This window comes from Triticum urartu, chromosome 2, assembly GCF_003073215.2.
Source record: "Triticum urartu cultivar G1812 chromosome 2, Tu2.1, whole genome shotgun sequence".
Taxonomy (NCBI): Eukaryota; Viridiplantae; Streptophyta; class Magnoliopsida; order Poales; family Poaceae; genus Triticum; species Triticum urartu.
In genome coordinates this window covers 81,197,676-81,269,764 of record NC_053023.1, presented here as the reverse complement: position 1 = coordinate 81,269,764, position 72,089 = coordinate 81,197,676, and the positions used below count along the sequence as shown (strand labels likewise).

Sequence of the window (72,089 nt, the reverse complement as noted above, 5' to 3'; positions counted from 1 at the left end):
AAGTTCTTCCTTGGCTTCGAAGTCAAACAAAGAAGAGAAGGAACCTTCATCAACCAAGCCAAATATACTCAAGAGATTCAAGCTAAGAGATGTCAAGCCGGCTTCCACTCTCATGCCCACCAAGTGCCAACTTGACATTGATCCCAATGGTAAAGCGGTGGATCAAAAGGTATATCGCTCCATGATTGGCTCCTTGCTTTACCTTTGTGCATCTAGACCGGATATCATGTTGAGTGTGGGAATTTGTGCACGGTTTCAAGCCGCACCTAAGGAAAGCCACTTTATGGCGGTCAAGTGAATCTTTCAATATTTGGCTCATACCCCAAACTTTGGCTTATGGTACCCAAGAGGAGCAAACTTCAAGCTTGTAGGATATTCGGACTCCGATTGGGCGGGAGACAAAGTGGATAGGAAGTCCACTTCCGGAGGGTGCCAATTTCTTGGTTGCTCTTTGGTGAGTTGGTCTTCCAAGAAACAAAGTTGTGTGTCTCTCTCGTCCACCGAAGTGGAGTATGTGGCTGCCGGTAGTGTTGTGCACAACTTCTTTGGATGAGGCAAACTCTAAAGGATTACGGTGTCATTTGTGACAAAGTTCATATTTGGTGTGATAATGAAAGTGCCATCAAGATTTCTCTCAACCCGGTCCAACACTTCAAGACAAAGCATATTGAGATTTGGTATCACTTCATCCGGGATCACATTAGGCGAGGGGAGATCGAGCTCAACTATGTCAACACTCATGATAACCTTGCAGATATCTTCACGAAGCCCTTGGATGAAGCAAGATTTCGCGAGTTAAGGCATGAGCTAAATATCATTGATTCGAGCAATGTTGCTTGAAACTTTCACACCCCACCATACTCAACTTGATGTCTAGTTTAGATGTAGGCATGGACATAGGGGGAGTGTTGTTCCCTCAATGAACCTTCCCTCCTCCCATTATGCATAAACTAATCAAACTCTTTCACTTTAGCCATTTTCTATGGTACTTGTGCTTCAAATATGAGTTTTGGTCATGGGCCCAAGGTTAAAATCTTTGCGGCGCCATACCTCCGGACTCAAACATAGGTGGCCTCGGCCACCGCCCTCTCTTGGAGAGGTGTGTGTTTCTCGTCCTCTTTGTGTTGGTTTTGCGTGTATGTTTGCTCTCGTTTTCTAGTTGGCTTCTTTTCTTGAGCTAAGCCGTTTTGGCCAGTCTTTTTGCGGATGAGCGGTACTACCGCTGGGTGCGCGGTACTACCGCTGATGATCGTCAAGCGGTACTACCGCCCACCCCAACGGTACTACCGCTACAGGGCGGGCGATGGGGGTTATGTTGGAGCCGGGGGAGTTGCTTTTCTCCCCCATACCCATTCGCTCCACTCGCTCATCTTCCTCGTCGCTCCAGCGACGTCTCGCCGCAGGAGGGCTTCGGTCGGCCGCCGTCTTCGTGACGTCCCTCTCCAGTTCCTCCGGTGGAGTCGATCCCCACCACGTCCTCTTGCCACGGATGCCGGTATTGCCCCCGTTCCCATTCTCTCTTTGCCTAGATCTCACATCTAGTTGTTAGGGGCAATAGGCATTGCTTCTCTCGATTTTCGGCTAAGTCGAGGCTTGAGTAGGATGGAGATGGCATCTAGGCCTTTTGGATTGATGTTTTGTAGGTTTATTTTTGAATTTGGCATCCTGGTAGTGCCGGATCTGTCCACGGTAGTAGGTAACCGATGTTCCCCGTCTAGAGCGATACTACCGCTCATCTTGCACGGTACTACCGCTCGAGCGGTACTGCCGCGGTTGGGTCGCGGTACTACCGCTGGATGCCCAATTCCATCGTTTCCTACCACTTTTTGATCCATGTTGTCTTGTTTGGAGGCTTATGCTCTTTCTTTTGTGTTGTTTCTTCTGCTCGTGTGTTTGGTTCCAGGTGATGAACATCCTGAGCAGCAAGTCCGTCGTGTCAACCCCGGACGTGCAACGTCCAAGCGCTACCGCACCTCTGAGACAACGGCGGCCTCATCAAGTGTTCTGCCTCAAATGAAGAAGATGAGTGCGTCCAAGCCCAAGCAAAGGGCCAAGTCTATGACAGAGATGTCTGCCAAGGAATTCTGGGAGAAGCGTCGGCGCAACCCCTATGAGGTCGATCAAGATCCTGCCTTGGTCAACCGCCCGTTCTGGAACCGTTTTTAGTATGCCATCTACTTTGATGTGATCAAAGCCAAGAAGAATCTTTTTGTTGATGTTCGCTCCATTGATGTTGCCTTTATGGAGAAGGATCCTGACTACTTTGGGGAGGCTCTTCAGATGTGCTCTCAGTTGAACATCCTCAGGATCATGCAGTTCAACAAGGATTTTGATGCAGATTTGGTGGCTCAGTTTTATGCCACCGTCCATCTTGGAACAGATGAGGACAGGACTCTGACTTGGATGACAAATGGCAGGCTGCTTACTGTCAAGTGGAAGGCCCTCATGGAGCTTCTTGAAGTTGAGGATCAAGGTCTTGAGAACCCAGTTGGCTTTCGCCCTCATCGCAATGCAACTTCCACTCACAAGCAATCTCTCTGGCCATACTGTACCTTGAAGATTAACCCAGTGACTCAGAAGGAGACCTATGAGCTGCCAACATTTCTGGATATTCTCCATCGCAACTTCAGGGAGACCCTCTTCCCTCGCATTGGCAACTTGGATATGGTACACTCTTATCTTGTGGACATGCTTCTTTTCTGTCAACATGAGAAGGAATAAAACACTGGAGACTCTTTGGATATCTCTCATGTCATGTGGTCTGAGTTGGTTTCCGCCATCTCTGAGCGCAAGTGCCCTATCTATGGACAGCTTATCATGTTGCTCATTGAGAAGGCCTAGGAGCGTGTGTATCCTAAGGTGATACTGGAGACTAGGGATCTAGTTTCTCATGAGATCAAGCGTCTGAGGAAGAAGGATAAATGGGGCACTGCAGCTCCGAGTTCTGGCGTTCCGCCTGGAGCTGCTGACATGGAAACCGAGGCTGATGCTGATGATGACGATGACTATGAGCCATCTGGAGCAGAGCCCTCTTTGGGCAAAGAAGCTCAAGCGCAAGATGAAGAAACTCTTCTGCATGGAGTCTCACGATCAGTACATGACTCATGTGGCTGAGAAGCAGGCCAGGAGTCGTCACAAGGAGCTCATGCATGAGTTGGGTGCGACCGTTGCCAGCGGTTCTGAGGGCAAGATCACTGATGAGGAGGAGTGGATTCAGCAACACTGTCCATGGACCGATTCAGACACCGAGCAGTTTCCGACTGAGGATGGCAGTGCAGACGATCCTGCCAGGATGTGATGATTGAGCCCCTCAGTTTGCTATCACCTGGAGCCTTAGCAACGCTCTTTGACTTTTTGGTGTCTCGATGCCAAAGGGGGAGAGAGCTTAGGGATTTGTCGTTGTCGAGTTGCAAGTGTGTGTTTGTGTGGCGTGTTTGCCTTGCCTGTCTTTCTCGCAAACTCTATTCTCGTGTTGAACCTTGCTTGCGTTGGTTTGGTTGTGCTCGTGAGACTTATCTATCATATGTTGTAAGACATATGCACTCTATCGCATCTTATTGAGCTTATGTTATCTTGTCCTAGTTATGTTATGCTCATATTTACTATCTTGCTTAGTGTTAGCCTTATTGTTGCAAGATATGCATTGTCTATAAAATATAGGGGGAGTGTTGATCCTAGTATGTGCGCCATGCAGTCCAAAGCACTTTTCTAGATAGCACATTGTTGGGGAACATAGTAATTTCAAAAAAATTCCTACGCACACGCAAGATCATGGTGATGCATAGCAACGAGAGGGGAGAGTGTTGTCCACGTACCCTTGTAGACCGAAAGAGGAAGCGTTAGCACAACGCGGTCGATGTAGTCGTACGTCTTCACGATCCGACCGATCAAGTACCGAACATACGGCACCTCCGAGTTCAGCACACGTTCAGCCCGATGACGTCTCTCGAACTCTGATCCAGCCGAGTGTTGAGGGAGAGTTTCGTCAGCACGATGGCGTGGTGACGATGTTGATGTTCTACCGACGCAGGGCTTCGCCTAAGCACCGCTATAGTATTATCGAGGTGGACTATGGTGGAGGGGGGCACCGCACACGGCTAAGAGATCAATGATCAATTGTTGTGTCTCTAGGGTGCCCCCCTGCCCCCGTATATAAAGGAGCAAGGGGGGTGTGGCCGGCCAAGGGAGAGGGCGCGCCAGGAGGAGTCCTACTCCCACTGGGAAGGAGTGGAGGAGAAGGAAGGAAGGGGGGGCACCGCCCCCCTCTCCTTGTCCTATTCGGACTAGGGGGGAGGGGGGCGCGGCCAGCCCTTGCCTCCTCTCCTCTCTTCTACCTAGGCCCACTAAGGCCCATTTGATTCCCGGGGGGTTCCGGTAACCTCCCGGTACTCCAGTAAAATCCTGATTTTACCCGGAACACTTCCGATATCCAAACATAGGCTTCCAATATATCAATCTTCATGTCTCGACCATTTCGAGACTCCTCGTCATGTTCATGATCACATCCGGGACTCCGAACAACCTTCGGTACATCAAAACATATAAACTCATAATATAACTGTCATCGTAACATTAAGCGTGCGGACCCTACGGGTTCGAGAACTATGTAGACATGACCGAGACACGTCTCCGGTCAATAACCAATAGCGGAACCTGGATGCTCATATTGGATCCTACATATTCTATGAAGATCTTTATCGGTCAGACCGCATAACAACATACGTTGTTCCCTTTGTCATCGGTATGTTGCTTGCCCGAGATTCGATCGTCGGTATCTCAATATCTAGTTCAATATCGTTACCGGCAAGTCTCTTTACTCGTTCCGTAATACATCATCCCGCAACTAACTCATTAGTTGCAATGCTTGCAAGGCTTAAGCGATGTGTATTACCGAGAGGGCCCAGAGATACCTGTCCGACAATCGGAGTGACAAATTCTAATCTCGAAATACGCCAACCCAACAAGTACCTTCGGAGACACCTGTAGAGCACCTTTATAATCACCCAGTTATGTTGTGACGTTTGGTAGCATACAAAGTGTTCCTCCGGTAAACGGGAGTTGCATAATCTCATAGTCATAGGAACATGTATAAGTCATGAAGAAAGCAATAGCAACATACTAAACGATCGTGTGCTAAGCTAACGGAATGGGTCATGTCAATCACATCATTCTCCTAACGATGTGATCCCGTTAATCAAATGACAACCCATGTCAATGGCTAGGAAACTTAACCATCTTTGATCAACGAGCTAGTCAAGTAGAGGCATACTAGTGACACTCTGTTTGTCTATGTATTCACACATGTATTATGTTTCCGGTTAATACAATTCTAGCATGAATAATAAACATTTATCATGATATAAGGAAATAAATAATAACTTTATTATTGCCTCTAGGGCATATTTTCTTCAGTCTCCCACTTGCAGTAGAGTCAATAATCTAGATTACACAGTAATGATTCTAACACCCATGGAGCCTTGGTGCTGATCATGTTTTGCTCGTGGAAGAGGCTTAGTCAACGGGTCTGCAACATTCAGATCCGTATGTATCTTACAAATTTCTATGTCTCCCACCTGGACTAGATCCCAGATGGAATTGAAGCGTCTCTTGATGTGCTTGGTTCTCTTGTGAAATCTGGATTGCTTCGCTAAGGCAATTGCTCCAGTATTTTCACAAAATATTTTCATTGGACCCGATGCACTAGGTACGACACCTAGATCGGATATGAACTCCTTCATCCAGACTCCTTCATTTGCTGCTTCCGAAGCAGCTATGTACTCTGCTTCACATGTAGATCTCGCCACGACGCTTTGTTTAGAACTGCACCAACTGACAGCTCCACCGTTCAATGTAAACACGTATCCGGTTTGCGATTTAGAATCGTCCGGATCAGTGTCAAAGCTTGCATCAACGTAACCATTTACAATGAGTTCTTTGTCACCTCCATAAACAAGAAACATATCCTTAGTCCTTTTCAGGTACTTTAGGATGTTCTTGACCGCTGTCTAGTGATCCACTCCTGGATTACTTTGGTACCTCCCTGCTAGACTTATAGCAAGGCACACATCAGGTCTAGTACACAACATTGCATACATGATAGAGCCTATGGCTGAAGCATAGGGAACATCTTTCATTTTCTCTCTATCTTCTGCAGTGGTCGGGCATTGAGTCTTACTCAACTTCACACCTTGTAACACAGACAAGAACCCTTTCTTTGCTTGATCCATTTTGAACTTCTTCAAAACTTTGTCAAGGTATGTGCTTTGTGAAAGTCCAATTAAGCGTTTTGATCTATCTCTATAGATCTTAATGCCCAATATATAAGCAGCTTCACCGAGGTCTTTCATTGAAAAACTCTTATTAAAGTATCCCTTTATGCTATCCAGAAATTCTATATCATTTCCAATCAGCAATATGTCATCCACATATAATATGAAAAATGCTACAGAGCTCCCACTCACTTTCTTGTAAATACAGGCTTCTCCAAAAGTCTGTATAAAACCAAATGCTTTGATCACACTATCAAAGCGTTTATTCCAACTCCGAGAGGCTTGCACCAGTCCATAAATGGATCGCTGGAGCTTGCACACTTTGTTAGCTCCCTTTGGATCGACAAAACCTTCCGGTTGCATCATATACAACTCTTCTTCCAGAAATCCATTCAAGAATGCAGTTTTGACATCCATCTACCATATTTCATAATCATAAAACGCGGCAGTGCTAACATGATTCGGACAGACTTAAGCATCGCTACGGGTGAGAAGGTCTCATCGTAGTCAATCCCTTGAACTTGTCGAAAACCTTTCGCAGCAAGTCGAGCTTTGTAGACAGTAACATTACTGCCAGCGTCAGTCTTCTTCTTGAAGATCCATTTATTCTCAATTGCTTGCCGATCAACGGGCAAGTCAACCAAAGCCCGCACTTTGTTCTCATACATGGATCCCATCTCAGATTTCATGGCTTCAAGCCATTTTGCGGAATCTGGGCTCACCATCGCTTCTTCATAGTTCGTAGGTTCATCATGATCTAGTAGCATGACTTCCAGAACAGGATTACCGTACCACTCTGGTACGGATCTTACTCTGGTTGATCTACGAAGATCAATAACAACTTGATCTGACATTTCATGATCATCATCATTAACTTCCTCATTAGTTGGTGTAGGTGTCACAGAAACCGATTTCTGTGATGTACTACTTTCCAATAAGGGAGCAGGTACACTTACCTCATCAAGTTCTACTTTCCTCCCACTCACTTCTTTCGAGAGAAACTCCTTCTCTAGAAAGGATCCATCCTTGGCAACAAATGTCTTGCCTTCGGATCTGTGATAGAAGGTGTACCCAACAGTCTCCTTTGGGTATCATATGAAGACACATTTCTCCGATTTGGGTACGAGCTTATCAGGTTGAAGCTTTTTCACATAAGCATCGCAGCCCCAAACTTTCAAAAATGACAACTTTGGTTTCTTGCCAAACCATAGTTCATAAGGCATCGTCTCGACGGATTTCGATGGTGCCCTATTTAACGTGAATGCGGACGTCTCTAAAGCATAACCCCAAAACGATAGCGGTAAATCTGTAAGAGACATCATAGATCGCACCATATCTAGTAAAGTACGATTACAACGTTCGGACACACCATTACGTTGTGCTGTTCCGGGTGGCGTGAGTTGCGAAACTATTCCGCATTGTTTCAAATGTAGACCAAACTCGTAACTCAAATATTCTCCTCCACGATCAGATCATAGAAACTTTATTTTCTTGTTACGATGATTTTCAACTTCACTCTGAAATTCTTTGAACTTCTCAAATGTTTCAGACTTATGCTTCATCAAGTAGATATACCCATCTCTGCTTAAATCATCTGTGAAGGTGAGAAAATAACGATATCCGCCACGAGCCTCAACATTCATCAGACCACATACATCTGTATGTATGATTTCCAACAAATCTGTTGCTCTCTCCATAGTACCGGAGAACGGCGTTTTAGTCATCTTGCCCATGAGGCACGGTTCGCAAGTACCAAGTGATTCATAATCAAGTGGTTCCAAAAGTCCATCAGTATGGAGTTTCTTCATGCGCTTTATACCGATATGACCTAAACGGCAGTGCCACAAATAAGTTGCACTATCATTATCAACTCTGCATCTTTTGGCTTCAACCTTATGAATATGTGTATCACTACTATCGAGATTCATCAAAAATAGACCACTCTTCAAGGGTGCATGACCATAAAAGATATTACTCATATAAATAGAACAACCATTATTCTCTGATTTAAATGAATAACCGTCTCGCATCAAACAAGATCCAGATATAATGTTCATGCTCAACGCTGGCACCAAATAACAATTATTTAGGTCTAATACTAATCCCAAAGGTAGATGTAGAGGTAGCGTGCCGACCGCGATCACATCGACTTTGGAACCGTTTCCCACGCGCATCGTCACCTTGTCCTTTGCCAGTGTTCGCTTAATCCGTAGTCCCTGTTTCAAGTTGCAAATATTAGCAACAGAACCAGTATCAAATACCCAGGTGCTACTGCGAGCTCTAGTAAGGTACACATCAATAACATGTATATCACATATACCTTTGTTCACCTTGCCATCCTTCTTATCCGCCAAATACTTGGGGCAGTTCCGCTTCCAGCGACCAGTCTGCTTGCAGTAGAAGCACTCAGTTTTAGGCTTAGGTCCAGACTTGGGTTTCTTCTCCTGAGCAGCAACTTGCTTGCTGTTCTTCTCGAAGTTCCCCTTCTTCTTCCCTTTGCCCTTTTTCTTTAAACTAGTGGTCTTGTTGACCATCAACACTTGATGCTCCTTTTTGATTTCTACCTCCGCAGCCTTTAGCATTGCGAAGAGCTCAGGAATTGTCTTATCCATCCCTTGCATATTACAATTCATTACGAAGCTCTTGTAGCTAGGTGGAAGTGATTGGAGAATTCTATCAATGACGCTATCATCCGGAAGATTAACTCCCAGTTGAATCAAGTGATTACAATACCCAGACATCTTGAGTATATGCTCACTGACAGAACCATTCTCCTCCATCTTGCAGCTATAGAACTTATTGGAGACTTCATATCTCTCAATCCGGGCATTCTTCTGGAATATTAACTTCAACTCCTGGAACATCTCATATGCTCCATGACGTTCAAAACGTCGTTGAAGTCCCGGTTCTAAGCCGTAAAGCATGGCACGTTGAACTATCGAGTAGTCATCAGCTTTGCTCTGCCAGACGTTCTTAGCATCGTCAGTTGCATCAGCAGCAGGCCTGGCACCCAGCGGTGCTTCCAGGACGTAATTCTTCTGTGCAGCAATGAGGATAATCCTCAAGTTACGGACCCAGTCCGTGTAATTGCTACCATCATCTTTCAACTTTGCTTTCTCAAGGAACGCATTAAAATTCAACGGAACAACAACACGGGCCATCTATCTACAATCAAACATAGACAAGCAAGATACTATCAGGTACTAAGTTCATGATAAATTTAAGTTCAATTAATCATATTACTTAAGAACTCCCACTTAGAAAGACATCCCTCTAATCCTCTAAGTGATCAGGTGATCCAATTCAACTAAACCATAACCGATCATCACGTGAAATGGAGTAGCTTTCAATGGTGAACACCACTATGTTGATCATATCTACTATATGATTCACGTTCGACCTTTCGGTCTCAGTGTTCCGAGGCCATATCTGCATATGCTAGGCTCTTCAAGTTTAACCTGAGTATTCTGCGTGTGCAAAACTGGCTTGCACCCGTTGTAGATGGACGTAGAGCTTATCACACCCGATCATCACGTGGTGTCTGGGCACAACGAACTTTGGCAACGGTGCATACTCAGGGAGAACACTTTTATCTTGAAATTTAGTGAGAGATCATCTTATAATGCTACCGTCAATCAAAGCAAGATAAGATGCATAAAAGATAAACATCACATGCAATCAATATAAGTGATATGATATGGCCATCATCATCTTGTGCTTGTGATCTCCATCTCCGAAGCACCGTCATGATCACCATCGTCACCGGGGCGACACCTTGATCTCCATCGTAGCATCGTTGTCGTCTCGCCAATCTTATGCTTCCACGACTATCGCTACCGCTTAGTGATAAAGTAAAGCATTACAGGGCGATTGCATTGCATACAATAAAAGCGACAACCATATGGCTCCTGCCAGTTGCCGATAACTCGGTTACAAAACATGATCATCTCATACAAAAAAATTTAGCATCATGTCTTGACCATATCACATCACAACATGCCCTGCAAAAACAAGTTAGACGTCCTCTACTTTGTTGTTGCAAGTTTTACGTGGCTGCTACGGGCTTAGCAAGAACCGTTCTTACCTACGCATCAAAACCACAACGATATTTTGTCAAGTTGGTGTTGTTTTAACCTTCGCAAGGACCGGACGTAGCCACACTCGGTTCAACTAAAGTTGAAGAAACTGACACCCGCCAGCCACCTATGTGCAAAGCACGTCGGTAGAACTAGTCTCGCATAAGCGTACGCGTAATATCGGTACGGGCCGCTTCATCCAACAATACCGCCGAACCAAAGTACGACATGCTGGTAAGCAGTATGACTTATATCGCCCACAACTCACTTGTGTTCTACTCGTGCATATAACATCAACGCATAAAACCAAGCTCAGATACCACTGTTGGGGAACGTAGTAATTTCAAAAAAATTCCTACGCACACGCAAGATCATGGTGATGCATAGCAACGAGAGGGGAGAGTGTTCTCCATGTACCCTCGTAGACCGAAAGCGGAAGCGTTAGCACAACGCGGTCGATGTAGTCGTACGTCTTCACGATCCGACCGATCAAGTACCGAACGTACGACACCTCCGAGTTCAGCACACGTTCAGCCCGATGACGTCCCTCGAACTCCGATCCAGCCGAGTGTTGAGGGAGAGTTTCGTCAGCACGACGATGTGGTGACGATGTTGATGTTCTACCGACGCAGGGCTTCGCCTAAGCACCGCTACAGTATTATCGAGGTGGACTATGGTGGAAGGGGGCACCACACACGGCTAAGAGGTCAATGATCAATTGTTGTGTCTCTAGGATGCCCCCTACCCCCGTATATAAAGGATCAAGGGGGGTGTGGCCGGCCAAGGGAGAGGGCGCGCCAGGAGGAGTCCTACTCCCACTCGGCGTAGGACTCCCCCCTTTCCTAGTTGGATTAGGACTTGAGGGGGAAGGAGTGGAGGAGAAGGAAGGAAGGGGGGCGCCGCCCCCTCTCCTTGTCCTATTCGGACTAGGGGGGAGGGGCGCGCGGCCAGCCCTTGCCTCCTCTCCTCTCTTCTACCTAGGCCCACTAAGGCCCATTTGATTCCCGGGGGGTTCCGGTAACCTCCCGGTACTCCGGTAAAATCCCGATTTTACCTGGAACACTTCCGATAGCCAAACATAGGCTTCCAATATATCAATCTTCATGTCTCGACCATTTCGAGACTCCTCGTCATGTCCGTGATCACATCCGGGACTCCGAACAACCTTCGGTACATCAAAACATATAAACTCATAATATAACTGTCATCGTAACGTTAAGCGTGCGGACCCTATGGGTTTGAGAACTATGTAGACATGACCGAGACACGTCTCCGGTCAATAACCAATAGCGGAACCTAGATGCTCATATTGGCTCCTACATATTCTACGAAGATCTTTATCGGTCAGACCGCATAACAACATACGTTGTTCCCTTTGTCATCGGTATGTTACTTGCCCGAGATTCGATCGTCGGTATCTCAATATCTAGTTCAATCTCGTTACCGACAAGTCTCTTTACTCGTTCTGTAATACATCATTCTACAACAAACTCATTAGTTGCAATGCTTGCAAGGCTTAAGTGACGTGTATTACGGAGAGGGCCCAGAGATACCTCTTCGACAATCGGAGTGACAAATCCTAATCTCGAAATACGCCAACCCAACAAGTACCTTCGGAGACACCTTTAGAGCACCTTTATAATCACCCAGTTACGTTGTGACGTTTGGTAGCATACAAAGTGTTTCTTCGGTAAACCGGAGTTGCATAATCTCATAGTCATAGGAACATGTATAAGTCATGAAGAAAGCAATAGCAACATACTAAACGATCGTCTGCTAAGCTAACGGAATGGGTCATGTCAATCACATCATTCTCCTAATGATGTGACCCCATTAATCAAATGACAACCCATGTCAATGGCTAGGAAACTTAACCATCTTTGATCAACGAGCTAGTCAAGTAGAGGCATACTAGTGACACTCTGTTTGTCTATGTATTCACACATGTATTATGTTTCCGGTTAATACATTTCTAGCATGCATAATAAACATTTATCATGATATAAGGAAATAAATAATAACTTTATTATTGCCTCTAGGGCATATTTCCTTCACACACATCTAGGGGGAGCCCGTCTATATTTTAGAGATGTGGGGTTTGCTTATGTCCTATATTTTCCCCTTTGTGCAAATATCGTATTGTCATCAATCCACCAAAAAGGGGGAAATTGTAAGGGCATATTTATCCCTAAGGTGTTTTGATGATTGATGACAATGCTTTTGCGGACTAATCGTGTGCCTTGAGTATTTCAGACGTTTCATCACTAAGCACAAGACGGGTTATTTTTGTCCCCCTCAAAGACTATTGAAGACGGCGTTTGTCTATGTTTCTTTTCCGTGGATTTGAGTCGTAGGAAAGCCGTACTATTAAGAGGGGGTCCACTTTGGTAAGGCTAAGGTGGAATCAACACGTACACATCCTTTTCACACCCTCTGAGCCTTCTCGCTTCAATGGAGATTTCATTCCCTTTTTTATGAGTATGATTTGGTCCCAGCGGTAGTACCGCCTGTGGGTCCTCAGCTATAGTACCGCTGCGGTACCGGGCTCCTACCACGTCGACTCGAGGGGGTCGCCTATCGTGTCGGATTGTGCAGCACTATGAAGCGGTAGTAGAAGCGGTAGTACCGCTCGAGAGCGGTAGTACCGCCCTACCACCGCGACAGTACCACACTGGGTCTGTCTCCTGCTCATACGCTAGCCCTCCCAGACTGCACGACAGTACTGCAAGGGGGAGCGGTAGTACCGCTGGTCCCAGCGGTACTACCGCTGCCCCCTGTGGTAGTACCGCCCTCTGCGGGGCTGTTTTGGGGGGCAACGGTTGGATTGTCCCCCCCCCCCCTTTAAAAGGGGGTCTTCTTCTCCAAAGTTGACTCACCTCTTCCCCCAAAGCTCAATTATTGCTCCAAGCTTCATTTTCGCCCGATCTCTCTCCCTAGACAACCAAACTTGTTGATTTGCTCGGGTTTGGTTGAGAAGGCCCCGATCTACACTTCCACCAAGAGAATTTTGATTCTCCCACTAATCCCTAGTGGATCTTGTTACTCTTGGGTGTTTGAGCACCCTAGACGGTTGAGGTCACCACGGAGCCATAGTTCATTGTGGTGAAGCTTCGTGGTGTCGCTGGGAGCCTCCAATTAAGTTGTGAAGATTGCCCTAACCTTGTTTGTAAAGATTCGGTCGCCGCCTCCAAGGGCACCAATAGTGGAATCACGGCATCTCGCATTGTGTGAGGGCGTGAGGAGAATACGGTGGCCCTAGTGGCTTCTTGGGGAGCATTGTGCCTCCACACCGCTCAAACGGAGACGTACTTCCCCTCAAAGGGAAGGAACTTCGGTAACACATCCTCGTCTTCACCGACTCCACTCTTGGTTATTTCGTACCTTTACTTGTGCAAGCTTATATTGCGTTGCATCTTTTGCTTGCTTGTGTGCTTGTTGTTGTTGCATCATATATGTTGCTCACCTAGTTGCATATCTAGACAACCTAGTTTGATGCAAACTTTAAATTGATAAAGAAAAGGCTAAAAATTGTTAGTTGCCCCTATTCACCCTCCCTCTAGTCAACTATATCGATCCTTTCACTCGGCTTTAGCCATCGCTGGGTGGCCTACGGACCTGAATGTAATCTTTATTATTCTGGTGTTCTTTGTACTACATTGTCACTTGATTAATACTAGTAGATCGAAAGTTTTCCCACAAAATAAAAACCCGTGAAGGAATCCGGTGATTCGAAATTCATGCGAGAGTACTTTAAATCCGGTGAACCAAAGAGGTTTTTATTTAAGCAATAAAGAAAAATCCCCTGCAGGAAAGAAGAAGATGCGAGTGTATACCAAGGGAAACAATTACTACTTGCATTCCAGCCGTTGATTTGGCAACGGAGGGACGAAATCAGTTGATCATATCAAGTGGTTCCGCCGTTCTGTCAGTTCATTCTCTCGCCCCTTCCTAAACCCTCGCCGCCCAGTTCCGTCCCGCTCCTCGCACCTTCCCACCCCCGTCGCCGGCGCCGGCGCCGTCGCGGAGAAGAAACTTCGCCGATGTCTCTGGCCCGCCTCGGCCAGTCGCTGGTCCGCCGCCTCCACCGGCCTCTCCACCTGCCTGCAGCGCCGCTGACGTAACCCCTCGCGTCCTCCCCCTCCATTCCCCGTCCGGTCTAGATCTCGCTCTCCGCAATGTGAATCCGATAATTCTTACCCCCTTCCTTCTCGCTCCCGTTGCAGAGACCACCATGCCGCCGTTTCCCGTTCTTTAGCTCTGATCCACGCGAATACATCTGCAAGAGGTGAGCGACTGATATGGCTGCCTGCTGTTTGTTTCCCCCATCTTCCAGCTCCTCCACGGGCTTCATTTCAGTGATTTTTTTGTGTGCGTTTAATCTTTAGGGTTTTCAAGCTTAACATACAATGGCGGCGGCTTGATTGCTGGCAAGTTTGGAGGTCCGTCGCCTCTCCACGCTGTGCAGGTTTGTGTACTGAAGTTCACTTTTTTGGTGAATCCATAACGTCTTTTCCTACAAGGTCTGATACTTGATTTGGGTTACAAATTCGCGTTGGTTGCATTTCTGCAGGTTCTGGAGCTTGTAGTTCACCTAAATCATGCAAGACAAATGTCTTCAGGAGCTGTGGCACCGGCACCGGCAGGGCCAACGCCATCAGGAGCACCGGTGACGCCACCGTCAGTGTCCAAAGGCGTTCCTGTCCATGCTAAAAAGGTGCAAGCACATTGATTTTCCATTTTGATTCTTTTAAAGTTGGACAAGTATTCTGTTAACTGTAGTGCCTCTGTGTATATGTATGTGCAGGTTGGTTTGAAAGTTTTCACGATGAGCCCTGGTTTTGTTTATGAGCCATACTGTGTCCGGGAACCTATCCCGTTTTGGAAAAGGTTAAATTCCAGTGCAGATATTGACTCTCTGTAATTCATTTCTCATAGATCATTATGTATATGGTAGTCAATGACCTCTCTGGTTGCTGTGAGGAGGTTTTTCTTCGCAAAACCGATCCATCTATTAGTTGTCCAGGACTGACCATTTAAAATTGATGCCTAAGGTTCAAACTCAGTTTAATTGAATGCCCCATAACAAACTGCCCAATGCATGGTTAAATCTTCATCATCATAACTAATTTTTCTTTGACTTAGATTGTTTACACGAAGTGGCTGGACTAGAACAAAGGAGGATGTTATTCTGGAGGTACCAACTTTTTTGTCCTGGGAAACTGCTGTAATGAGAAATCGGGTTCCATTTTTAACTTGTTACTCCCTCCGTCCGAAAATACTTGTCATCAAAATGGATAAAAAGGGATGTATCTAAAACTAAAATACGTCTAGATACATCCCCTTTTATTCATTTTGATGACAAGTATTTCGGGACGGAGGGAGTACAATATTTCAAAATTTGTTATCTTGAAACTAATTTCAGTACTGTTACCCTACATGTTTAGAAATCTAAGATGTTACTTCTCATTGTTGGGAGCGCATTGGTTTTTGACTGCATTGACACCAATGCGCCAACATTGAGACAACCAAGTTCACTACTGCATGTTTAATTACCAGTCAGAATAATTCTTACATGAGAATAGAAAGACATGAGATAGTTACCATAACTCATGATATACTCTTGGATACAGGTGCATGCTACTGTGTTCTTTTCTATTTTAAAATTTCCATGTTACAATAATGATGTGTAATACTCCCTCCATTCCAAAATAGTGCGTCCGCGCTTTCCAAGGTCCAACTTTGACCATAAATTTAACCAACGAGACCAACTGCGGCGGGAGAAAAAAATATATAACTGAAAACTTCTTTCGAATACGAATTCACTGATATAATTTTTGCTCCCGCCGCAATCGGTCTTGGTAGTTAAATTTACGGTCAAAGTTGAAGCACGGGGATAGAGGAAGCACTACATTGTGGAATGGAGGGAGTACTACATAGGAGGAAACCGGTTTGGCCTTTTACTGATGGATATGTTTCCTACTTTTGATCCTCATCAATAATCTCTTTCTAGTATTTGCTTGCTCCCTGTGTTGATCTTAAGATATTTGACTTAATTAATGCAGTTTTTCTTTTGTGCTACCGTCTGTCGTGAATCATGTGTTGAGTAGTTGGGTTTTTTACTTGACAGATGAAGAATGCATATGCTGTGTCAAGGTTGAGGAAGAAAACCGGATATACCAAAAAACAATTCTACGATCAAGCGTTTAATATATACAAGGAGGTATGACACATTCATTACATGGAATTAAGTTGTACAAATTTTAAGGAGTTAGGTTGCATTGCCATGGGTTTAAGGTTTTCATGATTGGTGATCTAATAAGGGAAGATGAGATCATGAGAGTTGTTACTAGCAAAATATTGGTGATCTAATAAGTAAAATCACACTGCAGAATCCTTACCAGAGAAAATCATTTCTAAGGGGACTACCAAGTATTGTTGCATTTGAATGCTCTGTATAAACATCTGTCTGCAATCCCATTTCACCTACATAGATCCATATCAATATATGCTAGATTTGGTATGAACAATTGTGCTTGGGAACCAACTGTCGAAATTACTGATCTGTAGGCTTTATGGTTATGGGTCTTTGTTCCTAATGCTAGTTGCCAAACACTTCAAATACACTGTACTATTTATCTTTACTTTAAATGGGAGTTAGTGGTGAGTGCCTGGTGGTGTCACACCCCTCCTTTCCTCACATCCTGCATCCACGAATCTACAGTCCTCCTTCCAAATATTCAGCAGCGACATGTAGGCCCAATGTCCTCATGCTATATGACCTCATGACCATCTCATAGTTCTTTCCTTTATTTCCTTAACAAACTGAGCAACCTATGCAACTTCAACAAACCCAGGAAATCATTTGTAAAGTGTAAGAATTGAAACGGACAATTACTATTCTAAATGAAACAGGTTTATTTTTTAAGCATGAATATATTTGTGAAATCTGTAGCAACGCATGGGGCAATTAGCTATTTATAATAACAACCTTGGTTCTGATTATATTTTTTGTGGATGAGTTGCATGATTTGTCACAATGGTTTCAACTATCTGCCATACATCGATTGCTTAAAAAATACTCATGGCTACAGGTGAAACCCATAAGATCTCGCAACCAACTCATGGTTCTGGTACATGGATAGCAAGTTTCCAGGCACCCCTGTCCATAGCTAGCTCTTTGGTGATACTCCAATCCTTCAGGTCTCTCTTAACGGACTCCTCCCATGTCAAATTCGGTCTACCCCGCCCTCTCTTGACATTCTCCGCACACTTTAGCCGTCCGCTATGCACTGGAGCTTCTGGAGGCCTGCGCTGAATATGCCCAAACCATCTCAGACGATGTTGGACATCGATTGCATGTCCACCCAGTTTAATTCTTAGTTTGTCATGGACTACCTTCCAGTGACGTGATTTACTGAGATAAAAATATTTCTTCCTTCTATTTCCACCTAAGATTTCTTCTTTAATCAGTTATGTACGATTATTTCTTCTGGGTTTTGAAAGAATATGGTGTCCAGCCTTCTATACTCCCTCTGTTCCTTTATATAAGGTGTATTTATTTTTTGCTAAAATTTAACAATGCAAGGTATAATTCTTCTAATTCCCCAGAATTCAGCTTTTACCTTTCTACCACACCATACAGGCCAACCTCACCTAGAATAAAAATCACGTACAAGCCAATCTCATGTAAGAATCAGTTAGAAAACATATCTCTAGCCGTTATTTGGGAAAGAAGATCATGCGAGCCAACCTTCGAATCGTTAGTTAGGAAGAAAATCTGCGCGTCTAATCTTTACCGTGTGCATGGGCATGCAAGGCGAGCAGGAATTCTGCACACACGATCAAATTGCTGGATCCGGTCCACCTAATTGATTTACCTGCTGCTAACCACCGAATTAGCCAATGGCAATTTCGTCCTGAATTCTCTATATTTCCATGCTTTGGTCAGCTCGCCAAAAATAATACGTCTTAGTACCTTACATAAAGGGATGGAGGGAGTATTATTTAAAAGCCCTAATGCAAATTGAAGTGCTTACTGATATTTCTAGGCATGACGGGATTTGCATGACATGAATTAGTTCATGGAATAACCCTGTCTACATTGTTCCCTTTTCTTGGATCCAGGTTAACAAGCTTATGGCACAAGGAGACACATCATCTCTCCGGAAAGCTCTGACGGACAGGATGCATTCTGTAAGCTTTCACCTACTGAATTGATGTCAGATAATGTCTTGTGCGGGGCTTTGGTGTTCATTCTTTACTCTCTTCCTTTTCCTGAAGATTGTTAAAAATGAAATAAAGAGAAGAGAATCCAAGTGGAAATCTGTACACTTGGAATTGGTGGAGCCTGCTGTAAGCATAAAAACTTTGAGGGCTCGTATGGTAAGCTATCTGTTGTTTTTCTATCCTGTTAGCTCTAAAAGTCATCTTTTTCGTACATTTACATCTGTATGATGTATTGTCACGATTGAACCAAGCCAGTTGGTAACTGGTCAACTCTTTTTATTTTGCAGATTGGTCTTGATAAGAATGACCTTGACAAAGCTTTCATACAGCTTACGCTTGAGTTCGTCACTAAGCAGGTTTCATTCTGTAAAGTTCAAGTTTTTATGTGATGCAGTACAACTCAACTATATTTTGTTCCCTCCTTACTTTTAAATTGCTGACTGGATGTTGAACAAATTCATCTTTTTGGCTTTCTATCCATACCTATTATTTTTTCCAAAGGTTAGGTCAATCTTGTATGTCCAGCATGTATTTAAGTTCTAGTCTATGTCTTCACAATGAACATATTCACCTCTTCTTTTGAGAACACACATGTCAGACGTGTATGTTTTGATATTTATGTCTTCTTTCTCTAAACTCCATTACTTGCTATGATGTTCAGACTGTTGTAGTTGATACTAAGACCTTGTATTCTAGTCTAGCTACCATATTGTTACCAAGTATTTTGTTTCATGTTGAACTAGTATGCAGCACCCTTAACCATTTCAATTATATTTCCTGTAGAAATTTGAAGCCTATAATTCAAAAGGAGAGGTTGTGTCAGGGGACAAGTCAAAGGAGGTAAATTAAATGTCACATTATTTCGAAATTTGGTGTAAAATATGTGATATTAAAAGCATAAGCATATGGCTTTGCCCTCAAATGGCTTGCACTTTATTTTTGAAACGTTAATAGTTCCTCGTGCAATTTGCCAGTTTTATCCACAATATGTCTGCACATGCTCTTTACATTGCTTTAGTGGTACATCTATCATTACCTTAATATCATGTCACCTTTCTGTGATCAAGACGAAAGGGTAAAATATCAGGAAGAGTGTACACCTTTATCTTCTGGCCACTAGTTGTCCACCGACCGCTTGCTGACATTAAGTACACATGAGTCAAAGCAGGATCAACATTCCATATCGTTAGCATGCTGGAAGCCAGAATACAGATTGATGCTGAACGGAAACTACCGTATTTAGCCATGTACTACTCCCTCCGTTCCATAATTTGAACTAAAACCACGACAAGAATTATGGAATGGAGGGAGTAGCTAGTAATAGTTCATGATTTGGAAAATTACTGTATTTGGCCAAGTACCAGTCAATAACTAGTCCATGATTTTGTTGTCCATCACAATTGTGATTGCTATGCGACCTTATTAGGCAAGTGTGCTTCCTGAAGTATCTAGTTTGATATAATAACCTGTAAATCGATGTCTTTATATTAAATAGCTGCTTACAGCCAGGTATTTGAACATTGGGGGGCATTACCTTTACCTACATCCCACTGCTTTACCGATATCTGTAATATAATTTTATTGGGAGTACTAAGTAATACCTCTACGACAGTCGAACAGTTGGGCTTGCATGGCAAAACAATCTCCTGATGTATGTTTGGCATCTGCAAATCATTGTGTAGGTACTGGTGAAAGACATATGGGTGTTTGAAAGATCCCTTTTCCACCCTGGAGCATACTGGCGTTTGTGTGGGCGAATCACATTGTGATAATCTCTTGGTTCCTTCCTGAATGAGCTGAAGGATGGCTTTTGTTATGCACAGCAGTTTGAATAAATATTTTGCCCTGCCGCCCTTTTTTGCCTGTCTTAACTGATTGTCTAACGAAGATCTACAGACATGCTTATGTAGACAGGTTTTTCTTTTGTTCCTCGGGGAATTGTCAGCTGAAGATACAAGTCTTGTCCCACATTAGTTAGCGAAGCAACTTGGGCATACTGCATTTGGTGGTTTTATTTACTGTTACCAGATTTGTCTCCATTGTGGTAATTTTGATAGAACATTGCCAATAACTTCAGAGAACATACAGTATTGGTAATTTTTGCTAGTAAATTTATTTTCTACTCCCTCCGTTCCTAAATACAAGTCATTTTAGAGATTCTAATATGGACTACATACGAAGCAAAATGAGTGAATCTACACTATAAAATACGTCTATATTTATCCGTATGTAGTCCATATTCAAATCTCTAAAGACTTGTATTTAGGAACGGAGGGAGTACATAACAATGCAGGGACATGCATGGGGGACTATGATACAAAAACCTTATAGGTACAAATGAAATTTGATAAAAAAAAAACTATCTACTATTGGTGAACTTCTTTTATCTTGAAGTATCAATCACAGTACAACAAAACAAAAATGGTAGCTGCGCTTTCATGTACATGATGACTAATATACATGAGTTATGGTAATTTTGCTATATACAGGCCTGGTAACTTGCGTACAACAATGGTAATTGTGTATAGAACAAGATATTTGTAAATTATGCCTGGTAATTTGCCTCCCTGGTCATCCCTGGTAAAATCCCTGGTGAAATCCAACGCAACTGCCGTGGTAAATCCAAAAACAACTCCCCTGGAAAATTAAAGCTGCATGCCTAGTACTCCCTTTGTAAAGTTTACAGAGGGAGTACCTGCGATAGAGAGGGAGTACCTGTGATTTTGGGTCCATTCCTTTGTAAAGTTTACAGGTAATTTATGTAACATTATTTGGCAGGGATTTGTGTGCTGTTTGGGAAAATTTATCTAGACAACGTATTATTGCAGCAAGAGGGTAACTAAAAAACAGGAATGGACCCAAAATCATCTAGTCAGTTTGCTACATCATACCAGTAAAAAAATGGCACATCATCATACAGCAAAAGTGAAAGGGTTGGTGTTAATTAGTTTTATTCTTTTCAAAATATGTCCCCAAAAAATCACCACAAAAACTCCATCCCCCAAAATTAGCCAAGAAACTTCATCACTCGCTCAACCCCCTCCAAAGAAATCACATGAACACGTTGTCGAAAAAGCGCTGGATGTGTAACACCCCCCTTGCACACCAAGAAAACACAATATTCCATTCCCAAAATTGCCCCACGCGAACAACTACTACAACCGCTCCATTAAAAATCGACCGTGTCGAGCGAATCCCATTGCCTACCAGGACCCCAAGACCTCTCTCCTCCACAAAATCATGTGCGCCGATGAGGGGAACGGCAAACGACGCTGAGAAATAGAAACAGAGGATACACGAGGAGTATGCAAAATGGGCGCTCAGCTTCGATTTGTCGCCCTTGCCGCGAAGCCTTCGAGCACCGCCAGCAACCGCCCGCCGATTCCATCGCCGCAGAGGGGAATGGATATGAGGGGTGAGTGCGCACACTTTATAAAGCTCAAATAGCGCCCCTCTGGATATCAATTGAAGTCAATGCAATGGTTGCAAATAGCGGACGCACGATTGGTCCATTTCCTTTTTTACTCAGCACTCTAAGGCTAGCGAGCACACGCTTGCTCGCTAGTCCTGTCCTTAAATCAAAGAGGCCTTTTACAGTGAACCAATGAGGCCTTTATTCAAGTACCAAGCATGTCAAGCAAACAATTCGTTTGCATGATTGCATCCCAGCCGTTGATTTCACAATGGAGGGACGAAATCAGTTGATCATATCTAGTGACTAGTGGCTTATCGTTCTGTCAGTTAATTCCCTCTCCCCTTCCTAAACCCTCGCCGCCCACTTCCGTCCCGCTCCTCGCACCTCCCCAATCCCCGTCGCCGGCGCCGGCGCGGAGAAGAAACCCCGCCGATGTCTCTGGCCCGCCTCGGCCAGTCGCTGGCCCGCCGCCTCCACCGGCCTCTCCACCTGCCTCCACCGCCGCCGCCGTAACCCCCTCGTGTCCTCCTCCTCCATTTCCCGTTCGGTCTAGATCTCGCTCTCCACAGTGTGAATCCGATAATTCTTACCCTTCTCCTTCCCGCTTCCGTTGCAGAGATCACCATGCCACCGTTTCCCGGCCTTTCGCTCCGATCCACGCGAACACATGCGTAAGAAGGTGAGCTACTGATATGGTTTCCCCCTTTCAGTTCCCCTCCGAGCTTCATTTCAGTTATTTTATTGGTGGGTGCCTTTAATCTTTAGGCTTTGCAAGCTTAACATACAATGGCGGCGGCGTGATTTCTGGCAAGTTTGGAGGGCCGTCGCATGTCCACGCCGCGCAGGTTCGAGTACTCAAGTTCGCTTTTTTGGTGAATCTGCAACGTTTTTGCCTACAATGTCCGATATTCGATTCGGTTTACAAATTCACGTTGGTTGCATTTCTGCAGGTTCTAGAGCTTGTAGTCCACCTAAATCATGCAAGATCAATGTCGTCAGGAGCAGGAGCAGGAGCAGCCCCAAAACCACCATCCCTGTCCGAAGGCGTTTCTTTTGGTGGTTGCAAGGTGTGAGGGCATTAATTTGCCATTTTGATTCTTCTTAAGTTGGAGGAGTATTCTGTTAACTGCAGTGGCTCTGTGTATATGTATGTGCAGGTTGCTTTGAAAGTTGACATGCCGAGCCCTGGTTTTGTTTTTCAGCCATACCGTGCCCCGGAACCTATCCCACTTTGGAAAAGGTTGAATTCCAGTGCAGATGTTCACTCTCTATAATTAATTTGCCTTAGATCATTATGTATATGGTATTCAATGCCCTCTCTGGTTGCTGTGGGGAGATTTTTCTTCGCAAAACCGATCCATCTGTTAGTTGTCCAGAACTGGCCATTTAAAATTGATGCCTAAGGTTCAAACTCACAGTTCCTTTATTGAATGCCCCATAACAAACTTCCCCAGTGCATGATAAAATCTTTATCATCATCATAAGTTCATAACTATTATTTTTTGACTTAGATTGTTTACACCAAGTGGCTGGAGTAGAACAAAAGAGGATGTTATTCTGCAGGTACTGGCTTTCTTGACTGGGAAAACTGCTGCAACGAGAAATGAAGTTCCATTTTTTTCCTTGTTTCAATATTTCAACCTTTGTTATCTGGAGACAAATTTGAGTACTGTTACCCTTCATGTTTAGAAATCTAAGAGGTTACTTTCCATTGCTGGGAGCACATTGGTTGTTGACTGCATTGGCACCAATGCACCAACATTGAGAGAACCAAGTCACAATAGTTTTTATTTTCGTGTGAATAGAAGACACATGAGGTATTTATCATACTTTTAGAGTTGATTTTGATATACCCTTTGATATAGGTGCATGTTACTGTGTTCTTTTCTATTTTAAATTTCCATATTACAATAATGGTGCAATACCACATAGGAGGAAACCGTTTGGGCCTTTTACTGATGGATATATTGCTTACTTTTCATCCTCATCAATAATCTCTTTCTTGTATTTGCTTGCTCCCTGTGTTGATCATAAGATATTTGACTTAATTAATGCTGTTTTTCTTTTGTGCTACCGTCTGTCATGAATCATTTGCTGAGTTGTTGGGTTTTTTACTTGACAGTTCATGAATGCATTTACTGTGTCAAGGTTGAGGAAGAAAATCGGATATAACAAAAAACAGTTCCAGGAGCAAGCGTTTAAATATACAAGGAGGTAAGACACATTCATTACATGGAACTAAGTTGTATTCCCTCTGTAAACTAATATAAGACTTTTTAGATCACTCTTTAGTGATCTAAAACGTCTTATATTGGCATGGGTTTAAGGTTTTCATGGTTGGTGATCTAATAAGGGAAGATGAGATCATGAGAGTTGTTACTTGCAAAATATTAGTATGAAACCCAAACAAGTAAAATCACACTGCAGAATCCTTACCAGAGAAAATCACTGCTAAGGGGACAACCAAGTATTACTGCATTTGAATGCTCTGTATAAACATCTGTCTGCTTTCCCATTTCTCCTACATAGATCCATATCAATATATGCTAGATTTGTTACAAACTGTTGTGTTCGCGAACCAAATTTCGAAATTACTGATGTGTGGGCTTTATGGTTATGGGTCTTTGTTTCTAGTGCTAGTTGCCAAACACTTCAAGACATTGTATTATATATATATATATATATATATATATATATACCTTTACTATTATATATGGTAGTTAGTGGTGAGTGCCTGCTGGTGTCATACCGCCCCTTTTCTCACCTCCCCCATCCACAAAACCACAGTCCCTCTCCTTCCAAATATTCGGCACTAACATGTAGGCCCAATGTTCTCACGCTAAACAACCTCATGATATTCTCATAGTTCTTTCCTTTATTTCCTTAACAAACTGAACAACCTCTGTAACTTCAACAAACCCAAGAAATCATTTGTAGAAGTGTAAGCATTCAAACAGACAACTATTATTCAAAATGAAACAGGTTTGTTTTTAGCATGAATATATTGGTGAAATCTGTAGCAACGCATGGGGCAATTAGCTAGTTATAATAACAACCTTGGTTCTGATTATGTTTTTTACGAGAGAGTTGGGTTAGCACCGATTGAAGAGAAGCTTGTCCAACATCGTCAGAGATGGTTTGGGCATATTCAGCGCAGGCCTCCAGAAGCTCCAGTGCATAGCGGACGGCTAAAGCGTTCTGATAATGTCAAGAGAGGTCGAGGTAGACCGAATTTGACATGGGAGGATTCCATAAAGAGAGATCTGAAGGATTGGAGTATCACCAAAGAACTAGCCATGGACAGGGGTGCGTGGAAGCTTGCTATCCATGTGCCAGAACCATGAGTTGATCGCGAGATCTTATGGGTTTTACCTCTAGCCTACCCCAATTTGTTTGGGACTAAAGCCTTTTTTTGTTGTTGTTGGTTCTGATTATATTTTTGTGGTTGAGTTGCATGATTTGTCAGTGGTTTCAACTATGTGCCATAGAGCGATTGCATGCCCACCCAGTTAATTCTGAGTTTGTCATGGACTTCCTTTCAATGACATGATTTACTGAGATAGACATTTTCCTCCTTTTATTGCTATCTTACAATTGTTCTTTAATCAGTCAAGTTCGATTATTTCCTCTGAGTTTCGAATGAAAATGGTGTCCAGTCTTCTATATTATTTTCAAAGCGGTAATGCAAATTGAAGTGCTTACTGATATTACCAGGTATGATGGAATTTGTATGACATGAATTATTTCGTGGAATAACTCTCTCTACATTGTTCACTTTCCTTGGATTCAGGTTAACAAGCTTATTGCACGAGGAGACATACCATCTCTCCAGAAAGCTCTGACAGATGCTATGCATTCTGTAAGCTTTCACCTACTGAATTGATGTCAGACAATGTCTTTTGTGGGGCTTGCCGTTTATTCTTTCCTCTCCTTTTTTCTGCAGACTGTCAAAAATGAAATAAGGAAAAGACAATCCAAGTGGAAATCTGTACACTGGGAACTGGTGGAGCCTGCTGTAAGCATAAGAACTTTGAAGGCTCGTATGGTAAGCTATCTGTTGTTTTTCTATTATGTTAACTCTAAAAATCATCTTTTGTAAACATTTACATTTGTATACTGCATTGTCACGATTGAGCCAAGTCAGTTGGTAATTGGTCAAGTCTTGTTTATTTTGCAGATTGCTCTTGATAAGAATGACCTTAACAAAGCTTATGTACAGCTTACGCTTGAGTTCATCACTAAGCAGATTTCATTCTGTAAAGCTCGAAGATTTTTTTTTTGTGATGCAGTACAGCTCAACTATATTTTGTCTCTTCTCTACTTTTAAATTGCTGGCTTGATGTTGAACAAGTCCACCTTTTTGGCTTTCTGTCCATACCTATTATTTTTTCCAAAGGTTATAGGTCAATCTTGTATGCCCATCATGTATTTAAGTTCTAGTCTCTGTTTTCCCAATGAACATATTTCACCTCTTTCGTTTGAGAACACGCATGACAGACGTATATGTTTTTTGATACTTATGTCTTCTTTCTGTAAAACTCCATAACTTGCTGTGATGTTCAGATTGTTGTTCTTGATACCAAGACCTAGTTTTCTAGTCTAGCTACCATGTTGTTATCAAGTAGTTTGTTTCATGTTGAACTATAGTATGTAGCATTGAACTGCCACTTCACCCTGTTCGCATGTAGTGTTTTGTATTTGTAACTTTGTATATAAGTCCGCTTGACTGCCTACACAGTTTAGAGGGTATGTCCCCAAGACCTTTGAAGAAAATGCTATGTGTTCTTTTCTCTTTTTTCTACAACACTGATGTCTAAGTCATTCGAAGAAGGCAGATATTTTGATATGACTTAATATCAACGATCTGTAATATTTAAGCATCAAAAGCCATGCAGTGTAAAATGTCTACTAACGTAAGGTTCAGTGATAATAGTAAGTTTACTTTGTTAATCATTGTATTATTAGGGTATCCATATGTTTCTTTTGTTTGATCACACTGCATTATTAGGCTGTGTCTGTTTCTCGTTTTTTTGTCTTTTGTGCTACTAGTAGATGGCTTGTTTGCTACCATGGGTATGCAGTATATATTATTCTGTCCTTGTATGTGTACCCCTTGACTATTGCAATTATATTTCCTGTAGAAATTTGAAGCCTATAATTCAAAAAGAGAGGTTGTGTCAGGAGACAAGTCAAAGGAGGTAAATTAAACATGTCAGATTATTTCAAGTACTTTCTTTTCGAAATGTTAGTAGTTCCTCGTGCAATTTTGTCCACAGTATGTCCTCTGCACATGCCTTTACATTGCTTTAGTGGTACATCTACCATTACCTAAATATCAAGTAACATTTCTGTGATCAAGACCAATAGATAAAATATCAGGAAGACTGTACACTTCTATCACCTGGCCACAGGTCACCCACTGACTGCTTGCTGGCATTAAGTACACATGAAGTCAAGGTTGGATCAAAATTCCATATGGTTGCGTGCTGCCGGCCAGAATATAGATAGACGCTGAACAAAAAATACCATATTTGACCAAATACTAGCTAGTAACTAGTTCATGATTTTGAAAACTACTGTATTTAGCCAAGTATCAGTTAATGACTAGTTTATGATTTAATTGTCTGCCCCAATTGTTATTACCATGCGAGCTTTACTAGATTGACTAAAACTGATCGAAATCCACCTTATTAGGCAAGTATGTTTCACTTCCTGAACCCAATGTATCTAATTTGATAGCTGCTTAAGGCCAGGTAACTGAACATTTGGGTCACATCACTTTACCGACATTCCGCTGCTTTCTGTTTCTGTAAATTCCATGAAAATAAAGTAGAGAAAATATATTACTTGGTTGCACCCGTCCTTCCCATTGCATGATGTATCGCGCGGAAGTTATATTAGAATCCTGTCGAAACTTGGGTCAATTTTTTTTCTTGTCTGTTTGTTATATCAAGCAGTGGTGTGTTTATTACCTTTACGACGATCGAATGATCAGGCTTACATGGCTAAGCATTCTCCTGATGTACGTTTGGCATCTGTGAATCATTGTGTCAGGTGCTGGTGAAAGACATATGGGTGTTTGAAAGATCCCTTTTCCACCCTGTAGCGTACTGGCGTGTGTGTGCGCGAATCACGCTGTGATAATCTCCTGGCAAGTACATTCCATCCCGCATGAGTTGAGTGATGGATTTTATTATGCACAGTAGTTTCAATAAATAACAAGATCTCTAGACACAGACAGTAATGGTAGGTTATCTCTTGTTCCTTGGGGAATTGTCAGCTGAGCTGAAGATAAAGGTTGGGTAAGTAAGTAACCTGGGCTTGTTGCCTTGGGAGGGTTTCTTTACTGTTGCCAGATTTATTTCGATTGCGGTAACAAGCTTCTTGTAATTTTGTAGCTCAGTCCGCCTGGTGTGCTGTTACGCTCTTTGACTGCTGCTCTAGTTTCTTTTCCGCTCCCGTAAGGCAGTAAGCCGCGCCAAATTCCATATAATCATCCTGTGGAACTCGGCGCTTGATTTTTCCGAGACGTCGTTTTGTGGGGAACCAGTTGAGCATTTTGCCATGGAATGTTTGCCATCCTTCTTCTGTAGTGCATTCATTTCTGTCATGCCGTGCTGGAACCTGGAAGTTTGCCTTGGGTGCTCATAGGTGCCCTGTATGTATTCCGCGGTATCATCTACACTCTAGAATCCCTGATGGGCGTCATGGTACCGTTGCACCATCTGCCATTTCTGGAAAGCAGAATATGATGTGGATAGAGTAGCCATCACGGGGAACTCCGGAATTTCAAAATATTTGCTCGATATTATGTACAGTTCCCCGGGAAATTCAGTTCATTCCTCTGTCGTGCGCCAGCCGCTGGGGTGCGCGCGACGACACTTGGCAACAGCAAGCAGCTGGCTGGCTGGCTGAGCCGCCTCGAAGCAGCCTGATGCTTGATGTTATTCTACTGCTCCCATGTTTTATCTTCCAACCGAAACGGCCATAATCTAAAGCCGTAAGTTGTCAACCTATGCATACGCTCAGCGATGATGCTTGAGAAGCTGACTTTGGGTGGCGGCTGCTAGATGAGTTGGTTAGTTAAGCGAGCGAGGTCCCGATCAAGAGATGGATGCATGGCATCACCGTATCTCCCCTCTCGTGCAGTGTCAACGGGGGAGGGGTGGCGGCATGGAAACCGAATGTCGTCGCCGCGTCATTCCTGCGTGTCGCCGCGGTAACCAGCTGTCAGCCCAACGCCGCGGCACGCGATGACAGCAGTTTGCAGTACTACTTGATATCTTTGCTAAACTAACTGAACTTGATTGGGACTGCGGTGTATGCAGTACTACTAGTACTTGATAACACCAAGTGTCAAAAGAAAATGTTTATCGACGCAGCCGCCCCCCGGGATATGACGACGTGATAGTTAAAGACTGGCGGGAACGGATCGAGCCGGGCTGTTGCTCTTGCCTGGATCGCCAGCGGGAGGTGAAACTTGGTCTGTGTTTTGATGCTGGGGAAAATGCTTTGCATGTTCTTATAATTACGGAAGAAATTACCCCCTTTGTCCTAAAATAAGTGTCGCGACTTTTGTTCAAATATTTCGCATGTTTAAAAAAAATAGTAGCTCGTGCAGGATATATTAGCGCTTTTCCGATTGATTTAGTCCCTACGTAAATCATGAACAAGGCAACAAGAGTATGAATTTCATATTGAAATCTAAACATGTGGGCCCGGACAGAACATAGGACCAGGGCATCTATGAACACAACATACCAGGCTAGCACATGAATGAGTAAGTAGGGGATGAAAGAATCATATCCTCCCGTCGGCCAGGCTTCGTCTGCGGTGACAACAGCGGCTTCGTCCGCGGCCTTCTTCTTGGTGGCGTCATCTTCGATCATGTCATCGGGGAAGTATTTGAAACAGTGGATGAAGATGAGGACGAACTAAGAGCGGTTGGGCCGAGACGCTCCTCAAAAACCTTATCACCCTTCTCCAGGTGCAGGATCGCAAATGACAGAGTTCCGAAGGCCTGCTGTCCTGACTGGCCATGCACGTGGTCGATGGGATGGAGCTCCAGAAGTGGCACAAAGAGATTAGTCCGAGATTAGTCAAGGGTTTCTGCCCGGCAAACATATAGCGCAGGCATGGCATAGCTTCGAGCTCAGCTTTCCTCATTCACGAAACACGAGACGCACGCGCGAGGGGTTGAGGCGTGGCGTGGCAGACGGTGGAGTGCATGAGTACCAAGCTCTCATTGGAAGAGGAAGAGCAACTCCTAGAACATCTCTAGCAGACCCTTTAAAACTACAAACTATAAAACTGAAATAAGGGTCGAAGAAAGACATTTTAAGGGTCCATTTTAGTTACGGCTGAACAGATACTGTAAAAACAAACTATAAAACCGGGATAAGAGCTCCTCCTTCCAGCCTAGCCGGTGCCGCCCCTTCCCCCGTCCGGCCACGCCGGTCGCGCCTAGCCCCGTCGGCCGTTGCCCGTCGCCTGTTTGTCGTGCCCCGTCAGCTGCCAGTCGTGCCTTGTCCCCGCCGGCCATGCCCCGTCGTCACGCGGGCCGCACGTCATCCTCGCCGGCTGCGCCCCGTCGTCACGCGGGCCGCGCCCAGCCCCGCCACTGTGCCCCGTCATCATGTCGGCCGCGTCCCGTCGCCTGCCGGCCATGCCCCCTCGCCCGCCGACTGCGCCCTGCTCCGTTGTCGGCCGGGCCAGGAGGATTCCGGCGGCTAGGCTGAGCTCACAGGAGGCCACGGCGAGGTCGGGCTTGTCCAATTCGATCCGCTGGCGATTGATTCCGGCGTCCAATGGCCTTTCCAGGTGTGCGGTGACGAATTATGGCGAGTTTCGGGCGGATTCCGGCAAATTTCGCGGCGGCGTGTTTGCTCCGACGAGGTTTGACCGGTATACGCCCCCCCCCCTCCGTTTGGCCTTCCAACCTTCAAACACAAGGGTCTCGGGTGTGGATTTTTGGTGCCCTTTAAAAATTATACGGGTTGGACCACTTTTACGGTTTCTGTTTTGGACACTTTTTTCGACAAAGACCATAAACGCAAAAATTATAAGGGTTTGACCACTTTTAAGGGGTCTACTAGAGATATACACGCCGACGACATGCATATAGAAGGGACGAGAGACTGGATTTAGGACTATACACGGGCGAGTGGGGGTTTTCAGTGAAGGAGATGAATAGAGACGGCGAAGTTGATGGGACTATACTGTGACATCCTGAATTTTAGCCCTTTCTTTTTCTTTTGGATTTCTTTGAATTTTTATTTGAAATTTCTTTTCTGTGGTTATGTGGCCTTTAAGCTTTGGAAGAATATCTCTTCTTACTCTCCCTAGTGGCTTGTCAATCTCAAATCCATCCCAGGATCATGTCATTTCCATCTTAGCCCAATTCCAATATTTATTTTTTGGGAACATTTCTTTTGCTATTAAAGGAATAATCCTTTTTGTCCAGGTTGTGAAGCAACCTACATTTCTGCATTCCCAAAATTCCCACAATATTCTCGCTCTTACAAAGGGGTCTCAACTCTTCTCAACTTGTGAGGTGATACTAAACTTTCCCATCATGCCATGCATCCTCATGGGACTTGGAGATTAACCAGGAATTATTGATTATACGATCCCAAAACCCATTTATAATCCAACAGCTCGTACCTTCAAAGTGATTTGAACATGTGTTTTACAAAAAAGGAAGAAGCGATTCATAAAGAAAAACACTAGCTCGTTTCTTCAAAGTGATTCATGCTCACTTGTCTCCTGAAAAAAGAAAAGACAAAAGAAAATGGACACAAATATCCAATGAACGTCAGATTTTTAGGCATGACAAATCAGATGTTTTTCATGACAAATTATGTCCGTCGTCCAGTTCATTTTTTTTTGCCTGAAAATTGTCATGCTTGCAAACTAAATTTGCTATCATCGCACCAATATAAATTGCCATGAAAAATGTTCGATTTGTAGCATTTGCGAAAGAAAATTGCCTCTGGCTATTTGACTTGAAACCCCGTCGCCGCTGGCAGAGACGATGCACGCACGCACCCCTCGTCACCGAGACATCTGTGCCGCGTCTACGTGGTGGCGCGCAGTCTGCTACGCCAGACGTTTTGTATCTACGTGGAGTAGAAAATGGATGAAAGAAGAAGTCGCGCAGTCTGCTACGCCACTCTTTTCTTACTACATGTATGTATGTACGCATGCTAGTAGAATTTTTCCACAGAAGAGCGACGACTCGTGACCGTCGTGAGGTGTGTGAGAGCGACGCGCGCCCTCCCGCTCGCTCGCTCCCGGCGGAAACACGGTACTGATGGAGCCGTGTTTCGACGCGAGAAAGTATTGGCAGACGGCTATGGCACAGTAGAGTGGCAGCTGGAGTGCTGGACGGATCCATGGAAGATCGGGCGGCGCGTCACTTTGGCGGATAAACAAAACGGCACGAGAACCTGGCGTCAATAGGAAACCCCGATTCGTTCGTCATCTGATCTCTGATGGTAGTAGCAGACAGAGACGCAGCCCTCCCTGAAAGCAACCGCTCTACGTACGTCTGCACTCTGCAGCCAGGTGTCCCCCATCTGAACTAACGATCCCAAGACAAGGAAATCACGTAGCTGTATGCAAGATTGTGAAAGAAGAGGAACAATTGGAGGGAGACCAACACCTGGCTAGCAACCGATCCATACAGTACAGTATGCAAATGCAGCGCAAGGGAGCCCAACCGATCTAATTCTAAAAGCGTAGTGCTACTGGTATTTTTGTCCAGACAGGCGACAGGAGGCGAGCGTGAGGCACTCGACATGGAGAGAGACAGGATGCCGACCGGCGCGACCTGTATCCGTGCCTTTTGCGGTGCCTGCGGGGGGCACGGACAGCAAGCCAACAAGGGAGAGAGAGAGAGAGACCCAAATCCATATGCCCTGCGCTGCGCCACCCTCCCATATCCCCATGTCAACTTGCCCTTGCGCCCCACGCCCCCCCAAAACGCCTGGCCAAAGAAAATAATTCAGGGCAGGCAAAAAGGCTCTAGTACCACATTTGTTTTTCGCCAAAGTTCATGTGTGTGCTCCATGTTTTTGGCATACTTTTGTTCACGTTAATCAAATCGTCCCTTTTCCTTTGTTCCTAGCCATGTTTCGACCGTGTCCCATCCTCCCATCCATCCATCCTGATCCAGGTCCACACTCGCGACCGCCAAAAGAACCGTGGGAACACAAACCAGATACTGCCCACAAAAGATGCGGTGCAAAAGCTACTACTCACCTTTGACGAATTACTAGAGGCATTGACGGCTCACGGCTGCTTCAAGAAATTAACCGGCCGTCCGTCCGTCCGTGTTGTTGACTTACTGTCATAGGCAATCATGCCATGGGTTTACTTGTTAGTTAAAGGGTAGTACCATCTTTTATACCGGAATGTTTTTCCCTTCATTCTTCTCCGTGCTTTCGGTACCGGCGGTGATGGGCGTATAAACTTTGCGACTTTTCCTTCATTTTTATCCGTCAAAAATCCTACACTTACGGATAGCAAGCCACGGAGGGAACGCACGGGAATATGTGTCCCGACTAATTTCCCTCCCCTTCCCCCTGATTTCAACTGTGGTCCTCTCTGATTTTCAATGAACCGTTGCCTGGTCTGCCCATAGGTTGTCATCCGTGAATTTGTGTCCGTAAGTTTAGCAAAACTCTTTATCCGTGTACCTAGAATTGACTGTGGCGAGCGTACAAACTGTGTGTGTGTGTGTGTGTGTGTTTTGCTTTCTTCTTACCTGTTTTTCGGAGTCGATAGTACCACTTCAAGAAATTAACCGTCTAAGTTATTGACATTGTCAGTCATACAATCGCTAAGATGGATTAGAGGGTAGACGATATAGCCTACAATTCCTACATGATGCTTACTACTACTACTACTACTACTACTACTACTACTACTACTACTACTACTACTACTACTACTACAAAAGATGAGGTGGAAGAGCTACTCACCTTTTTTTTGAGGGCTAATGGCAGGTGCTTTGCCTTTTCATTTTAGTTCAGGAATTTACAAGGGAAAAAGTCTGAAGCCCTAAGGCAGATAAAAAAGATAAAGATACAGCAGATATACAAAGCTAAGGCCTTACGTTGGCCATGTCCAAGTATGCTAAGTCAGACTTGGCTAAGCAAGCCACCATATCAGCAGTTGAAGACAGGTTTTGGAATATTCTTCGGTTTCGCTCATTTCAAATATTCCAGGCAAAGTATAGCGCAGCTGCTGCCTTTTTCTGCTGCCCATAGGCAAAACTGCTCCAACAGGTTACTCACCTTTGACGACTTATCACCACCAGCATCATGAGCACACGAAATTAACCGTCCAAGCTGTTGACCTTGACCGTGTCAATCGTAGAATGTTGTTCCACTCGGCCCTAACCATGTTTCCAGAACCGGCCGGCGGCCACGAGTGTGGAAACTAATGCGGTTTTCGCTTGCTCCTTGACCTTGACCTATTTTCGATCGGAATATATTTGTGATGAGTGGTGCATGCTTTGTGTTTTTCTTTTCTTTTCATTTCTCGTGCCTTTTCCGGAGTTGGTAGCGATGAGTGCGCAAACTTTGCGACGTACGTGATGGAGTTTTTTCACCGCCTCCGTCAACTTTGCGACGTGATGGAGTTTTTTCACGGCCTCCGTCGTCAATTTCGCGTGACACCACCACCAAAAACCACCGGAGTGGCCGATGAGGCGGGCATCGACCGCCGTTAATCCACACCCGATTAACTTTAACCTCCATCGCACCATACGCACACGCACACCTGGATTTGCAGCTAAACAAAGCACGCCTTAATAAGTTAATCAGGTCAGCACCCGGCAGCCAATGGTGCAATCGCCCGAAATTCTTCTCCCGCCGCCGCCCACCACCAGCTAGCAGCCCCGCGTATATAAGCCTCGGGCCCGGCGCCGCACATTCGCCGTCGTCGTCGTCGTCCTGGCGCTCGCCGATCGAGGCCAGCAGGTAGATAGACATCCGCTACGCGCGCGGGCTCGCTGGTCAGGGAGCAGCTAGCAGCAGCTAGCTAGGAGCCATGTGGGCGTCGTCGTGGTCGTGGGGGTGGGGGTGGGGGTGGGGCGCCGCCGTGCTGGTGGGCGCGGCGTGCCTGTGCGCGCACGCGGCGGCGGAGGCGCTGTGGCTGCGGCCCCGGCGCCTGGAGCGGCACTTCGCGGAGCAGGGCGTGCGCGGGCCCGGGTACAGCTTCTTCGTGGGCAGCTCCATCGAGCTGGTGAGGCTGATGCTGGACGCGTCGTCCCGCCCCATGGCGCCGCCGGGCTCCCACGACATCCTCCCCCGCGTCCTCGCCTTCTACCACCATTGGAGGAAACTCTACGGTACGCATACGCTTATCGATCCATCAACAACACTTGCTCGATTTTGCTCCCTTGTCTCTTCTTCTTCTTCTTCTTCTTCTTCTTCTTCCAATTTTGCTTTCGACCAACTTCCATCGTCGCCTCTAGCTAGCAGCTGGCTCAGTTCATGCATCGATGGAATTTTATTATCAGCAGTTCCATTACCGGGATGACTTTAAGGGAAAAGCGCGTGCATTTGCGATTAGAATTCCGCATATGAGGAAATAAACAAAGGTTAGACGACGAGACAGTGTGACGCGTGAAGCCGGCCGGAGGAAAGGAGGGGACATGCCTCCATGCTTTTGCAAGTAGGAACAAGAACTGAGGATTTTTAAAAACCATGGCGCCTCCCTCGTTTGGTTAGGTGACCCCCTCCATTTTACCCTTTTTTGACGTAGCAGTATGTACGTATACAATATATAATTATATATACATATAAATAACATAAATATATACCAGTTGCTTCTTTCGCTTTTGTAAATCTTGAATGGTAAAAATCACTAGCAAAAACGGCGTATGCAATGAGCTCCATCGCAAGTCAAACCTGGTGGGATGTTGGCCATGATCCGTCGATCGTCCCACCAGGCTGTCGACGCACGATAATGCGACTAGATTAAGCGAGCCGCGAACCAACCCGACCTTGCGGCGAGGAGAATCGCAGATCCACGCCCACATGCGCAGCTTGCTTAATCTGTGCTCAAGTCGTCGTTCGGTTGATGCTGCGTATGAGCAGCACATTGCCAGCCGGAGCATGCAGCATATATCGGTTCAGGATCCAAGTTTGATTCCGGCAGTTTGCTCTCATTAGTTTAAATCTTGCGGCGCGCCACGGCTGCCGACGATAATTTCCCTCTCGTTTTCAACGGCTGTGGTGGTGATTAGTTAGTGTAGTTAGTTAGCTCGGGTGTGGAATCTTATTGCTGATCGACCGTGAGCAGATCACGAGCACGACATGAATATGAAAAATTACGTATACATTTGTAAATTCTCTCCTGCCTCAATCTCGACCGTCCAAATCCAGATCGAACGGTCAGGAAAAAGCGAAATGCGCATCGTGTGAACTTAATTCCGACGATAGATTGACCCGAGCTAGTTCAGACGGCGATTTTGTGTCGGCCAGCTGATCTGTGCGTGTTGTTTGGCAGGCCCGAAGCATCTGATCTGGTTCGGGACCAAGGCGAGGCTGACGATCAGCGCGCCGGAGCTGGTACGGGAGGTGCTGCTGACGCGGGCGGAGCACTTCGACCGGTACGAGGCGCACCCGCTCATCTGCCAGTTCGAGGGCTACGGCCTCGGCAACCTCCGGGGCGACCAGTGGGGGCGCCACCGCCGCGTCCTCTCCCCGGCCTTCCACACCGAGAACCTCAAGCCGCTCGTGCCCTTCATCGCCGCCACCATGCGCCGGATGCTCGACGAGCTCGCGGCCAAGGCCGTCGGCAATGACGCCGGTGGCGAGGCGGAAGTGGACGTGGCCGAGTGGTTCCAGCGCGTGCCGCAGGAGGTGATCACGTTCGCCACCTTCGGGCGCCGGAACTACGAGGACGGCAGGGTGGTCTTCGAGCTCCAGGACGAGCTCGCCGGCCTCGCCGCCGACGCGCACAGCAAGGTCTACATCCCCGGGTACCGCTTCCTGCCGCTGAGGAGGAACCTGCGCGTGTGGCACCTGGTCAGGGAGATCCGGAAGGGCCTGGCCGCCTTCATCGCCAACCTGCCCAAGGATGGTCAAGGTCACGGCGACGAGCCGCGGCGGGACGGCGGCGGCGGCATGAGGGACCTGATGAGCTTCATGACGCCGGCCATGACGACCGAGGAGATCATCGAGGAGAGCAAGAACTTCTTCTTCGCCGGGAAGGAGACGCTCGTCAGCCTCCTCACCTGGGCCACCGTCGCCCTCGCCATGCACCCGGAGTGGCAGGACCGCGCCCGCCAGGAGGTCCTCGCCGTCGTCGGCCGCGACGACCTCCCCACCAAAGACCACCTCCCCAAGCTCAAAACCGTACGCACCGTACTCTACCTCTCGCTCCCATGCACGAGAGCAGCTTCCATGTTCCCAGCAGCTAATGGCGACGTGCTATGTATGCATGCAGGTGGGGATGATCGTGAACGAAACGCTGAGGCTGTACCCGCCGGCGGTGGCGATGATCCGGACGGCGAACCGGGACGTGGAGCTGGGCGGGTGCGTGGTGCCGGCGGGCACGGAGCTCCTCATCCCGATCCTGGCGGTGCACCACGACGAGGAGCACTGGGGCGCCGACGCGACGGAGTTCAACCCGGCGCGGTTCGGCGACGACCGGCGGCCGCGGCACCAGATGGCGTTCATGCCGTTCGGCGGCGGCGAGCGGGTGTGCATCGGCCAGAACCTGGCGCTGATCGAGGCCAAGGTGGCGCTGGCCGTCGTGCTGCAGCGGTTCGCCTTCCGCCTGTCGCCGGCGTACGTGCACGCGCCCAGGGTGCTCATGATACTCAACCCGCAGTACGGCGCGCCGGTCATCTTCCGGCCGCTGTGAACACGCCGGACCAACGCCGGCCATCCATCCATCCCCAATGTCAATGCTAGTCGGATTCAATTAATTCCTTGCTGTACATTACCACCGTCTCCTCTGTCAAGTGAAAATGTATAAAGTTATAGTACCATACGTACGCAACAAATGCCAGATTACAAAGAAGAGAAGCATATGTAGCTGTTCATTGTCAGTTTGCCACATTTACTTATTTTTCGCTCACTCTTCCTGAATCTCATACCAGCGATGTAAATCTGCAAGTGTTCACAAACATGAAACAACAAAACATACAAAATGATAGGCTTCATGTTGTCCCCAAATTAATCGTACCAGGTGTGGCGCACGCTCACATCTTCAGGATGACAACAAATTACGGTATATATATCGAATCTGGTTCGGCACATTTGTTTGACACCATATATGCATGCAGCAATGCTTCATGTTCTTGTGAAATGACAAGCTGTTTCTGTAAATATGATAAAACACTAAACAATTCTATACAGGGTATCACATTACACAGGAGGTTTTTAAATAAGCACGGAAGAAATGGGTTGCCTTTCTCGACCACTGTTTTTTCTTTTCAAAGGGTAATTTAAATTTCTTAAGGGTCTATACTGACAAGCGCACAAGCTTCTCGATTTCCTTGACAATTAAGTCTCGCTCCTCGTCAAGTTGTTCATCTTCACCTAGTAAGAGGAATGCACTACAAGTGTCATACTCTGCATACATCTCTCACAATCTAAAAAGAATCCCCCTGAACACTAAAGTCACAGCTTTTATGTTTGGTTGCTCCATTATCACTTGCATCAATTGTTTAGTCAGAGCACAAAATCTGATAATCCAGTAGGGTTAAGCTGGAAGTAGAGAATTACCTTTGCTTGCAGGAAGAGCATGGAGCAACTTCAATAATTCTTTGTGGTTGTCTACCAAAACTTGAATAATATCACGAGGCTTGTTTGGATTGGCAACAAATACCTAATTCCATGCAGCAAAAATGAACCACCGATAGGGTAAATAGATGTGCTCATAAAGTCATATTTGACCAACCATAACTACTTGAAGAATTATCAAAATCAAACAAGTACAAAGGTTGGAAAGAGATAAAGGAATACCTTAAAAATGTGAAAGGAACATATCCTGATATTTTTGCTTGAATCCTACAAGTGATTCAGTATAGTGGAGGTATTAAGAAGGGATAGGGATAACCAAAAAAATGCTGGTTAGCTGTGAAGCTCGAAGGAAACCTATAACCACTTCCCAGCTTTTATCTAGCGTATTGATTGTGTCTATTCAAATATTTCTATATTAGAAAAGCAACATGATTGCTTCAATTGCCACTTCAAGATAACAAGCCTGACACTCAAACAGTACATAATTTGTTGCAGGAAACATAATTGCCAGTTATATTATATCACCTTTCCATCAGCTAGGCTGTAAATAATTATGCCATTTATCATGGTTACAAACAGAAAAACATTCAGCTCTGGATCAGTAGTAGCCACAATTTTGAATATCATGGTGGCTGGCAAGCCAGTAATACAAAAGCAGTGTTTCTCATTTCTCATACTAGTACCACCAGCCTCCATTGTAAAAAGCAAGGCGAGCAGAACATAGGAAGTGAGAACAATAGTAAGTGCATGGACGATTACTGAATGTAGAAGCAGGAAATATATGAGGACAATTTAATACCTTTAGTAGACCCATCATAATGTTCAAGTAACGAACTTCCAAAATGTACCGCTTCATTATCTGAGCATTTGGGGCCTCCAACAGAAACTCTGAAAGAAACTGACATACAGTAACACACTTTTATGTTTCCTTTCTCAGCGTGCAACAATAAATGTTAATGGAGTAACCAAAAACAGGCTAACCTTCACTGATTGTCTTCTTGTCACATAATTATCTGAAGTTAAAAGCCTTTTGTAGAGTTCAAAGAACTGCACATATTTACATAATCAACATGACACGAAATGTGGATCAGTCGATTCAAAACATATTTATATTGTTAACATGAACGTGGTGGAATTCACTAATTTCATAAAAAATATACTTTTCTCTCATCTACCTGTTCATAATGGGAAATGAGAAACTCGGAGACTGCATCTTCATGTCTAGTGAGCAAATCCTGCAAAAATCATGTCAATCACACATAGCAACAGTGAAGAACCAAGCATAAAGCCCAATCACAGTCTACCATAAATACCAAATTAACAAAACTGGATTTACCTTGAACGTATTCAGAGCATCAGAAGCAATATCAAAGTTTGGCAATTCAACATACTGGAAAAACAACTCGAAGCTATTTGACTCCAATATATATCTGAAAGAGCACTACAAAATCAAAATGCATGTAAAATTAATCAACTATATGTAATTAGTTAAATCATTTCTCTGTACGTTGCTTCAGGCAACCATCTCATAGCTCACGAACAAAGCCAACTGCTCATACATACAGTTAGAAGGTAAACTGAAGGAAAAACTGTTTCAAATTCAACAGCATCACAATGCTTGTCAAACCAGGATTAGTTTAGTGGGGAGTCGACTTGGGAAGAAGAACTAACTTCTGCAGGGAAAAAAAACTTTCCCATGGGTGACTGCGACTGTATGCGAAATCAATGAATTATTTTACTGTATCTGGCACTATGTACGATTACAGAGTTTCTATGGAGAAAAAATCAAAATATATTCAATACATATTTTCTTCAAGGCACACATGTCGGACACCATATGTTAAAGCAAGTCGTTATTAGCCCATAATAACCACTAAGAGATAGAAAATATAGTTTAATGGAGACTTTGAAGCCTTACTTTGCAAGTGAGGGATATTTTATGCATTCTCGCAACATGTTTCCACAGTTCAATGCGACTTCCAAGTTCTTGTAGCTAGCACAACATAGTTAATCAATCAAGCACAAAAATATTACAATTGCATATATTGTATACATGAACCATAAACAAATACCAAAAAATGGAAGTATAGGTGGGGAAATATATTGAAAATGCTCCAACTCAACAACCGAAGTAACCAATGGCTAGTGACTAGCAGAAGTTCATGGCAAAACATAGCAATCATACAAATTCATGAAGATAATGATGGGACCAGAAGGAAAGGGATGGAACGGAAACTTTCCACATTTTCCGCGGAAAAGGAAACAGAGGAAATACGGAAACAGAAATGAAATATTGTGAAACGGGAGCGAAGGCGGATTTTTTTTACACGGAAACAGAAACGGAATGGCATTTTCCAGCGGAATAGTCATGGAAACAATTCTGTTTCCGTAAATACAGAACTTTCCATCTTTGCCATGGCTGCTACGTGGCCTAGTACAGCACGAGATGAAGCCCGTGTTGTGGCCCAACAACCAGAATGCTAATACCTAGCCTAATCTCCTACGCTTCACCATTCCTAATTGGGCACGCGAGCACGCCACCGCCGCTGCAGCGCTGCTGCGGTGCCACGCACCCATCCCCAGCCGGCCAGCCCACACACCACCACCGCAAAGCCACCCACCCATCCTCGCTGCAGTGCACAGGCACCTCTACGTTGGTGCAGCTGGTTTAGGAGTTAGGCCATGGGCTTACGAGATTGTCGAAAGACATTGTAGTCTATGGTTCAACAGGTTTGTTTGTTTACTTGTGTTTTTCTCTATGGTTCAAGAGGTCGCTTAGTTTCAGTGGACATCCGCTTATTTCCGGTAGTATCGGTTTGGTATTTGTTTCCGGGGTTTATGTATTCATTTTAGCTTCAGAGAAAAAATGTGGCAGCACTCAGTTACGTCTGTTTCCGCTCCGTTTTCATCCCTACTTATAGGCAGCAGATAGATAGCTTCCACATGGTAGCACGATCGGATCACTACTAATAAACTAATCAACATGTACAAAGTGTGTCAATAACTCGACAATAGGCCTTACCATACAACAAGGAAATCTAGAAGATCAACATGATTTTCGATATACTGCACGCAGCAGTGACTTTCATCAACCTTCTGCCTCAACAAAATGCACCAGCAGTGGGCAAGATCCTTTCTTCCCTGTAATGTGAAAGTGTAAGTCTAATACGCTTAGCCAAAAATGGCATCACATTCAATTGATGAATACAATACCTCCCAACCCAGCGAAGGCAGGTTCTGAACAAAAAGAGAAAGGACACCCTCCTTGCAAATTTCAAGGGCTATCTGTAAGACATGATCCTGGTTTGGTTCAACTTCTCCATCACCAGAAAGTGTTTGTCTCAAGGTGAATATGTTTTTCTCAACATCTTCGAGGGCCTGATAAAGGAAGGCGACAAGGCATAGTATATGAGGAACCAGTGGTTTGTATCCATGGTCTAGTGTGTGTTAAATAATTGTACAAATAGACATACGACAGTCACGAAACAACAAAAACAATAAATAGCAACAAAAAAGACATTCCCATGATTATGTGCAGGCTCCAAATGTGCCTCACATTTGCAGCCCACCTGTATACAGACACTGTTATAAAGCATTAACAGGAAATGCATGCTTGGAGATACAAGTAGTGCGACTTATGTAATTCTTACAGTTACAAACCAGATGCTAATTTGTAAACAAAGCCAATTCCAGCCTAACCCTTTTTTAGATGCATGGAGTAACGCGTTTAACGGATATATAAAAGAAAACATCCTTTTGCTGGAAGGAAAAAAGAAGCGATGCAGTGAGCTATTCCCTTATCAGGCGGAACCAGACTCGAGGATAAGCTAGTTCTTGAATTAGATTCACCCTGACATGGATGCCTTTGTGAGCACCAGCATTGGGGCAAAAGGAGCACTCAACTGCTAAACACATTCACTCCAGATGCCATTACTGTCCAGAAGTCAGTGACTTCTGAAGCTTTGGCCGACACACTAATCCTTGCATCCAGAAGATGGCAGAGCCACACAGATGACAGATCACTGGCAATTACGGTTGCTACCAAGTCACTTGCTTGCACGACGGATTACGCTGCGAAGCTCCAACCATGTGAAGGCACAACTTTCACTGCCAGTAAACATTCGTCGACTACAAAGGACTGAAGCACTGGCATTAAGATCTAGAGAGAACACTCGTCGGTGCAGAAGGCAATCCCAACTCCCCTCACCGATCGGGATGAGCAGACGCTAGCCCCGAGCCGGGACGCGCAGATCGGCCGGGGAGTGCGCGGAAATGGTCAGAGAGGGTAAAGACGCGAGAGAGGGGAGCAGCACCTTGGCGCCGGTCTTGGTGTCGAGCGCGAGGAGGGAGTCCTTGATGGAGCGCACGAGGTCCTGCTGCGACGAACGCGGCCGCGACGCCGCGCGGAAGAAGAAGGACATCTCGCCGCCGGCTGAGGGGACTGAACCGGCGGCGTGGGGAGCGGTTGGGAGCAAAGCGGAGACGAGACGGGGAGTTGAGGACGACGACCCAGCAGTGCGCAGCGAGCTTCAGCTTTCTTTCTTTCCGTTTTCACAGGCCGATGGCGTACAGTCTGGAGATTTTCCGGGGTCAGTTTTTTTTTTGAGTGGATTTTCGGGGATCAGTTATTAGTTTTTTTAGACAACCTCCGATTTCGTATCTTTGAGAATAACCAATCATCATAGAGAATAATTTCATGAAAACCATATGGATAATACCGAGAAGATCCATAATAATATGAAGCGCAGTACTCTGCGCCGGTCAGCCGGCCCAAACTTTGGGCCGGTCTAACCCAGGCCGTTAGATGCGATGCGTAGAAACCGCCAGATCGAAGCATCCCGTCCCCACTCCCGCATCCCCCGCGTGCACACTCTCTCTTCCCCCCTCCTCCCTCGGCAACATCGCCTCGCGCGGCTGACGGGGATTGCAACACGCCTGCGGGTGAGCTCCATCTTCTATTGCGATTCCATCTCTTCATGGCCGATTCCAGCGTGTGCCGTGGTTGTAGCATTTTCGGGCGTAGTCCACCTTTGGCTAGCCGCGTCATTGACTCCCACCACCATGTTCTAGCAAAAAGAAAGAAAAATCTCTCAGCAACAAAAAAGGCACCGTCCCCGGCAGTAGCAAAAAACAAACACAGTTCCAGCAAAAAACAACAATGGTTCCAGCAGAAAAAATTAGCGTCGCCGCCGGCGACTGTTGCAACGAAACACGCCATCGAAGCAGTAAAAAACTTTGCCGGTTGTAGCAAATCAAAAAGTCGGTGCCAGCAAAATGACTTGCCTGGTCGTCCGATTCCAACACCAGTCGGCGTGGATGCAACTTTTTCGCCGGCTGGTTCCAGCAAACAATTCGCTGGATACAGCACCACAGGTCGTCGTCTCCATCGCCGGCAGTGCTGCTGGGGAACGCAGTAATTTCAAAAAAAAATAATTCTACGCACACGCAAGATCCATCTAGATGATGCATAGCAACGAGCGGGAGAGTGTTGTCGACGTACCCTCGTAGACCGAAAGCGGAAGCATTATGACAACACGATTGATGTAGTCGAACATCTTCAGGATCCAACCGATCCAAGTACCGAACGCACGGCACCTCCGCGATCTGCACACATTTAGCTCGGTGACGTCCCTCGTACTCTTGATCCAGCTGAGGCCGAGGGAGAGTTTCGTTAGCACGACGGCGTGCTGACAGTGATGACGAAGCTACCGGCGCAGGGCTTCGCCTAAGCACTGCAACGATATGACCGAGGTGGAAATCTGTGAAGGGGGGCACCGCACACGGCTAAGACAACTGTCAACTTGTGTGTTCTAGGGATGCCCCCCTCCCCCGTATATAAAGGAGCAAGGGGAGGGGGCCAGCGGCCTCATAGGGTGCGCCCCAAGGGGGGAATCCTACTCCTACTAGGAGTAGGTTCCCCCTTTCCTAGTCCAACTAGGAGGAGAAGGAAAGAGGAGGAGGGGAGAAGGAAAGAGGGGGCCGGCCCCCAAGCCCTAAACCAATTCGGTTTGGGCCTAGGGGGACGCGCCCCACAGCTCCCTTGCTGCCCTCTATTTCCACTAAGGCCCATGAAGGCCCATTGACCCCCTGGGGGGTTCCGGTAACTCCCCGGTACTCTGGTATTTATCCGGTGTCTCCCGAAACCTTTCCGGTGTCCGAATATAACCTTTCAATATATCAATCTTTATTTCTCGACCATTTCGAGACTCCTCGTCATGTCCATGATCTCATCCGGGACTCCGAAAAACCTTCGGTACATCAAAACACATAAACTCATAATACCGATTGTCATCAAACGTTAAGCGTGCAGACCCTACGGGTTCGAGAACTATGTAGACATGACCGAGACACATCTCCGGTAAATAACCAATAGCGGAACCTGGATGCTCATATTGGCTCCTACATATTCTACGAAGATCTTTATCGGTCAAACGACATAACAAAATATGTTGTTCCCTTTGTCATTGGTATGTTACTTGCCCGAGATACGATCGTCGGTATCACCATACCTAGTTCAATCTCGTTACTGGCAAGTCTCTTTACTCATTCCGTAATGCATCATCCCATGACTAACTCATTAGTCACATTGCTTGCAAGGCTTGTAGTGATGTGCATTACCGAGAGGGCCCAGAGATACCTCTCCGAAACACAGAGTGAAAAATCCTAATATTGACCTATGCCAACCCAACAAACACCATCGGAGACACCTGTAGAGCATCTTTATAATCACCCAGTTACGTTGTGACGTTTGATAGCACACTAAGTGTTCCTCTGGTATTAGGGAGTTGCATAATCTCATAGTCATAGGAACATGTATAAGTCATGAAGAAAGCAATAGCAATAAACTAAACGATCATAGTGCTAAGCTAATGGATGGGTCTTGTCCATCACATCATTCACTACTGGAATTAGCTTCTTTGCCATCAGCCAACTCTTTGTCGTCCGCTTGCTGACGGCAAAGAAGGTCTTTGCCGTCAGCCACAGGAAAACGGACGACAAAGATGTGGCTGATGGCAAACAAGGTCTTTGCCGTCCGCTGGCTAACGGCAAAGAGGTGGGTGGGTCTAGTTATTGTTTGACCAACTCAAGCCCACCGGCCTCACCTCTTTGCCGATCGTTGGCTGACGGCAAAGAGGCGGGTACGTTAACGGCCGTCCCGCCCCCGTCCTCTGTCTCTTCTCTCCACTCTCTCATTCCCTCCCCACCCACACCCGCGCCACCGCCGCCGACCCCGTCTACCGTAGTCGGCCGCCGCCCACCCCTCCCCTACGGCCCCCCGACCTCCACCGCACCCCCGCCGCCCCTTCCATGTCGCCCCCTCCCGCGCCCCCTTCCCTCCATCGCCACCCCCACCCACACCGGCCCGCGCCGCCGCCGACCGTGTCCGACGTAGCCGGCCGCCCCGCACCCCTCCCCGAACTCCATCGCGGCCCCGCCGCCTCTTCCACGCCGGCCAGCCGCGCCGCAGCCGTCCCTGCCCCGTCGCTATCCCCGTCGCCGTCCCCGCCCCGTCCCGCCGCGGCCGTCAGGTCTCCCCCTCCACCGGGTCGCCGCCTCCTCCAGTGGCCGCCGCAGCCGTCCAGCCTCCCCCTCCACCAGGTGAGCTCCTCCCCCTTTTTTGTTCAATTAGTTTCTTTTTTGTTTCTTTTAGTTTAGTTTCTGTTTTAGTTATATTTTTAGTTTAATTTTAATTTTAGTTTAGTTTTAGTTTAGTTTTAGTTTAATTTATTTTAGATTAGTTTTAGTTTTAGTTTATTTTAGATTAGATTAGTTTTAGTTTTATTTTATTTTAGTTTATTTTAGATTAGTTTTAGTTTTAGTTTATTTTAGTTTAGTTTATTTTAGATTAGTTTTAGTTTAGAAGAAGAAGTAGAAGGAGGAGGGAGGAACAGGAGGAGGGAGAAGAAGAAAGAAGAACAGAAGAAGAAGAAGAAGAAGAGGAGGAGGAGGAGGAGGAGGAGAAAGAAGAAGAATAAGAAGAAAGAGGAGAGGAGGAGGAGAAGAAGAAGAAGAAGAAGAAGAAGAAAGAGGATAGGAGGAGAAGAAGAAGAAGAAAAGGAAAAAAGAGACCCCGACACCCGACACCCCGACCCCGACCCCCGACTCCCGACATCCTGACACCACACCCCGACCCCGACCCCGACCAACCGACACCCTGACACCACACCCCGACCCACACCCCGACCCCGACCCCGACACCCTGACACCCCGACACCCTGACACCCTGACCCCGCCCCGACACCCTGACACCACACCCCGACCCCGACCCCGACCACCGACACCCCGGCACCTGACACCCCAACCACCGACACCACACCCACCCTTACCCCCGACCCCCTGACACCACACCCCGACCCTGACACCCCGACCCCGACACGACACCCCGGCATGACACCCCGACCCCGACACCCCGACACCCTGACACCACACCCCGACCCCATATATATTTGTGTTGATCGGGTGTATTTTTATTATGTTCATGATTATGATACACTTAAATTATATAGGTATTATTATGTTCATGTCAGGTATCCAAATTTTTTATGTTGTACTAATTTCGTTTACTTTTTTCATTGCAGGTGTTGACATGATGGTGGGCAAGGGTCCAGAGCGCCCCGATCCTCCTGCGAGCGCTACTAGGAGGGGTGGTTCCATTATTCCAGCCCAGCCCCTCCGGAGAGCGCTGCTAGACAGTATGCAGACAACTGCGGCGGACGCTTCTTCTTCGGTTGGGAGAGGTCGGGGGAGGACGAAGAGGGCTGGTAGAGGTGGACGTGGCAGCGGGAGAGGTAGGAAGGCTGCTACGCCTTCCTCGCCGCCACCCTCAGCTGATTCACCCGAGCACAGGACTGCTCCGTTTGACGTGGACCCGTCTCGGACTCCGGTCCATGAGCCTCCGATCGCCGATCCTTCGCCCCAGCAGACTCGGGTCGCTGATCCTTCGCCCTGGCAGACTCGGGTCGCTGATCCTTCGCCCCACCTGACTCGGGTCGCCGATCCTTCGCCCCACGTGAGTCCGGTCCCAGAGTCTTCGTCCCACGAGACTCCGGAGGCTAGTGGCCATAGTGATGGTAGCGAGGACAACTTTTCTAATGATAGCTACAGTGACGACGAGCTGGTTGAGAAGGGCAAGAAGGTCTACAAGCGTGGCTGTACAAAGCTCCCGCCCGTGCCGGCGACCCCCGACTAGAGGTGGTTGATTGCGCCTAAAGGGTTGAAGTAAGTGCATTTAATATTTTTTAACCTTTTGCCTTCATGTTCCTTCAAATTAATATCTAATGCGTTGGCCTTGTCATACTGCAGGGGCTGGGTACACCCCCGTGGTGTCCACAGGCCTGATGACCCACAAGTATAGGGGATCTATCATAGTCCTTTCGATAAGTAAGAGTGTCGAACCCAATGAGGAGCAGAAGGAAATGACAAGCGGTTTTCAATAAGGTATTCTCTGCAAGCACTGAAATTATAGGTAACAGATAGTTTTGTGATAAGGTAATTTGTAACGGATAACAAGTAACAAAAGTAAATAAAGTGCAGCAAGGTGGCCCAATCCTTTTTGTAGCAAAGGACAAGCCTGGACAAACTCTTATATAGAGAAAAGCGCTCCCGAGGACACATGGGAATTATCGTCAAGCTAGTTTTCATCATGTTCATATGATTCGCGTTGGGTACTTTGATAATTTGATATGTGGGTGGACCGGTGCTTGGGTGTTGTCCTTACTTGGACAAGCATCCCACTTATGATTAACTCCTATTGCAAGCATCTGCAACTACAAAAGAAGTATTAAGGTAAACCTAACCATAGCATGAAACATATGGATCCAAATCAGCCCCTTACGAAGCAACGCATAAACTAGGGTTTAAGCTTCTGTCACTCTAGCAACCCATCATCTACTTATTACTTCCCAATGCCTTACTCTAGGCCCAAATAATGGTGAAGTGTCATGTAGTCGACGTTCACATAACACCACTAGAGGAGAGACGACATACATCTCATCAAAATATCGAACGAATACCAAATTCACATGACTACTAATAGCAAGACTTCTCCCATGTCCTCAGGAACAAACGTAAATACTCACAAATCATATTCATGTTCATAATCAGAGGAGTATTAATATGCATAATGGATCTGAACATATGATCTTCCACCAAATAAACCAGCTAGCATCAACAACAAGGAGTAATCAACACTACTAGCAACCCACAAGTACCAATCTGAGGCTTTGGGACAAAGATTGGATACAAGAGATGAACTAGGGTTTGAGAGGAGATGGTGCTAGTGAAGATGTTGATGGAGATTGGCCCCCTCCCGACGAGAGGAGCGTTGGTGATGACGATGGCGATGATTTCCCCCTCCCGGAGGGAAGTTTCCCCGGTAGAACAGCTCTGCCGGAGCCCTAGATTGGTTCCGCCAAGGTTCCGCCTCGTGGCGGCGGAGTTTCTTCCCGAAAGCTTGCTTGTGATTTTTTCTCGGACGAAAGACTTCATATAGCAGAAGATGGGCACCAAAGGGCCACCAGGGGGGTCACGAGGTAGGGGGCGCGCCCAGGGGGGTAGGGCGCGCCTCCCACCCTCGTGGCTAGGGTGTGGCCCCCCTATGGTATTTTCTTCATCCAGTATTTTTTATTATTTCCAAAAATAACTTCCGTGGAGTTTCAGGACTTTTGGAGTTGTGCAGAATAGGTCTCTAATATTTGCTCCTTTTTCAGCCCAGAATTCCAGCTGCCGGCATTCTCCCTCTTCAAGTAAACCTTGTAAAATAAGAGAGAATAGGCATAAGTATTGTGACATAACGTGTAATAACAGCCCATAATGCGATAAATATCGATATAAAAGCATGATGCAAAATGGACGTATCAACTCCCCCAAGCTTAGACCTCGCTTGTCCTCAAGCGGAAGCCAATAACGATAAATATGTCCACATGTTTAGAGGTAGAGGTGTCGATAAAATAAAATACGGACATGAGGGCATCATGGTCATTCTTATAACATCAACATATATGGATATTGTCATATGATTTCCTATGCTCAAGTAATAATCTATTCACAATGTCAAGTATGAATCAGAAACTTCATTGAGAACCAACAAACTATAATCTCAGTCATTGAAGCAATTGCAATTTATCATAACAATAGAAAGAGTCTATGTAAGAGCTTTTCAGCAAGTCCACATACTCAACTATCATTTAATCTTTCACAATTGCTAACACTCACGCGATACTTATGGGTATGGAGTTTTAATCGGACACAGAGAAAGATAGGGGCTTATAGTTTCGCCTCCCAACCTTTTACCTCAAGGGTAATGTCAACAATAATAGTTCATGCTAACTTACATCCAATTGGATATATATATCAGGATCTTTCCAACACAATGTGCTTGCCAAAGGATAAAATGTAAAAGGAAAGGTGAAGATCACCATGACTCTTGCATAAGGGTAAGAGATAAAAGTAAAAGGTAGGCCCTTCGCAGAGGGAAGCAGAGGTTGTCATGCGCTTTCATGGTTGGATGCACAAAATCTTAATGCAAAAGAATGTCACTTTATATTGCCACTTGTGATATGGACCTTTATTATGCAGTCCGTCGCTTTTATTTCTTCCACATCACAAGATCGTATAAAGCTTATTTTCTCCATACTAATATATCATACATATTTAGAGAGCAATTTTTATTGCTTGCACCGATGACAACTTACTTGAAGGATCTTACTCAATCCATAGGTAGGTATGGTGGACTCTCATGGCAAAACCGGGTTTAAGGGTATTTGGAAGCACAAGTAGTATCTCTACTTGGTGCAAAGACTTAGCTAGCATGAGGGAGAAAGGCAAGCTCAACATGTTGGATGATCCATGACAATATACTTTATTTTAGATATAAGAAAACATAACCCATTACGTTGTCTTCCTTGTCCAACATCAACTCTTTAGCATGTCATATTTTAATGAGTGCTCACAATCATAAAAGATGTCCAAGATAGTATATTTATATGTGAAACCTCTCTTTCTTTATTACTTCCTATTAATTGCAACGATGACCACAACTATGTTTGTCAACTCTCAACAATTTTTAATCATCATACTCTTTCTATGTGAAGTCATTACTCTCCATAAGATCAATATGATCTCTATGTTTCCTTTTATTCTTCCCCTTTTTTTATTCCCTCAAGATTATGGAAAAATAATCAAGCCCTTGACTCAACACTAATCTTTATTATATATAGCTCATGGACTCGGTTACATAGAGGGACCATAAAGCAAAACTCAAAACTAAATCATACTAAAATTTTATTCTACCCGATCAAGATATTACCAAAAGGATCGAACTAAGAAAAATGGTAAAGATAGGAGTGTGATGGTGATACGATACTAGGGCACCTCCCCCAAGCTTGGCGGTTGCCAAGGGGAGTGCCCATACCCATGTGATTATATCTCCTTCTTCGGGGGTGGTGATGTGATATTCTTGGCTATGATACCCCTCAGGATACGATTCTCCTCCTCGAGCTTGTTGACTTGCCGCTTAAGATCCATTATTTCCTTACGGAGCTTACCCATGATGGTTAAAGCTCCTTGCACCCATGGATGCTGCATAGCTGCAGGAGAACAAGTAACACTCCTTTTCATATTTTCATAAGAGAGAAATTTAACATTGGAGGGGATAACCGAGTTTGGGATAGCCGAGCTCTGTAGTTCCCCATCATGAATCCAGCCCGGTAGCAAGAAGTGGCTTCTTGATCCTCCTTCATGGCATCTATCCTTTTCAAATCGGCCTCCATCTCTTCCTCCGTTGCTGGCCCAAAGTGGTCAGCATCGCTGTTTGTTCTTAGTCCCTGTGTCGGATGAGACACCCGACTCTCCCCGACCGACTCTTGAGAAGACATCTTGCTCTAATCTAAGGCAGAAACAGCTCAAAACAAAAATAGAGGATAATTGCGTGATACGGTGGTCAAAACCTTCGGGAGATTATATAATGATTTTTTACCGACCGAAAGAAGTATCATGTAAGAAAACGGAGTCCGAAGAGCATACGAGGTGCCCACGAGGTAGGGGGCACACCCAGGGGGTAGGGCGCGCCCTCCACCCTCGTGGAGGCCTCGTGTCCTTCCCGGACTGCTTCTTATTTTCCTATTTTTCTAAATATTCCAAAACAGAGAAAAATTGCCATTAGAACTGTTTTGGAGTCAGTTTACTTACCGTACCACATACCTATTCTTTCTCGGAGTCTGAAACGTTCTGGAAAGTGTCTCTTATGTATTCCTCCGTGGTTATGGTTTCAATAATATTAGTTTCAACATTTATAGGGTTACCTGAGATATAATGTTTGATTCTTTGACCGTTCACCACCTTCGGATTTGTGCCTTCGAAGTTGTTGATTTTTATGGCACCAGAACGATAGACCTCCTCGATAACGTAAGGACCTTCCCATTTAGAGAGAAGTTTTCCTGCAAAAAATCTTAAACGAGAGTTGAATAGAAACACATAATCACCTACATTAAACTCACGCTTTTGTATTCTTTTGTCATGCCATCTTTTAACTTTTTCTTTAAACAACTTGGCATTCTCATAGGCTTGGGTTCTCCATTCATCAAGTGAGCTAATGTCAAATAACCTCTTCTCACCGGCAAGTTTGAAATCATAATTGAGCTCTTTAATATCCCAATATGCCTTATGTTCTAATTCGAGAGGTAAGTGACATGCTTTTCCATAAACCATTTTATACGAAGACATACCCATAGGATTTTTATATGCAGTTCTATAAGCCCATAATGCATCATCAAGTTTCTTGGACCAATTCTTTCTGGATCTATTGACAGTCTTTTGCAAAATTAACTTGAGCTCTCTATTGCTCAATTCTACTTGACCACTAGACTGTGGGTGATAAGGGGATGCAATTCTATGAATAACATCATACTTAGCAAGCATTTTACGGAAAGCACCATGAATGAAATGTGAACCACCATCAGTCATTAAATATCTAGGGACTCTAAACCTCGGAAAAGTAACTTCTTTAAGCATCTTAATAGAAGTGTTATGGTCAGCACTACTAGTTGGAATAGCTTCTACCCACTTAGTAACTTAATCAACATCAACTAAAATATGTGTATACCCATTAGAGGAAGGAAAAGATCCATGTAATCAAAGCCCCAAACATCAAATGGTTCAATAACAAGTGAATAATTCATAGGCATTTCTTGACGTCTACTAATATTACCAATCCTTTGACATTCATCACAAGATAAGACAAACTTACGAGCATCCTTGAAGAGAGTAGGCCAATAAAAACCGGATTGCAATACCTTATGTGCAGTTCTATCTCCAGCGTGGTGTCCTCCATAAGCTTTGAAGTGACATTTGCGTAGGATTTGTTCCTGTTCATGCTCAGGTATACAACGTCTAATAACACCATCTACTCCTTCTTTATAAAGATGTGGGTCATCCCAAAAGTAATGTCTCAAATCATAGAAAACCTTTTTCTTTTGCTGGTATGTGAAACTAGGTGGTATAAATTTAGCAACAATGTAATTAGCATAATCAGCATACCATGGAGCAGTACGAGAAGCATTTATGACATTTAATTGTTCATCAGGAAAGCTATCATCAATAGGTAGTGGGTCATCAAGAACATTCTCTAACCTAGACAAGTTGTCTACAACGGGGTTCTCAGCTCCCTTTTTATCAATAATATGCAAACCAAATTCTTGTAGTAGGAGAACCCATCTAATAAGTCTAGGTTTAGCATCTTTCTTTTCCATAAGATATTTAATAGCAGCGTGATCAGTGTGAATAGTTACTTTAGAATCAACAATATAAGGTCTGAACTTATCACAAGCAAATACAACTGCTAAGAATTCATTTTCAGTAGTAGCATAATTTCTCTGGGCATTGTCTAGAGTTTTACTAGCATATTGAATAACATTTAATTTCTTATCAACTCTTTGCCGTAGAACAGCACCTACAGCATAATCACTAGCATCACACATAATTTCAAAGGGTAAATTCCAATCAGGTGGCTGAACAATAGGTCTAGAAATTAATGCTTTCTTAAGTATTTCAAATGCTTCTACACAATCATCATCAAAGACAAAAGGAATATCTTTTTGTAGTAGATTAGTCAGAGGCCGAGAGATTTTTGAGAAGTCCTTAATGAACCTCCTATAAAAACCGGCATGACCAAGGAAACTTCTTATACCTTTGATGTCCTTGGGACATGGCATCTTTTCAATAGCATCAACTTTAGCTTTATCAACTTCAATGCCTCTTTCAGAAATTTTATGCCCCAAGACAATACCTTCATTAACCATAAAGTGGCATTTCTCCCAATTCAAGACAAGGTTAGTTTCTTCACATCTCTACAAAACTCGATCAAGGTTGCTCAAGCAATCATCAAAAGAGGATCCATAAACGGAGAAATCATCCATGAAAACCTCACAAATCTTTTCACAAAAGTCGGAGAATATAGCCATCATGCATCTTTGAAAGTTAGCAGGTGCATTACATAAACCAAAAGGCATACGTCTATAAGCAAAAGTACCGAAAGGGCAAGTAAAAGTGGTTTTTGCTTGATCATCAGCTGACACAGGTATTTGAGAGAAACCAGAATAGCCATCTAGAAAGCAAAAATGTGTATGTTTGGATAATATTTCTAGCATTTGATCAATGAAAGGCAATGGGTAATGATCTTTTTAGTAGCTTTATTTAATTTGCGGAAATCAATTACCATCCTATAACCTGTAATAATTCTTTGTGGAATCAATTCATCTTTATCATTAGGAACGACAATAATACCTCCCTTCTTAGGGACACAATGGACAGGACTCACCCACTGACTATCAGCAACGGGATAAATTATACCTGCCTCAAGGAGCTTTAATATTTCCTTTCTTACCACTTCTTTCATCTTAGGATTTAGCCGTCGTTGATGATCAATAACTGGTTTGGCGTCTTTCTCCAAATTTATTTTGTGTTGACATAGAGTGGGACTAATGCCCTTAAGATCATCAAGAGTATATCCAATAGCAGCACCGTGCTTCTTCAGAGTTTTCAATAATTTTTCTTCCTCCTTCTCTGAAAGGTTAGCACTAATAATTACAGGATATATCTTCTTTTCATCAAGATAAGCATATTTAAGAGTATCAGGCAATGGTTTAAGCTCAAGCGCGGGATCACCTTTGGGTGGAGGAGGATCCCCTAGGATTTCAATAGGCAAGTTGTGCTTCAGAATAGGTCCCTGTTTAAAGAATACTTCATCTATTTCCCTTCTTTCATTCATAAACATATCATTTTCATGGTCTAGCAAATATTGTTCTAAAGGATCACTAGGAGGCACAGCAATAGAAGCAAGACCAATAATTTCAGCTTTACTAGGCAATTCCTCATCACGGGGTTGTCTACGAAATTTAGAAAAATTAAACTCATGAGACATATCATCCAAACCAATAGTAACAACATCCTTTTGGCAGTCTATCTTAGCATTAACAGTGTTCAAGAAGGGTCTACCGAATATAATGGGACAAAAGCTATCTTGTGGGGAACCAAGTACAAGAAAATCAGCAGGATATTTAGTTTTTCCACACAAGACTTCAACATCTCTAACAATCCTAATCGGTGAAATAGTATCTCTATTGGCAAGTTTAATTGTAACATCTATATCTTCTAACTCAGCAGGTGCAATATCATGCATAATTTCTTTGTATAAAGAAATAGCTATTGCACTAGCGCTAGCACCCATATCACACAAGCCATGATAACAATGATCTCCTATTTTAACAGAAATAACAGGCATGCCTACCACATGTCTATGTTTATCTTTAGCACCAGGTTTGGCAATTCTAGCAGTCTCATCACAAAAGTAAATGACATGCCCATCAATATTATCAGCCAAGAGATCCTTAACCATAGCAATATTAGGTTCAACTTTAACTTGCTCAGGAGGTGTATAGGTTCTAATATTGCTTTTACGAACCACAGTTGAAGCTTTAGCATGATCCTTTATCCTAATAGGGAAAGGTGGTTTCTCAACATAAGCAGTAGGAACAATAGGATCTTATAAGTGATAGTCTTTTCTTCCACTTTAATAGGTTCACCTACTTTTACTTCTATGGGAGGATGATATTTAAACCACTTCTCCTTAGGGAGATCAATATGAGCAGCAAAAGATTCACAAAAAGAAGCTACTATCTCAGAGTCAAGTCCATATTTAGTGCTAAATTTACGAAAAACTTCGGTATCCATAAAAGATTTAACACAATCAAACTTAGGTGTTATACCTAACTCCTTACCTTCGTCGAGATCCCAATCTTCAGAGTTGCGTTTAATTCTTTCCAATAAATCCCATTTGAATTCAATAGTCTTCATCATAAAGGAACCAGTACAAGAAGTATCGAGCATGGAGCGATTGTTGTCAGAAAGCCGAGCATAAAATTTTTGAATAATCATTTCTCTTGAGAGCTCATTATTGGGGCATGAATATAACATTGACTTAAGCCTCCCCCAAGCTTGAGCGATGCTTTCTCCTTCGCAAGGCAAAAAATTATATATACAATTACGATCACGATGAACAAGATGCATAGGATAAAACTTCTGATGAAATTCCAATTTCAATCGCTTGTAGTCCCATGATCCCATATCATCACATAGCCTATACCATGTCAATGCATCTCCTTTCGAAGATAAAGGGAAGACCTTCTTCTTAATAACATCATCGGGCATACCTGCAAGCTTAAATAATCCACAAACTTCATCCACATAGATTAAGTGTAAATCGGGATGCAATGTTCCATCTCCTGCAAAAGGATTAGCTAGCAGTTTCTCTATCATACCTGAAGGAATTTCAAAGTAAACATTTTCAATAGGTTCAGTAGGTTGAGGAGCAACTATTTGCTCTACCAGTTGGGGTGAAGATACCCCGAACAATCCCCTCAAAGGATTACTTTCTATAGTAACAAGTGACAGTAAATTTCAGCACACTATATAATTTTTTCCTTACCAAATTCCACCTACCAAAGGTGCTTCACTCCCCGGCAATGGTGCCAGAAAAGAGTCTTGATGACCCACAAGTATAAAGGATCTATCGTAGTCCTTTCGATAAGTAAGAGTGTCGAACCCAACGAGGAGCAGAAGGAAATGACAAGCGGTTTTCAGTAAGGTATTATCTGCAAGCACTGAAATTATAGGTAACAAATAGTTTTGTGATAAGGTAATTTGTAACGGATAACAAGTAACAAAAGTAAATAAAGTGAAGCAAGGTGGCCCAATCCTTTTTGTAGCAAAGGACAAGCCTGGACAAACTCTTATATAGAGAAAAGCGCTCCCAATGACACATGGGAATTATCGTCAAGCTAGTTTTCATCACGTTCATATGATTCGCGTTTGGTACTTTGATAATTTGATATGTGGGTGGACCGGTGCTTTGGTGTTGTCCTTACCTGGACAAGCATCCCACTTATGATTAACTCCTATTGCAAGCATCCGCAACTACAAAAGAAGTATTAAGGTAAACCTAACCATAGCATGAAACATATGGATCCAAATCAGCCCCTTACGAAGCAACGCATAAACTAGGGTTTAAGCTTCTGTCACTCTAGCAACCCATCATCTACTTAGTACTTCCCAATGCCTTCCTCTAGGCCCAAATAATGGTGAAGTGTCATGTAGTCGACGTTCACATAACACCACTAGAGGAGAGACAACATACATCTCATCAAAATATCGAACGAATACCAAATTCACATGACTACTAATATCAAGACTTCTCCCATGTCCTCAGGAACAGACGTAACTACTCACAAATCATATTCATGTTCATAATCAAAGGAGTATTGATATGCATAATGGATCTGAACATAGATCTTCCACCAAATAAACCAACTAGCATCAACAACAAGGAGTAATCAACACTACTAGCAGCCCACAGGTACCAATCAGAGGCTTTGGGACAAAGATTGGATACAAGAGATGAACTAGGGTTTGAGAGGAGATGGTGATGGTGAAGATGTTGATGAAGATTGGCCCCCTCCCGATGAGAGGAGCATTGGTGATGACGATGGCAATGATTTCCCCCTCCCAGAGGGAAGTTTCCCCGGCTGAACAGCTCTGCCGGAGCCCTAGATTGGTTCCGCCATGGTTCCGCCTCGTGGCGGCGGAGTTTCTTCCCGAAAGCTTGCTTGTGATTTTTTCTCGGATGAAAGACTTCATATAGTAGTAATATGGGTACCGAAGGGCCACCAGGGGGCCCACGAGGTAGGGGGCGCGCCCAGGGGGTAGGGCGCGCCTCCCACCCTCGTGGCCAGGGTGTGGCCCCCCTCTGGTATTTTCTCTGTCCAGTATTTTTTATTATTTCCAAAAATAACTTCCGTGGAGTTTCAGGACTTTTGGAGTTGTGCAGAATAGGTCTCTAATATTTGCTCCTTTTTCAGCCCAGAATTCCAGCTGCCGGCATTCTCCCTCTTCATGTAAACCTTGTAAAATAAGAGAGAATAGGCATAAGTATTGTGACATAACGTGTAATAACAACCCATAATGCGATAAATATCGATATAAAAGCATGATGCAAAATGGACGTATCAAGGCCCAACCAGGTCCTTGGTGATATTTGTCGGCAGCACTTCCTTGGGTGGGTCACGTTGCCCGGTGAGGGTCAGGTTCCACAGCTAGCACTGAGCTGGGAGCTGTACTCGGTTGCCTCGGCTCCGCCGGGGGAGATGGTCGGCGGTGTCTTGTGCGAGACGGTGGCCGACATGGTGTTCCATCGGTTTTGGGTAATTTCCCCTTTACAGAATTAAAAGTCAACACTACCTAGTGATTACCTAGTGATTGTACTAATCAGTGTTGTCTTGTTTGATTGCAGACCTTCTATAGGGTTTCAGAGGGAGAGTAGGAGGCCGCGTCTATGGTTGTTGAAACCGAGTGCAAGCGCCTACTTTAGAACTTACGGCACGAGGCTCGGGTGCAGGCCGTTCGAGACTAGTACGCCTCGAAGGGTATTAGGAGGGCCAAGGGGAAGTGTCGCAGCAAGTTTCTTAGTAAGGAGAAGTACATGCAGGTAATTACCTATTCTTAAGGCCTTGAACTAAGTTTTCTTGATTTGATTCATAGGCGTAGCGCTGAAATTTCTCTTGACTAACTTAGGTGCCCCTGAGATGGTGTGTGGATAAGATGGACTGTTGGGAGGCGTTGGTGGATGCGTGGTGCTCTCCCGAATGGCGGGTCGAACACCAGAGGGCCAAGGATAAGCGCGACGAAATGGAAGGTGTGCCACACCATCAAGGGAGCTCCAACCTATTTGAGTACGGGGATAACTGGGTATGTGGTTTGCTACATGATTCATGCAATTTCATTCTTCATGCTAGCATTTATCCCTTCCAAAATGACTTAATATGCTTAGTTAGTTAAAAAATGGCATAACTACCTTGGATAGTTCATTTATTACATATTTAGCTCCAAAATGACATAATAACCTTAGATAGCTCTATAAAATGACTTTATATGCTTTAGTTAGTTAAAAATGGCATAACCACCTTCGATAGCTCAATAACGACCTAAAATAATCTTAGCTAGTTCATTCATGACATAATTAGCTATATAAAATGACATAATAACCTTAGATAGCTCTATAAAATGACTTAATATGATAAGGTTACTAAAAAATGGCATAACTACCTTCGATAGCTCAATAACCACCTAAAGTAATCTTAGCTAGTTCATTCATGGCATAATAATCTTGGTTACCTCAAAAATGACCTAAACTTAGCTTATTTTCCTCGAAAATGACATAATAGCCTTTCTTAGCTCCAAAATGACCTATTTACAGAGCAATATCATTCTTCATGCTAGCTTGAGCCCTTAACTAATATTTTGTTCCTCTCTCTTAGGCGCACCACCACAAGAAGCCTGTGCCAAGTCTGTTCGACCTTTATGGCATGACCCATATGGCCCCGTACAAGAAGGCCAAGCCATTCACGGAGTTTGACCTAGATGATCCAGAGAGCTTCACCAACAAGTCCTCCCACCACAAGCTTGCGAAGTACAGAGACGAGGGGAAGGTGAGGAAAGGGGGGGACTTTAACCCGAGCCAGGATCCTTTTGATACAGAGCTGGTGATGATATCTGGTGGCGGGAGGTCCCATGGCTCTCAAGCCATTGGTGATGGGCTGTTACGTTGTCCTAAGACTCTCCCGCAGATCAAGAAGCGCCTGAGTAGCTCTGATCCTGAGATAATGCCTCGTGCACGGCCCGCGGAGATCGGCATGGCGGTTAGTTATACAGACTCTCTCACCTTTCCTCCATTACATTGTGTGTGCGTCCGTCGATGATTACAATGCTAACGAGGAGTGGTGTGTTGCAGGCTATTGTTGAGAAAGAGAGATTGAAGATGCAGGCGCTTGTGGAGGAGGCAAAAAGGGAGGCGGCGCAGAGGGAGAGGGAGATGGAGGAGACGACGACTAAGCTGTTGAAGGAGGAGAGGATCCAGAATGACTGCGCTAACCGGGCCCTATAGGAGCTCATCGTGGTACGTTTCTCGTGCATATTAGCCCAATCATGCACTTAATGTTCGCATTACTATCTAATATGACTGACTCATGAGAACCAAATGTGCAGACCATGTGCGAGAAAAACGGTCAGGCCCCTCCGTCGATGCCTAGATTGCTCCGGCGACCATGGTGAGTTTGATTTGAATGGTCGTTGCTTACTACTATTCACATTTCAGTTTGCGAACTTGTTAACGAGACATTATTGGAAATGATTTTTGGTGCAGCATGGCTCCCGATAAGCATCGACCACTCCTTCTGCCAATGCTGGAACCCCGAGCGGTCCTTCACCTCCGTCTGGCACTGGCGCAGCCCCGACCATTCCTACACCTCCGTGACAACGGTATTTTTCTTCTTATTTACCGTGTTTAGTCCATTTATGACATAATTTAGCCTATTTAGTCCACAAATGACATAATAAGATGAAGAAAATCAAGGAAGAGGGAGGAAAGAAGGAATAGGAAGAAAAGGAGAAGAAGAAGAAGAAGGAGGAGGAGAAGAAGAAGACTAGAAGAAGACTTCTTCTTCTTCTTCTTCTTCTTCTTCTCCAAAATGAAGTTAGCTCTAAGTTATATCTCATAATATGCTTAGTTAGGTCAAAAATGGCATAATTAGCTAGGTATGCTCAAAAATGGCATTTTTCTTCTTATTTAGCCTATTTAGTCCATTTATGATATAATTTAGCCTATTTAGTCCACAAATGACATAATAAGATGAAGAAAATCCATGAAGAGGAAGAAAATAAGGAATAGGAAGAAAAGAAGAAGAAGAAAAAGAAGAAGAAGAAGAACTTCATCTTCTTCTTTTCTTCTTCTTCTTCTTCTTCTTCTTCTTCTTCTCCAAAATGAAGTTATCTCTAAGTTATAAAAAAATGGCATAATATCCTTCTTCTTCATTTTCTTCTTCTTCTTCTTCTTCTTCTTCTTCTAGTCTTCTTCTTCTTATTCTAACTTTCTTGTTTCCCATTTTGCAGATTTAATTCACTATATGGAAGCTTGCATGGGTGGAGTGCTTGTTTCCCTTTTCTTTTTTTCGTTTGTATCGATGAAAAATGTGGAACTTGTTATATGGATGCATGGAACAATGTGTTAGATGAACATTGTGATGTTACTGTAATATGTATGGATGGAACTCGGTTTCTTATTATGTAATGTATGTTGTCATGGATGGAGCTATGTGTTGGATACATCATATGTCTGCTGCGCATGTGAAAAAATATATGTATGTATATCTGTGTGTGAATTCCTGTGAAATTAAATGGATTCAAATAAAAATAGGGGATATGTAGCCTCTTTGCCGTCTGCTAGCGGACGGCGAAGCTCTTTGCCGTCTGTTAGCGGACGGCAAAGAGGACACGTGGCAGATACCTGTAAAACCTGGGAACACTGGCTGCCTATTTGGTCACTTTGCCGTCTGCCAACGGACGACAAAGATTCAAATCACTTTGCCGTCCGCTGGCGGACGGCATAGCTGGCCACATGGCAGCTGCCTAGTGCTGTCTAGCTAAGCTCTTTGCCGTCTGTCAGCGGACGACAAAGCGATTTGACTCTTTGTCGTCCGCTGGCAGACGGCAAAGAGCGCCATTAACCCCCTAACGGCTGTCACGTCACCGCACTACCGTCTGTTGTCTATGCCGTCTGCTAGCCTTGGATGGCGGACGACACAATCCTTTGCCGTCCGTTTCCAGGAAGCGGACGGCAAAGAAGGCCTTCGTTGGCACATGTTCAGACGGACTGTTTGCCGTCTGCTGGCGGACGGCAAAGAACTTTGCCGTCCGTGATCCATGCCTTTGCCGTCTGCCATGGCAGACGGCAAAGAAGCTGATTCCAGTAGTGGTTCTCTAATGATGTGATCCCGTTCATCAAATGACAACACATGTCTATGGCTAGGAAACTTAACCATCTTTGATTAACGAGCTAGTCAAGTAGAGGCATACTAGGGACACTCTGTTTGTCTATGTATTCACACATGTACTAAGTTTCTGGTTAATACAATTCTAGCATGAACAATAAACATTTATCATGATATAAGGAAATAAATAATAACTTTATTATTGCCTCTAGGGCATATTTCCTTCAGTCTCCACTTGCACTAGAGTCAATAATCTAGTTCACATCGCCATGTGATTTAACACCAATAGTTCACATCATCATGTAATTTAACACTCTATAGTTCACATCGCCATGTGACCAATACCCAAAGGGTTTACTAGAGTCAATAATCTAGTTCACACCGCCATGTGATTAACACCCAAAGAGTACTAAGGTGTGATCATGTTTTGCTTGTGAGAGAAGTTTTAAGTCTACGGGTCTGTCACATACAGATCCGTATGGATTTTGCAAATTTCTATGTCTACAATGCTCTGCACGGAGCTACTCTAGCTAATTTCTCCCACTTTCAATATGTATCTAGATCGAGACTCGGAGTCATCCAGATCGGTGTCAAAGCTTGCATCGACGTAGCTCTTTATGATGAACTCTTTATCACCTCCATAACCGAGAAACATGTCCTTATTCTACTAAGGATAATTTTGACCGCTGTCTAGTGATCCACTCCTGGATCACTATTGTACCCTCTTGCCAAACTTATAGCGAGGTACACAATAGGTCTGGTACACAACATAGCATACTTTATAGAACCTATGACCAAGGCATAGGGAATGCCATTCATTCTCTTTCTATTTTCTGTCGTGGTCGGGTTTTGAGTCTTACTCAACTTCACACCTTGCAACACAGGCAAGAACTCCTTCTTTGACTGTTCCATTTTGAACCACTTCAAAATATTTTCAAGGTATGTATTCATTGAATTTTTTTATCAAGCGTCTTGATCTATCTCTATAGATCTTGACGCTCAATCTATAAGTAGCTTCACCGAGGTCTTTCTTTGAAAAACTCCTTTCAAACACTCCTTTATGCATTCCAGAAAATTCTACATTATTTCCGATCAACAATATGTCATTCACATATACTTATCAGAAAGGCTATAGTGCTCCCACTCACTTTCTTGTAAATACAGGCTTCACCACAAGTCTATATAAAACTATATGCTTTGATCAACTCATCAAAGCGTATATTCCAACTCCAAGATGCTTGCACCAGTCCATAGATGGATTGCTGGAGCTTGCACATTTTATTAGCACCTTTAGGATTGACAAAACCTTCTGGTTGCATCATATACAACTCTTATTTAATAAATCCATTAAGGAGTGAAGTTTGTTATCCATTTGCCAGATTTCATAAAATGCAGCAATTCCTAACATGATTTAGACAGACTATAAGCATTGATACGAGTGAGAAAATCTCATCGTAGTTAACACCTTGAACTTGTCGAAAACCTTTTGTGACAATTAGAGCTTTGTAGATAGTAACACTACTATTAGCGTCCGTCTTCCTCTTGAAGATCTATTTATTCTCATTGGCTCACTGATCATCGGGCAAGTCAATCAAAGTCCATAGTTTGTTCTCACACATGGATCCCATCTCAGATTTCATGGCCTCAAACCATTTCGCGGAATCTGGGCTCATCATCGCTTCCTCATAGTTCGTAGGTTCGTCATGGTCTAGTAACATGACTTCCAGAATAGGATTCCCGTACCACTCTGGTGCGGAATGTATTCTTTTTGACCTACGAGGTTTGGTAGTAACTTGATCTAAAGTTTCATGATCATCATCATTAACTTCCTCAGTAATTGGTGTAGGCATCACTAGAACTGATTTCTGTGATGAACTTCTTTCCAATTCGGGAGCAGGTACAATTACCTCATCAAGTTCTACTTTCCTCCCACTCACTTCTTTCGAGAGAAACTCCTTCTCTAGAAAGGATCCATTCTTAGCAACGAAAATCTTGCCTTCGGATCTGTGATAGAAGGTGTACCCAATAGTCTCCTTTGGGTATCCTATGAAGATGCATTTCTCCGATTTGGGTTCGAGCTTATCAGGTTGAAGTTTTTTCACATAAGCATCGCAGCCCCAAACATTAAGAAACGACAACTTTGGTTTCTTGCCAAACCATAGTTCATATGGTGTCATCTCAACGGATTTACATGGTGCCCTATTTAACGTGAATGCAGCTGTCTCTAATGCATAACCCCAAAACGATAGTGGTAAATCAGTAAGAGACATCATAGATCGCACCATATCTAATAAAGTACGGCTATGACGTTCGGACACACCATTACGCTATGGTGTTCCAGGTGGCGTGAGTTGTGAAACTATTCTACATTGTTTTAAATGAAGACCAAACTCATAACTCAAATATTCACCTCTACGATCAGATCGTAGAAACTTTATTTTCTTGTTACGATGATTTTCTACTTCACTCTGAAATTCTTTGAACTTTTCAAATGTTTCAGACTTATGTTTCATCAAGTAGATATACCCATATCAGCTCAAATCATCTATCAAGTTCAGAAATTAACTGTAACGCCCTCGATGCGGCTATATCTCCTATGTGTCGGAGCACGACTTAGAGGCATAACCGCATTGAAAGCAATGTCGCAAGTAAGGTAATCTTCACAACAACCCATGTAAATAGATAATAAGGGGAAAGGTACATAGTTGGCTTACACTCGCCACATCACGCAAAGTACATAAATAGCATTACAATCATCCAATCACTCATGGTCCGACTATGGTACCAAAATAAAAGATCAACCCCAACATGGGACACGGTCCCGATCGCCCCAACTGGGCACCACTACTGATCATCAGGGAAAGACACATAGTAACGGCGTGAGTCTTCGTCGAACTCCCACTTGAGCTCAAACGCATCATCTGGAACGGAGTCATCAGGCCCTGCATCTGGTTTGGAAGTAATCTGTGAGCCACAGGGACTCAGCAATCTCGCACCCTCGCGATCAAGACTATTTAAGCTTATAGGAAAGGCAAGGTAATATGTGGAGCTGCAGCAAGCGCCTGGCATATTTGGTGGCTAACCTGTTCGCAAAAGAGAGCAAGAAGAGAAGGCAAAGCACGAACGAATAACTAAAGAACAACCTACGACAAACATTACTCCAACACCGTGTTCACTTCCCGGACTCCGCTGAGAAGAGACCATCACGGTAACACACACAGTTGATGCATTTTAATTAAGTTAAGGTTCAAGTTAGCTACAACCGGACATTAACAAATTCCCATCTGCCCATAACTACGGGCACGGCCTTCGAAAGTTCAAATCCCTGCAAGGGAGTCCCAACTTAGCCCATCACAAGCTCTCACGGTCAACGAAGGATAAACCTTCTCCCGAGACATTCCGATCAGACTCGGTATCCCGGTTCTACAAGACACTTCGACAAAGACAAAACAAGTCCAGCAACACCGCCCGAATGTGCCGACAAATCCCGATAGGAGCTGCACATATCTCGTTCTTAGGGCACACTCAGATGAGCGCTCCATACAACTAAAACCAAACCTCGAGTTTCCCCGAGGGGGCGCTGCACAGGGCTCTAGTTTGGACCAACACTCAGAGGAGCACTGGCCCGGGGGGGTTCAAATAAGATGACCCTCGGGCTCCGGAAACCCAAGGGAAAAAGAGGCTAGGTGGCAAATGGTAAAACCAAGGTTGGGCATTGCTGGAGGAGTTTTATTCAAGGCGAATTGTCAAGGGGTTCCCATTATCACCCAACCGCGTAAGGAACGCAAAATCCGGGAACATAACACCGATATGACAGAAACTAGGGCGGCAAGAGTGGAACAAAACACTAGGCAAAAGGCCGAGCCTTCCACCCTTTACCAAGTATATATATGCATTAAGATAACAAGGTAATATAATGATATCTCAATAATAAACAATGTTCCAACAAGGAACGATCTCCAATCTTCACCTGCAACTAGCAACGCTATAAGAGGGGCTGAGCAAAGCAGTAACATAGCCAATCAACGGTTTGCTAGGACATGGTGGGATTAGAGGTTTGACATGGCAATTTGGGAGGCATGATAAGCAAGTGGTAGGCATCGTAGCATAGGCATAACAAAAGAGCGAGCATCTAGCTAGCAAAGATAGAAGTGATTTCGAGGGTATGATCATCTTGCCTACAAAGTTGTCAGAGTTGACTGGATCCTCGAAAGCAAACTCAACGGGCTCCTTGTTAGCGAACTCGTCTCCCGGCTCTACCCAAACAAGACAAACAAGCAAAAGGAACACAATCAACCACGTGCAAATGCTCGAACAACATGATGCAAACATGGTATGCTGTGCGGGATGCGGTATGTGATGCATATGCAAGATTTGACAAGGAATGATTGAACCTGGCCTCAACTTGGAATTCCAAGGTGCCACTGGAAAGGTGAGGTGATTTCGGTTGAAATCGATATAAAGAACACCAGAATCGGATGCACGGTTTAGAAATGGCAAGCAAAACAAATATGGCACCAGTCTGCGATAAACAGCGAGTAGCCATCTAAATGCATCAAGTTAAATATGCTACATCACTCAAACATGGAAACAAAATACATGGCAGGGATCCACTCATGGTGCTTGACAAAAGATGAACACTGAGCTACGGCCAATTCATCCATTAACAGGTTCAAACAAGCATGGCAAAAGTGCAATTGGTAAACAGGTTTCAGACTTAGTGAAATTAACACAAGTCTGGAATTTCAGATCAGGTAACACACTTTGGAGCATGAAAACTATATGCTACAGGAACTTAACATGGCAACGCAAAGCATGGCATGGAGCTACTCAAAGAGCTTAACAAAAGTCCCTTAGTGACCTTGAGCCAAAAGGGGTCAGAAAATACAATTGCAAGCATGTGAACATGGCAAAAACATAATCAGATTACAGACTTAGAGAAAAACTGGAGCATGCAAATATCTTAACGAGTAGGCATGTTCACGAGCTCGATGCACTCACTACAGAGCAAGGCATGACAATCTAAGCATACACGCATTAAGAATACATATTATATAAGCTAGACATGGCAATAACAACAACATAGCATGCACGGATCAACAACAACATCCTCGGCAAAATCGCTAACAAGTAGACAATCTGCCAGGAATTGCAAAATAGCAAAAGTAGAGCTCGATTGACTCAAGATAGGGTGCTCCATAATTGCAAACAAAGACATGGATGGATAGAGCACCACAAGATTAACAAATCATCCTTACTGATCATCCTTAAAAGAGGCACGAATCACTAGGAAACAACATGAACATATGGCATATTGATAAAAATAGATCAAGGACTTAGAGAAATTCTAAGTCCCTGAAATCAGCATTAATGAATGCACTACTTTGCAAGCTTGTGCTAGTCACCACACATATCACAAAAATACATGGATAGCACCTCTGTAAAGATGGCAAAGCATATAACAAAACACATGTAGAGCTCAGGAGCATATCATGCAGACATTAATCATGACAAAACTGACAAATAGCTATTTGGTGCAGCAGATCTGACAATTATCTCAAATAGCTCTCTTCCAATAGCATTTCGGACATCAAGATGAGCTAAAATGAAAATGATGCAATGAGATGAAATGATGTACTCTCTAAGACGAACATTTTGATATGCTACACGCCCAAAACGGAGCTACGGATGCGGAGATATAGCATGATGAAAAATGCAATATAATTAGGGTTTGGGACAAAAGTCAACCCTCGAGATTTTCAGATCTGGATCAGCACGTTCTTCAAGGATGACCGGAACTCGATGGAAACGCCGGGGATCGCCGGAGAGGAGGTTGGGGCTGCCGGATCCGGTCGGCTCCTGCCCGGATCTGGCCGGAGGAGTCGCCGGAGACGGCGGGGAGCGGCGAGGCGGCGGAGGAAGCGGTCGTCGGCGCGGGGAGCGGTCGCCGGAGACGGGACGCGTCGGCCGGGAGCTCGGTGCGGCACGGTGCTCCGGCCGCCGGAGTTGGAGAAGGAGGCGGCGGGGCCGGGCACTGCGGCTCGGGGAAGAGCCGCGGCCTGGCGGCGGAGGAAGCGGGCTTGGGGGCCTCCCGCGGGTTCGGGCGGGCTGGCGGCGATGCGGTCCCCCGCGGGACAGGTGGCGGCGCGCTAGAGGCTGGGCGCGGCGGGCGGACGTTTTCCGGCGCGGGCCGGACACGTCTGGTGCGCGGAGGAGCTGATTTCTTTAGGGTTAGGGGGGAGAGATCCGAAAATTCGGAGGAGTGCACCTATTTATAGATGGAGGGAGCTAGGAGAGTCCAAATGAGGTGCGGTTTTCGGCCACGCGATCGTGATCGAATGCTCTAGATGATGGAGAGGGTTTTGGTGGGCTTTGGGCCAAAATGAAGGGGTGTTGGACTGCAACACACACGAGGCCTTCTCGGTCCCTCGGTTAACCGTTGGAGTATCAAACGAAGTCCAAATGGTACGAAACTTGACAGGCGGTCTACTGGTAGTAAACCAAGGCCGCTTGGCAAGTCTCGGTCCAATCCGGAAATGTTTAACCCCCACACACGAAAATAAGGTAGAAAGGACCACCGGAGGAGATAGGAGCGCCGAATGCAAAACGGACAACGGGGAAAATGCTCGGATGCATGAGACGAACACGTAAGCAAATGCAATGCACATGAAGACATGATATGAGATGCATGACAACGACAACAACACACGGAGACAAAAACCCGAACCCGAGGAAAATAAAATAACTTAGTGCCAGAAACGGCAAGAGTTGGAGTACATATAAGGTAAATTACATCCGGGGTGTTACATTAACGATACCTGCTGCAAGCCTTAACACTCATCGGACCGTATACATCAGTATGTATTATTTCCAACAAGTCTGTTGCTTGCTCCATTGTTCCGGAGAACGGAGTCTTAGTCATCTTTCCCATGAGGCATGGTCGCAAGCATCAAGTGATTCATAATCAAGTGATTCCAAAAGCCCATCAGCATGGAGTTTCTTCATGCGCTTTACACCAATATGACCTAAACGGCAGTGCCACAAATAAGTTGCACTATCATTATTAACTTTGCATCTTTTGGCTTCAATATTATGAATATGTGTATCACTACGATCGAGATCCAAGAAACCATTTTAATTGGGTGTATGACCATAGAAGGTTTTATTCATGTAAATAGAACACCAATTATTCTCTGACTTAAATGAATAACTGTATTGCAATAAAGATGATCAAATCATATTCATGCTCAACGCAAACACCAAATAACATTTATTTAGATTTCAACACTAATCCCGAAAGTATAGGGAGTGTGCGATGATGATCATATCAATCTTGGAACCACTTCCAACACACATCGTCACTTCACCCTTAACTAGTCTCTATTCATTTTGCGACTCCCGTTTCGAGTTACTACTCTTAGCAACTGAACCAGTATCAAATGCCGAGGGGTTGCTATAAACACTAGTAAAGTATACATGTATATCAAGTATACATTTGTTCAATTTGCCATCCTTCTTATCCGTCAAGTATCTAGGGAAGTTCCACTTCCAGTGACCATTTCCATTGCAGTAGAAGCACTCAGTTTCAGGATCAGGTCCAGACTTGGGCTTCTTCACTTGAGCAGCAACTTGCTTGCCGTTCTTCTTGAAGTTCCCCTTCTATCCCTTTGCCCTTTTCTTGAAACTAGTGGTCTTGTTAACCATCAACACTTGATGCTCTTTCTAGATTTCTACCTTCGTCGATTTTAGCATCGCGAAGAGCTTGGGAATTACTTTCGTCATCCCTTGCATATTATAGTTCATCACGAAGTTCTAGTAACTTGGAGATAGTGACTAGAGAACTTTGTCAATTACTATCTTATCTGGAAGATTAACTCCCGATTGATTCAAGCAATTGTAGTACTCAGACATTCTGAGCACATGCTCACTTTCTGAGCTATTCTCCTCCATTTTGTGGGAAAAGTACTTTGTCAGAGGTCTCATACCTCTTAACACAGGCATGAGTCTGAAATACCAATTTCAACTCTTGGAACATCTCATATGCTCCATGTCATTCAAAACATTTTTGAAGTCCCGGTTCTAAGCCGTAAAGCATGGTGCACTAAACTATCAAGTAGTCATCATACCGAGCTTATCAAACGTTCATAACGTCTGCATCTGCTCCTGCAATAGTTCTGTCACCTAGCGGTGCATCAAGGACATAATACTTCTATGCAGCAATGAGGATAATCCTCAGATCACGGAGCTAGTCCGCATCATTGCTACTAACATCTTTCAACTTATTTTTTCTCTAGGAACATATCAAAAATAAATGGGGAACTACATCGCGAGCTATTGATCTACAACATAGATATGCAAATAGTATCAGGACTAAGTTCATGATAAATTAAAGTTCAATTAATCATATTACTTAAGAACTCCCACTTAGATAGACATCCCTCTAATCATCTAAGTGATCACGTGATCCAAATCAACTAAACCATGTCGGATCATCACGTGAGATGGAGTAGTTTTCAATGGTGAACATCTCTATGTTGATCATATCTTCTATATGATTCACGCTGGACCTTTCGGTCTCCAGTGTATCGAGGCCATATCTGCATATGCTAGGCTCGTCAAGTTTAACCCGAGTATTCTGCGTGTGCAAAACTGGCTTGCACCCGTTGTATGTGAACGTAGAGCTTATCACACCCGATCATCACGCACTACTAGGGAAAACCTTATACACAGAATCTTAGCAGTAGCGCGGCATAAAAAGAGACGCTGCTGCTAATTAGTAGCAGCACGGTTACGGAAAGCGCGCTACTGGTGCAAATTTAGTAGTAGCGCGTGATGATCAAACTGCGCTGCTACAAAAATCCACCGACAGTACACAACGACCTAAGTTTACCAGTAGCGCGGCGTCAGGAAGCGCGCTGCTACTAACGCCATAGTAGTAGCGCTTTTTTTTGTCACGTCGCTGCTGCTAAGTTTGAAATTGTGCACGCGGTTGGCCCGTTTAGCAGCAGCACGTGATGGGAAAGCGCGCTGCTGCTACACTCTTAGCAGCAGCGCGCTTTTTCTCCCGCGCTACTGCTAATACACAGCACCCACCACCTTTTTCCACCTCCCCCTCCCCATCTCCTCTCCTCCCTTTCCCCTACCTCCCACATCCTCCCTCTCTCACTCTTCTTCTGCCTCAATACTTCTCCCCCCATTACTCTCCCTCTTCTACCTACCTTTCTCTCTCTTCATTACTCCTAGCTATAACTACACCACCTCCATTAATGCATCTCCTTTCTCTTTTTCCTTCCCCCTCCACTAGTTGAAGTTGTCTTCTCCCAAATTAGCTAGCTAGGTAGATGTAGCATTTAGTTAAGTGACCTATTTGCCCCCTAACTAGATCTTTCTTTGTCAAGAAGAGCTTTGTGCACTTTTGACCTCCTACATCATCATCTCCACCGTGTGCTCGATCTCGAGATAGAGGTGATTAAAATTTCATGCTTTTGCAAAATGGAAATATGTTTATGTGTGTGTGATATGTTTATGGAAATTGTGTGTGTGTGGCATGAGTTGACGCCAAATTGTGCTTTTGAGTTGCCTATGTTTTGCCGAAATGTCGATTTATTTCTGTTTCGGCGAATTCCGGGCAAACTCTAGATCTATATATGTCCTATTTTTAAGGAAGGTCATGCCGAATTTTTGTATGACTTTGATGAATGCACGCATTTTTATAATCAATTTGTTTATTATTACCATGCAGAGTTGACGATGGTCAGTGGAACGATGGTGGACAGGTGGTTGCGGTCGGCGGTGCAGGACATGAAGGAAAATAACCGGACAGAGGTTTTATGTCCGTGTCGAAAATGCAAAGGAATAGTTTGGCTTGACCCCCATGACGATGGTCGTGTCGAAGCGCACCTGCTCATGACTGGTTTCATGGATGGCTATACTCGGTGGATAATTGAAGATGAGGATGACGATGT

At 44.5% G+C, this 72,089-nt stretch overlaps 3 protein-coding genes and 1 pseudogene across 3 annotated transcripts; 3 read left to right on the top strand and 1 right to left on the bottom strand.

The window, feature by feature from the left end:
* The first annotated feature begins 14,266 nt into the window (after positions 1 to 14,266).
* Positions 14,267 to 20,668, top strand: LOC125535981 (39S ribosomal protein L45, mitochondrial-like). Its single transcript, XM_048699063.1, has 12 exons — positions 14,267 to 14,462; positions 14,569 to 14,630; positions 14,731 to 14,810; positions 14,916 to 15,059; positions 15,150 to 15,232; positions 15,488 to 15,539; positions 16,473 to 16,565; positions 18,470 to 18,538; positions 18,626 to 18,727; positions 18,859 to 18,927; positions 19,355 to 19,411; positions 20,254 to 20,668. Exons 1-12 carry the CDS (start codon positions 14,386 to 14,388, stop codon positions 20,338 to 20,340), a joined length of 975 nt encoding a protein of 324 aa, XP_048555020.1. The 5' UTR covers positions 14,267 to 14,385; the 3' UTR covers positions 20,341 to 20,668.
* Positions 20,669 to 22,218: 1,550 nt separating this feature from the next.
* LOC125535980 lies at positions 22,219 to 28,300 on the top strand (annotated as a pseudogene).
* Positions 28,301 to 34,785: 6,485 nt separating this feature from the next.
* Positions 34,786 to 38,069, top strand: LOC125535978 (cytochrome P450 734A5-like). Its single transcript, XM_048699061.1, has 3 exons — positions 34,786 to 35,343; positions 36,507 to 37,357; positions 37,449 to 38,069. Exons 1-3 carry the CDS (start codon positions 35,043 to 35,045, stop codon positions 37,866 to 37,868), a joined length of 1,572 nt encoding a protein of 523 aa, XP_048555018.1. The 5' UTR covers positions 34,786 to 35,042; the 3' UTR covers positions 37,869 to 38,069.
* A 153-nt stretch (positions 38,070 to 38,222) lies between these two features.
* Positions 38,223 to 43,326, bottom strand: LOC125535979 (calcium-binding protein 39-like). The gene is made up of 11 exons (XM_048699062.1): positions 43,066 to 43,326; positions 41,966 to 42,130; positions 41,775 to 41,893; positions 40,671 to 40,745; positions 40,089 to 40,182; positions 39,928 to 39,987; positions 39,734 to 39,799; positions 39,552 to 39,650; positions 38,975 to 39,019; positions 38,735 to 38,837; positions 38,223 to 38,548 (listed from the first exon to the last, which is right to left on the bottom strand). Exons 1-11 carry the CDS (start codon positions 43,171 to 43,173, stop codon positions 38,472 to 38,474), a joined length of 1,011 nt encoding a protein of 336 aa, XP_048555019.1. The 5' UTR covers positions 43,174 to 43,326; the 3' UTR covers positions 38,223 to 38,471.
* Positions 43,327 to 72,089: the final 28,763 nt, after the last annotated feature.

Coding starts and splice junctions, on each gene's coding strand:
- LOC125535981 (XM_048699063.1), top strand. CDS start 14,386: ATGTCTCTGGCCCGCCTCGGCCAGTCGCTGGTCCGCCGCCTCCACCGG. Junction 15,233..15,487: donor CCTATCCCGTTTTGGAAAAG/GTTAAATTCCAG, acceptor TCTTTGACTTAG/ATTGTTTACACGAAGTGGCT. Junction 15,540..16,472: donor AGGAGGATGTTATTCTGGAG/GTACCAACTTTT, acceptor TTTACTTGACAG/ATGAAGAATGCATATGCTGT.
- LOC125535978 (XM_048699061.1), top strand. CDS start 35,043: ATGTGGGCGTCGTCGTGGTCGTGGGGGTGGGGGTGGGGGTGGGGCGCC. Junction 35,344..36,506: donor CCATTGGAGGAAACTCTACG/GTACGCATACGC, acceptor GTTGTTTGGCAG/GCCCGAAGCATCTGATCTGG. Junction 37,358..37,448: donor ACCTCCCCAAGCTCAAAACC/GTACGCACCGTA, acceptor GTATGCATGCAG/GTGGGGATGATCGTGAACGA.
- LOC125535979 (XM_048699062.1), bottom strand. CDS start 43,173: ATGTCCTTCTTCTTCCGCGCGGCGTCGCGGCCGCGTTCGTCGCAGCAG. Junction 38,838..38,974: donor GTTCCTTTCACATTTTTAAG/GTATTCCTTTAT, acceptor GCATGGAATTAG/GTATTTGTTGCCAATCCAAA. Junction 38,549..38,734: donor TGCTCTTCCTGCAAGCAAAG/GTAATTCTCTAC, acceptor TCCTCTTACTAG/GTGAAGATGAACAACTTGAC.